This window comes from Rutidosis leptorrhynchoides, chromosome 2 (assembly GCF_046630445.1).
Source record: "Rutidosis leptorrhynchoides isolate AG116_Rl617_1_P2 chromosome 2, CSIRO_AGI_Rlap_v1, whole genome shotgun sequence".
Lineage (NCBI taxonomy): Eukaryota > Viridiplantae > Streptophyta > Magnoliopsida > Asterales > Asteraceae > Rutidosis > Rutidosis leptorrhynchoides.
Genome location: NC_092334.1, coordinates 323,785,844 through 323,850,000, shown reverse-complemented (window position 1 = coordinate 323,850,000; position 64,157 = coordinate 323,785,844). Strand labels below are relative to the sequence as shown.

Sequence of the window (64,157 nt, the reverse complement as noted above, 5' to 3'; positions counted from 1 at the left end):
CAACCATAGAATGTAGTTTTGATCACTTGTGTCTATTTTGCAAAATATTAATAAAAACAGCGCATGTATTCTCAGTCCTAAATATATATAAAAAAGGGAGTAATGAAACTCACGATCCAATATTTTGTAGTAAAAATATTCATACGACGAAACTGAACAATGCAGGGTTGGCCTCGGATTCACGAACCTATATCATTTGTATATTTATTAATACACATAATCGTAATCGAACAAATTTATATTATTAGTGATATATTTGTTATATTAATAACTATATATATTTCATTCTTTAATTAAATGTATTCATTTTGTATATAAAAATATTAATATAGTTAGGTTATGTATATTAAATATATTTTAGGTATATAACATTTGTGTGTTGAAACTAGTAATTATAATAATACTTAAATAATATTTGTCATGGTAAATATGATATTATTGATAATACTTAATATTACTAATAAATATAATAATGTTAATAATTCTATTAGTGATAATAATGATGTTAATAATAATACTTGTAAAAATATTAATTTTACTGTTAATGATAGTTATGATATTGATTTTAGTAATTACATAATAATAATACTCGTGAATATAAATAATAATACTTATGTTAATATTAACTATTCTGTTATTTGTAAAAAGATACTAATACTAATATTTACAAAACAAAATATATATATATATATATATATATATATATATATATATATATATATAATAATTTGTATTATTTTCACAATGATAATAATAATAAACCGTTTCATCATAATGATAATAATATTAAAGTTTTAAAATTAATAATAATATCATAACTAATAATCATAATAACAATAATAATAATAGATATAATACTTATAATTATGATAATAATAATAATAATAACAATGATGATACTTATAATAATAATAATTATAATACTACCAATTATTATAATATTAGTAATTATAATAATAATAATAATACTAAAATGATAATATTAATAATAATGATTATAATACTAATAATAACAATAATAATCATAATAATAACAATTATAATAATAATAACAATTATAATCATAATAACTAGTGATAATAATAATAGAAATAAGATGTATAATAAGATGTATACCCCTTTAGAAGCTTTCTAAAAAAAATACCATCCGAACCATTCTGCTGTTACTTGTTTTTCTGAATATTAATACGACCCATAATTATTTATCCCGTATCAATTCTGTTTTCAATTCCTTCTTCTACATCAATTCAAGATCGACTTAAGATCAAACCCAACTATCCATTAATTTGGTGTTTAACTTAGGACACTTTATTGAAACAGAAACGTTCCATTGAGTTTACATCTGTATTAACAGAAACATACATATATATATATATATATATATATATATATATATATATATATATATATATATATATATATATATATATATATATATATATAATAGCTGTAACAGCAAAAATACACGAAGAACAAACCTTGAATTTGATTTTGAAAAATAGGTCGTTTTAGATAAATCTTATATCACAAAATATGTTTCAAATCACACCTAGAAACTCTCTCAAACATCAATTTCAACAGAAATGATCTTTAAAACTTTAATTTGGTCGAAGAATAACGGTTGACTTTTTAGTTTCGAAAGTTTGACTTCAAAATTCGAATTTGATAATAAGAATTGGGGTTTGAAACTTTATAGGTAGTTTGAAAAGACAATTCCTAACAACTCTGCAATATTACATTTTGAAATTTTATTCGAATTCTAGGTTTTGGATAATGGGTTCAAGGACAGAGTTGTTCGAGCTTTATTTTTCTGTTTTTGGTTTAAAATTCCACAAATAACAGCTAAGAGATTTAAAGTTGATAATGGTAGTGGTACGTTGAATAATTTATATCCATAATGTGAGCTGATTAGATCGATATATAAAGAGGATGTATGTTGACAGGAGAATTTCGAGCAGGGGAAGAAGACACACAAAAGAAATTAAAAAAAGATAGTGAGATTTAACTGAATTAGATCATGGTTATTTTGTAGTGTGACAAAAGTCTTCAAGTAATCACAATCAGAAGACAAATTTTAAAAGCAGATGAAGAAAGATAACAATTTTGTATCATATTTGATTATATATATATTATATATTATATATTATATTTTATATTAATAATTAATAAATATAATTATTAATTAATAATGCTGCATAAAATAAAAAAAATTATTAATAATAATAATATTAGTTAAATAATAATAATGATGATAAGAATGATGATTTTGATAATGATGATAATACTAATAACAATTTAAATGATAATACTAAATAACAAATTATCCTTTTAAATTATTTCTTAATTATGGTTTCAATCATAATATTTGTATTTATAGTTTTTATTTTTATAATCATTTCCTTATTAAAATATTCATAATACTGATTTTATTATTATAATTAAAAGTTATAATAACTATATTTTAATTTGTAATTACATATATTAATATTACATTTTATTAATTATGTAATATTTAATAATTTTCTAATATATATTATATATACGTAATATCATACATTTTAACAATATACATATAATAATAGTTATATATATTCAACTATTATGTATAATTATGTTTTAAATATCAAGTTTTATGTATAAATTACATATATTGAAACAAATAAACTCAAAGTATAACATTTAGTACTTTATTCAATTTACTTCTCCATTTTTAAATAACAGTTTTAAATACATGTTTAAGTTTTCTTTCATAATAACTAAATCACATAATATTTCATTATTATAATTATTTTATAATTATTTATATGTATTGATATTTATATAAACATTTCTATTTACGATTAAAGGTTCGTGAATCATCGGGAATAGTCAAAGGTTAATGAATATATGACAACAGTTCAAACTTTTTGAGACTTGACATAATAGAGTTTGCTTATCGTGTCGGAAATCATATAAAGATTAAGTTTAAATTTGGTCGGAAATTTCCGGGTCGTCACAGTACCTACCCGTTAAAGAAATTTCGTCCCGAAATTTGAGTGATAACAATAAAAATGTTTTCATGACGAATATGAGTTGATAAATAGAGTTTTATCATCATTGAGTAATATGGATGAAATAATTCGATTATTCGAAGAGTACGAGTGAAGCTATCACAAAAAATGAAATGAAGAAATAAAGATTTGCCTTAGATTTTGACGTAGTCAGGGTTGAATTTCGGAATTCAAGGGATTTCAAAGAAAATCTTCGTTATCTATATAAGATTTTATTCGTCAGTGATTAAGGAAATCAAGATCTCTTTAATTAAATGCGGTCATCTACCTCGATTGCTCTGTCGGATGCTTCCATTATAAATTTACCTCTTCCATTTCATTATTCTCACCATTTCTATATTTTCTTCCTTAATCCATGCTTCTAAAGAATGTAAAAATGCTTAATCCAGTACTGATCCTTGTCCTTCTTCTGACAATCGCTTCTGTCTTCCTCCTTTTTCATCTACCACCAGAGGAATCTGTTAACTTCTACTATTACCTTGGGGTTATAGTGTTTTTCATTCTCCCGTGTATTTATGTTGCTATCCGCATTGATATACACGGTTTGTAATTTATGTGTTTGTGATCGACTTTGTATTTTCCTTTATATTTCGGAGCTCCATGCTCTTGTTTTCTCTTCCCGACTTTAAGTCAAGCGAATAATGGTCCAGAATTCGTAGGTATGAAGTTTTAATTGATCATAATGTTCTAAGCAGGAAGGAACGTAATAGCACGATTTGATTTGGTAAATTACCAGAAATCACGGAAAAGAAAGAAATAACAAGAAAATATTTTCTTGCTATGTTTAGAGGTTAAGTAGAATGAAAGAGTTACGTAACATGGCATATGATGACGTTATGATCTGTGAATCATCAAGTTTCATTAGAACTTCCAGCATAACTTACTGTAATATAATCACGTTGGCCAAGTGTCATTATATTATACTAACTCATGCTCAAATTCTTAACACTTCTCCAGAATTCATTCGTAATTTATACTTAGATTTTACAGAAGTTTCCAATATAATGTAATACAGATAGTACGAAGAGGTATATAATTTCGGACGAGAATTTGTATGAAAATATCCTCTGAAATATCAAAGATATTTATGATGATATTTTGGAATTTCTAAGTTCGAAGGTTGATGAAGAAAAATTTTCCTCAAGATTTTAATATGAGTGAGGAGCAAGATATTCACTGAAGATTTCATTGGATCCAGAATTACCTGGTTTCTTTCAATACCGAATTTGGTCCTTGTATTTGTCCGTAGTCTCCTTCATGGTTTGCTCAAACCATTTTTCAGTACCAAATTTTCTATCGAGCGTTCTCAACCTTCCATTCTTTATTATCAAACTTTTGGCCGTTTAGACCATCTTCAATTTTGCTGTTTCCTCTTCATTTAATGCTACCATATCGGAATCATCGGTTATAATCCGAGGTGGTTTCAAGAGAATTGTGTTTTTAGATGATTAAACGCTGATGGTAATCGTCAAGATACAAAGGATGTTTAAGATGAAATCAAGTGGCAAACTTGAAAAATTGTTTAGTTTCATATGTTATAATTAATATTTTAATTCATTTTAATTGTCCAATGTTAGTAGTCCACAGTTGATAGTCCACAATTAGCAGTTCAATAATTCATATATAGTTCAATATATTATATTCGAATTAATTAATACGTGTCGTGACCCGTTATAAACACGTCTCAGACTCGATCACAACTCAAAGTATATATATTATTTGAGAATCAACCTCAACCCTGTATAGCTAACTCGAGCATTACTGCATATAGAGTGTCTATGGTTATTCCAAATAATATATATATAGATGACGTCAATATGATACGTCAAAACATTGTATACGTGTCCCGATATTTAAAGTGCGTAAAATAAATAACAGAAATTAAATGACGATAAATAAAATTGCGAGAATTTAAATTGCGATAAATAAATTGCGATAAATAAAATGTAATACGGAATTAACAGTTAGCTAGGAACTGTTAGCTAGGAATAGTTAGCGTGGATTCTTAACAAAATTTCTCATAATTAATTTGTTTGTTTCTAACAAATTTTATTTTGTCCAATGTTTTCTTCGTTATGCCACTTATTAGATTCTGATAAGTCAAAACCCAAATATGAAATTGAATGAAAATGGTTATTCTGCGGTGAACGGATACGTATATCTGTGGATGTAAGTAGGATAGTAAATGGCTTGTTGAATCAGATTCGAAGAATGTACAGTGTAACTTATTAATGTGAAATCTAAATATTCCTCGGGTATTACCTACCCGTTAAAATATTTTCATCATTAACAGTTTGTACAAAAGAATTTTTAATTACAATCTTTATGAAAACATATATACATTTATATTTTCTTCAGATGTAATCATGGATTTAATGAGTTAATATGATATTAATCTCATTTGCTTTACCGTTAAAACTAGAAAACATAATCTCTAAAACATTAGAGATTACCTAATCATCATGTCGAACGAAGATAAATGATGTAGAACGATTCGTAGAATGATGATTATACTCGAGGTACATAATGAGATGTTGAGGCGTATGATGTTGCTGAAGCTGGTACATTTTTGAAAGGACCCGTTCATATACATTATAAACGATTCACAATAGTTGATTACATCGCGAGGTATTTGACCTCTATATGATAGATTTTACAAACATTGCATTCGTTTTTAAAAGACAAACTTTCTTTACAACAAAAATTGACGGTATGCACACCATTTCATAATACATCCAACTATAATTGACTTAATAATAATCTTGATGAACTCAATGACTTGAATGCAACGTCTTTCAAAATATGCCATGAATGACTCCAAGTAATATCCTTAAAATGAGTTAATGCACAGCGGAAGATTTCTTTAATACCTGAGAATAAACATGCTTTAAAGTGTCAACCAAAAGGTTGGTGAGTTCATAGGTTTATCATAACAATCATTTCAATATATTAATAGACCACAAGATTTCCGTTTATAAATATATGTACACTCGCAAGTGTATAAAATTATTCTATAAGTTGTAGGCACCCGGTAACAAGCCTTAACGTTCATATTTTACCCTCTGAAGTACACCAGATCAGGTGTGTTTAAAATAACCTCGAAGTACTAAAGCATCCCATAGTCAGGATGGGGTTTGTCAGGCCCAATAGATCTATCTTTAGGATTCGCGCCTACCGTACATAGACAAGTAGTTTAATGTTATCAAGCTAAGGGTATATTTCTGGTTTAAACCCACATAGAATTAGTTTTAGTACTTGTGCCTATTTCGTAAAACATTTATAAAAACAGCGCATGTATTCTCAGTCCCAAAAATATATATAAAAGGGAGCAAATGAAACTCACCATACTGTATTTCGTAGTAAAAATACATATAACGTCATTTAACAAGTGCAAGGTTGGCCTCGGATTCACGAACCTATATTAATTATATATATTTATATGTTGGTCAATATTTGTCTAACAATTTTTGGTCAAGTCATAGTGTACCACAATCCTAATGCTCGAGACTAATATGCAAAAGTCAACAAAAGTCAACTTGACCCAAAATGACTTCTAAAATTTATACGTGTTTATTATATAACTTAACTATAGTCGTTTTATATATTTAAATATATTTATTAGATTTTATAATAATAAAAGTCATTTATTAATAAAAATTTATATTAACGTTTATATATGTTAAAAGATACTTTTATATATCTTAAGTAGTAAAATTTATAAAGTTCATTTAATATCTTAAAACTATAGTGGTAAGTATTATTAATGTAATTATATTACGCGTGGTGAAAAATATCTTTGTATCCCCTATTTATTTGATAAAATAATATTGATCATAATAATAATAAGTAAAAGTTGTATTATTTTGTAATAATAATAATTATTATTCTATAAAAAAAAAAATAACAATATTTATATTTACTAAAAATGTTATTATGATAAAATGATAATACTAACATAATAGTAATAATGATATTTTATAATAACAATGATATTTCTATTAAAATAATAACGACGATAGTAATAATAATCATTTTAACAATAATACTAAAATTCAGTTGACTATAACTTCAAATCCGTTCATCGACACCATTCGATATCTAAATGAAAAGTTCTTAATTTTTCGCTAGCTTTCCAATGACATGCATATCATATACCCTATCTCAGTAGCATATGTATCTAATTCAGGATTCAACAAACCTATCTAAGGACAATATCGAATGTACAAGCATGCATAATCCTATATACTCGAGCACTAGTCAGGGATACACTATTGATATATAAAAGTTAAGTTATGAGTGCTCACGTATCAATATTGAGATTCAATATTGCAGGAAAGTACGTAGACGCAACGGAGATGATAAACACTAGATTGACCTCACGAGCATACCCATGAACCATACCCATCACTTCCATAGCTATAACCCATAATTTCCTTAGCTTCGACTCATTCAAAAAACTATTTTGAAATCACTCGGACATCACTCCGTCGTAATATTTTATGTATACTAATAATATCTTGAAATAATACAGAGCAAATATATATATATATATATATATATATATATATATATATATATATATATATATATATATATATATATATATATATATATATGTAAATCGATTGAGAGAGTTTAGAGAAATATATTTTCAAGTTTCTATAAAATAATGAAACCTATTGAATTCTATTTATAATAGATTTTTGAATTATTAAAGTGAATTATTAAAGTATGAATTATTAAAGTGAATTATTAAAGTATGAATTATTAAAGTGAATTATTAAAGTATGAATTATTAAAGTGAATTATTAAAGTATGAATTATTAAAGTGAATTATTAAAGTTAAAGTAAAGTAAAAGTAAAGTAAATGTAAAGTTAAAGTATAGTAAAAGTATAAAAACTATGTATGTATAATACGCGTATAAATATATATAATATTAATTTAAATCGTTATATATATTTAATGAAATAAAATATAAATATCGTTATATTTATTATACTGGTTAAGTAATGAGTTGTCAAAAGTGATTCTAGATATTTATAAAAGTTTAATAATAAAGTTTTTTTTTAAACTGAAAACATTTTTGTACGTTTGAAAATAGATTAATAGAATATTATGGAAACCAATTCTCCACTAGCTTTTGTCTAACTTTCGTAAATGACACTTTTTATTTTTATTTATAAATAGCTTTACAAATTATTCCGAATATCGTTAAGAGGAATAGATTTCTCAAATCATAGTGGACTTCTCAACAGAGACTTGTAATCATAATTCAATGTTTCTGATAATTCAATCATTTAATATATTTTTTTTTAATTTCGTCGATAATCATATTGAAACAAATACGTTCATATAAAGCATTATACTTTTAAATACTTTGTTGACATTTTCAATTTATAACATATACACATATACATACATATTCATATATGTTCATTTAATGGTTCGTGAATCATTGGAATTTGGTCGAGGTTTAAATGAATGTATAAACATAGTTTAAAATCCTTGAGATTTAACTTAACAAACATTGCTTATCGTGTCAGAATAATATAAAGATAAAGTTTAAATTTAGTCGGAAATTTCCGGGTCATCACAGTACCTACCCGTTAAAGAAATTTCGTCCCCGAAATTTGATAGAGGTCGTTATGGCTAACAATGAAAATGTTATTATGACGATTATGAAGTTTTATCATGTCTAAGAAGTATGGATAAAATAATTCGATTACTCAAAGCGTATGAGGGAAGTTATCGTAAATGAAGGAAATAAGATTATAGTGATTCGTCATATCTTTTGATGTCATCACAATTGATCTCCGAATTTAAAGCAAATCTTTGTAATCTATGTTGGATTTGATGCTTCGGTGATTAAGGAGATTATGATTCTCTTCGAATTAATACGATAATCCATCTTGATTTCTCTGTCGGGTATTTCACTATAAATCCACCTCCTTCGTTTCCTTACAACTCACACCTTCTATTCTTTCTCCCTCAACTCATACTTTAAAGTATTTGTCAATATGCTTCATCCAGTACTGATTCTCGATATACTCCTCACTTTCATATCTGTCGTTCTTCTTTTTCATCTGCCTCCGGAAGAATCTATTTACTTCTACTATACTCTCGGTTTTATAGTGTTTTTAGTTCTTCCGTGTCTTTATATTGCTATATGCATCGATATATACGGTTTATAATTTTTGGGTGGTTGTTGGGTTTTATATCTTCCCTTATATTTCAAAGCCCCTGCTTTTGTCTTCTATAATCATTGACATCCACAGTTAATGCTCCCTTCTATTTGCTGCGATTTATACTCCAATTTCTATTTTAGAGTTTTGTCCTTTCGTTTCTTCTTCTTGCGATTAAGCAACGTTTGTAATGGTCCAGTATTCGCATATATGAATTTCAGAATGAACATAGTTAATGTTCTAAGAAGGAAATGGTAATGGCACGATCTTTATTTGTTAATTTACCAGAATACCCTGAAAAGACCGAATCATCAAGAAAATATATTCTTGATATTTTTAGAGATTAAATAGAATACAAGAGTCGTGTAACATGGAACATGATGACGGCATGGTCTGTGAATCGTCATGTCCCATTAGAAACTCAGCATGACTTACTGTAATATAATCACGTTGATCAAGTGTCATTATATTATACTAACTCATGCTTCAGTTCCCAACACTACTTCAAAACATTCATAATTTAAACTCGAAAGTTTATAGAATATAGAAACTAATAGTTTCTTATATGATGTAACACTGATAGCGCAAAGAGATAAATGACTTCAGATAAGATTAGTTGTGAAAATATCTTCAGAAATATCGCGGATATTTATAATGAAAGATATGATAATATCTTAGAATTTCTAATATTGATGGATGATGATGAAGATTTGTCTGTAAAGGTTTAGAATAAAGAGTAAGGTATTCGTTAATGACTTTAGCAGACACTGAATCATTTGGATTCTTTGAAGGCAGATTTAGTCTTTGTGATTTGTCCACAGCCTCCTTCATAGTCTGTTCAATCCGTTTTCCAGTTCCAAACCTTCTATTTTTCTCAGCTTTTCCACCTTACTATTCTTTGTCATCAAACTTTTTACTGTTAAGATCGTTTACAGTTTTTGATGCTTCATCAGTATTTCGAGAACTAGTTCGCAGTTTAAGGTGTTTTTCAGAAACTTCACATTCAAAGTATATAAGTCCAGAAGATAGACACATATAATTGTTGGCGTAGACATGCTGCGAGATTTCAAAATACTGATTGCTAATTTCTGATGATTCATATGGCAATTCTCGTTACAAGATGCAGATGAGTAAATGATGGGATTTTGATAAATATAAAGATTTTTCGAAAAGTCAAAGATCAATGAAGTTGTTAATAAGTTTACTGCTAATGTGGCGAGATATGAAAGGTTCCCCGGTAATAATGATGAAGGGGTAATCATTATAATAAGGCTTATTCGAATGAACAATTGAAGTTGGTTTGCTGGAGCTGTGACAAAATCGTCTATTTTTAGAAGGGATTGAAAAGTTATTTTAGCTAGTAAATGCCAAAAGGTCTGACATGGATACATGTTAAATTATGACTTTGGTTTCAAGAGTTTTTCAGGTACGTAACTGTGGATAACATGTGGTTGGATCATCATCTCAATTGTTCATTATTTGAAGTGTCTTCAGGTATTTCGAAGGGCTTGAACACAGATTATAATCGTTAATATACATACGATGTTCTAACACAGTTTTGAAGTTAAAGTATAGCTTTGAAAGATGTAAGAATCTAAGAGTGATGATATCGTTTATAACTTGAATTGAATTCGGCGATTTCAAAATCAGAATATGTAATTAGATTTTTGAATGAGTATGGTTGTTTTGATTTCTATAAAAGAATGTATATTGTTGTGAAAGTAGGGAGTATAATGGATGATTTGCTGAATCAGATTCGAAGAATGTAACATATTAATTGTGAATTTATATATCTCTCGGGTATTAACTACCCGTTAAAAAAAATGTCACAATTAATATTTTTACAAAAGAATTTTATTACAGTCTTTATGGAAATATATGTGTATATTTCTTCAGATGTAATATAGATTTAATGAGTTAATATTAAATTAAACTCACTTGATTTATGGTTAAGGTTAGGATAGATAATTTCTAAACTTTAGAAATTACATAATCGTCGTAGAATGTTTTCCCAATGAAGTTATGAATCAATACTTCATCGTTGTGGTATTCCTTAGTATCTACAGGGCGTATGACGTCGATGCTCATGGGACAGATTGTGAAGTTGAGGTTTGCGATGCGGTTGTTGTTGGTGGTGGTAATGGTACTGTTGGTGTTGCTGATGGTGGTACTGTTTATGCTGCTGGTGCTGCTGCTGGTGTTTGTAACCTTTGCACCATATTCTCCAAAGCCACTACCCGAGCGCGAAGCTCGTTGACTTCTTCTATTACACCGGGGTGATTGTCGGTTCGGACGAGCGGATAAATAAAATCTAGAATTTGGTGTAGTATGTAATCGTGATGAGATTCTCTAGAAATAAGAGAGAAAATGGTGTTTCGGATAGGTTCGCCAGTAAGTGCTTCAAGTTCTTTGCCAAGAGGGCAATGTGGTGGATGGAAGGGATCACCTTCTTCTTGTCTCCAATGATTAAGGAGGCTACGAACCCATCCCCAATTCATCCAGAATAGATGATGACTAATTGGTTGATCCATTCCGGTCACACTGCTTTCGGAACTTGAGTGGGATTCCATTTCGGAATCCGAGGGACTTGAACTAATGAAGAATTTCATTTCGTACGATTGAATAAAGAATTTTTGGATATGAAATGATTTTTCGGCTATCGGGTGGTATTCTAATTATATAGAGCAAAAGGTTTCGTAGATTACGGAGGAATTTACGGAATATATCAGGCAAAGTTTACAGTAACAGATACGCTAAGATATGAATTAGCAGATACGCTAAGATATGAATTTTGTCTATACACTATTCATGAAATCAATGCAATAAGATGTGTCTAGACTAAGAATGATAAGCAGGTAATTTCCGACAAGAATGATGAGCAAAACTTTTGAAATGCAGACACGGTCGAAGTCCAGACTCACTAATGCATCCTAACGACTATCAGTTAGACACACTAATGCAGACCTGGTTCGGTAAGACCACCGCTCTGATACCAACTGAAAGGACCCGTTCATATACATTATAAACGATTTACAATAGTTGATTACATCACGAGGTATTTGACCTCTATATGATACATTTTACAAACATTGCATTCGTTTTTAAAAGACAAACTTTCTTTACAACAAAAATTGACGGTATGCACACCATTTCATAATACATCCAACTATAATTGACTTAATAATAATCTTGATGAACTCAATGACTTGAATGCAACGTCTTTCAAAATATGCCATGAATGACTCCAAGTAATATCCTTAAAATGAGTTAATGCACAGCGGAAGATTTCTTTAATACCTGAGAATAAACATGCTTTAAAGTGTCAACCAAAAGGTTGGTGAGTTCATAGGTTTATCATAACAATCATTTCAATATATTAATAGACCACAAGATTTCCGTTTATAAATATATGTACACTCGCAAGTGTATAAAATTATTCTATAAGTTGTAGGCACCCGGTAACAAGCCTTAACGTTCATGTTTTACCCTCTGAAGTACACCAGATCAGGTGTGTTTAAAATAACCTCGAAGTACTAAAGCATCCCATAGTCAGGATGGGGTTTGTCAGGCCCAATAGATCTATCTTTAGGATTCGCGCCTACCGTACATAGACAAGTAGTTTAATGTTACCAAGCTAAGGGTATATTTCTGGTTTAAACCCACATAGAATTAGTTTTAGTACTTGTGCCTATTTCGTAAAACATTTATAAAAACAGCGCATGTATTCTCAGTCCCAAAAATATATATAAAAGGGAGCAAATGAAACTCACCATACTGTATTTCGTAGTAAAAATACATATAACGTCATTTAACAAGTGCAAGGTTGGCCTCGGATTCACGAACCTATATTAATTATATATATTTATATGTTGGTCAATATTTGTCTAACAATTTTTGGTCAAGTCATAGTGTACCACAATCCTAATGCTCGAGACTAATATGCAAAAGTCAACAAAAGTCAACTTGACCCAAAATGACTTCTAAAATTTATACGTGTTTATTATATAACTTAACTATAGTCGTTTTATATATTTAAATATATTTATTAGATTTTATAATAATAAAAGTCATTTATTAATAAAAATTTATATTAACGTTTATATATGATAAAATATACTTTTATATATCTTAAGTAGTAAAATTTATAAAGTTCATTTAATATCTTAAAACTATAGTGGTAAGTATTATTAATGTAATTATATTACGCGTGGTGAAAAATATCTTTGTATCCCCTATTTATTTGATAAAATAATATTGATCATAATAATAATAAGTAAAAGTTGTATTATTTTGTAATAATAATAATTATTATTCTATAAAAAAATAACAATATTTATATTTACTAAAAATGTTATTATGATAAAATGATAATACTAACATAATAGTAATAATGATATTTTATAATAACAATGATATTTCTATTAAAATAATAACGACGATAGTAATAATAATCATTTTAACAATAATACTAAAATTCAGTTGACTATAACTTCAAATCCGTTCATCGACACCATTCGATATCTAAATGAAAAGTTCTTAATTTTTCGCTAGCTTTCCAATGACATGCATATCATATACCCTATCTCAGTAGCATATGTATCTAATTCAGGATTCAACAAACCTATCTAAGGACAATATCGAATGTACAAGCATGCATAATCCTATATACTCGAGCACTAGTCAGGGATACACTATTGATATATAAAAGTTAAGTTATGAGTGCTTACGTATCAATATTGAGATTCAATATTGCAGGAAAGTACGTAGACGCAACGGAGATGATAAACACTAGATTGACCTCATGAGCATACCCATGAACCATACCCATCACTTCCATAGCTATAACCCATAATTTCCTTAGCTTCGACTCATTCAAAAAACTATTTTGAAATCACTCGGACATCACTCCGTCGTAATATTTTATGTATACTAATAATATCTTGAAATAATACAGAGCAAATATATATATATATATATATATATATATATATATATATATATATATATATATATATATGTAAATCGATTGAGAGAGTTTAGAGAAATATATTTTCAAGTTTCTATGAAATAATGAAACCTATTGAATTCTATTTATAATAGATTTTTGAATTATTAAAGTGAATTATTAAAGTATGAATTATTAAAGTGAATTATTAAAGTATGAATTATTAAAGTATGAATTATTAAAGTGAATTATTAAAGTATGAATTATTAAAGTTAAAGTAAAGTAAAAGTAAAGTAAAGGTAAAGTTAAAGTATAGTAAAAGTATAAAAACTATGTATGTATAATACGCGTATAAATATATATAATATTAATTTAAATCGTTATATATATTTAATGAAATAAAATATAAATATCGTTATATTTATTATACTGGTTAAGTAATGAGTTGTCAAAAGTGATTCTAGATATTTATAAAAGTTTAATAATAAAGTTTTTTTTAAACTGAAAACGTTTTTGTACGTTTGAAAATAGATTAATAGAATATTATGGAAACCAATTCTCCACTAGCTTTTGTCTAACTTTCGTAAATGACACTTTTTATTTTTATTTATAAATAGCTTTACAAATTATTCCGAATATCGTTAAGAGGAATAGATTTCTCAAATCATAGTGGACTTCTCAACAGAGACTTGTAATCATAATTCAATGTTTCTGATAATTCAATCATTTAATATATTTTTTTTAATTTCGTCGATAATCATATTGAAACAAATACGTTCATATAAAGCATTATACTTTTAAATACTTTGTTGACATTTTCAATTTATAACATATACACATATACATACATATTCATATATGTTCATTTAATGGTTCGTGAATCATTGGAATTTGGTCGAGGTTTAAATGAATGTATAAACATAGTTTAAAATCCTTGAGATTTAACTTAACAAACATTGCTTATCGTGTCAGAATAATATAAAGATAAAGTTTAAATTTAGTCGGAAATTTCCGGGTCATCACAATTTTGCACCATATTTTCCAAGGCTACAACTCGGGCGCGATGCTAGTTGACTTATTACTTCGGGATGATTGTCGGTCGGAACGAGTGAATGAATAAGGTTTAGAATCTGAGTTGTGATATATTCGTTACGACATACTCTAGAAATGAGAGAGAAAATGGTGTTTCGGACTAGTTCGCCAGTAAGTGCTTCAGGTTCTTTGCCAAGAGGGAAATTTGGTTGATGGAAAGGATCACCTTCTTCTCGTCTCAATTGATTCAGTCAACTATGAACTCGGCCCCAATTCGTCCAGGATTGATGATGGCTGATTGGTTGATCCATTCTGGTTACACTGCCTTCAGAGCTCGAGTGAAAATCCATATCGAAATAGCGGTCGGAATAACTATCGGAATAGCTTATCGGAATTCGAGGAATTTGAACTAGTTATGAGTTCCATTTCGTACGATTGAGTAAAGGGTTTTTCGGTATGAAATGAGTTTCGGCTATCGGGTGGTATTCTAATTACATAGAATACTTATGTATAGCATAAAGATTTCACGGATTACAGAGAAAATTTCAAAAGCTATCAGGAAAAGGTAACAGTAACAGATACGGTAAGATACGATTTTATCTATACACTGTCTATGCAATAGAGGCAGTAAGATGTGTCTAGACTTTAAGGATGATAAGCAAGTTTTTTTTTCGACACGAAATGATAAGCAAAACTTTTAACATGCAGACACGATCGAAGTCCAGACCCACTAATGCACACTAATGCAAGACCTGGTCCACTAAGACCACAGCTTTGATACCACATGAAACGACCCATCCTAATCCATAAGGACGAATACAATAACATATGATTACATCGCGAGGTATTTGACCTCTATATGATACATTTACAAACATTGCATTCGTTTTTAAAAGACAAACTTTCTTTACATCGTAAGTTGACGGCATGCATACCATTTCATAATACATCCAACTCTAATTGACTTAGTAATAATCTTGATGAACTCAACGACTCGAATGTAACGTCTTTTTGAAATATGTCATGAATGACTCCAAGTAATATCTTAAAAATGAGCAAATGCACAGCAGAAGATTTCTTTCGTACATGAGAATAAACATGCTTAAAAGTGTCAACCAAAATGTTGGTAAGTTCATTAGTTTATCATAATCATTCATTTTCATTATTTTAATAGACCACAAGATTTCCAGATATTTAATTATACACGTAACCCGAGTATAAAATAATACGCGTAACCCGCGAATTAAAAATCATTCATATGGTGAACGCTTGATAACCGACTTAACTTTAATGCATAGAATATCCCCAAACAAAACCTCTCATCTGTATAATAATAATAATCTCGAAGTACTAAAGCATCCGTACCCTGGATGGGACTTGTCGAGGTCCATAGATCTATCTTTAGGATTCGCGTCAATTAGGGGCCATACCCGTTTCCTAATTATTAGGTTACCAAGCTAAAAAGGGGTGATATTCGATTTCGATAATCCAACCATAGAATGTAATTTCGATCACTTATGTCTATTTCGTAAAACATTAATAAAAACAGCGCATGTATTCTCAGTCCCAAATATATATAAAAAAGGGAGTAATGAAACTCACGATCCAATATTTTGTAGTAAAAATATTCATACGACGAAACTGAACAATGCAGGGTTGGCCTCGGATTCATGAACCTATATCATTTGTATATTTATTAATACACATAATCGTAATCGAACAAATTTATATTATTAGTGATATACTTGTTATATTAATAACTATATATATTTCATTCTTTAATTAAATGTATTCATTTTGTATATAAAAGTATTAATATAGTTAGGTTATGTATATTAAATATATTTTTAGGTATATAACATTTGTTTGTTGAAACTAGTAATTATAATAATACTTAAATAATATTTGTCATGGTAAAAATGATATTATTGATAATACTTAATATTACTAATAAAGATAATAATGTTAATAATTCTATTATTGATAATAATAATGATGTTAATAATAATACTTGTAAAAATATTAATTTTACTGTTAATGATAGTTATGTTATTGATTTTAGTAATTACATGATAATAATACTCGTGAATATAAATAATAATACTTATGTTAATATTAACAATTCTGTTATTTGTAAAAAGATACTAATACTAATATTTACAAAACAAAAAAATATATATAATAATTTGTATTATTTTCACAATGATAATAATAATAAACCTTTTCATCATAATGATAATAATATTAAAGTTTTAAAATTAATAATAATATCATAACTAATAATCATAATAATAATAATAATAATAATAATAATAATAATGATAGATATAATACTTATAATTATGATAATAATAATAATAATAACAATGATGATACTTATAATAATAATTATAATACTACTAATTATTATAATATTAGTAATTATAATAATAATAATACTAAAATGATAAATTTTATAATAATAATATTAATAATAATGGTTATAATACTAATAATAACAATAATAATCATAATAATAACAATTATAATCATAATAACAATTATAATCATAATAACTAGTGATAATAATAATAGAAATAAAATGTATACCCCTTTAGAAGCTTTCTCAAAAAAAAAAATACCCTGGACCGAGCTCGAACCCGCGACCTCCAGCTACCCATAACCACATCCTAACCATTCTGCTGTTACTTGTTTTTCTGAATATTAATACGACCCATAATTATTTATCCCGTATCAATTCTGTTTTCAATTCCTTCTTCTACATCAATTCAAGATCGACTTAAGATCAAACCCAACTATCCATTAATTTGGTGTTTAACTTAGGACACTTTATTGAAACAGAATCGTTCCATTGAGTTTACATCTGTATTAACAGAAAAAAAATTATATATATAATAGCTGTAAAAGCAAAAATACACGAAGAACAAACCTTGAATTTGATTTTGAAAAATAGGTTGTTTTAGATCAATCTTATATCACAAAATATGTTTCAAATCACACCTAGAAACTCTCTCAAACATCAATTTCAACAGAAACGATCTTTAAAACTTTAATTTGGTCAAAGAACAACGGTTGACTTTTTAGTTTCGAAAGTTTGACTTCAAAATTCAAATTTGATAATAAGAATTGGGGTTTGAAACTTTACAGGTAGTTTGAAAAGACAATTCCTAACAACTCTTCAATATTACATTTTGAAATTTTATTCGAATTCTAGGTTTTGGATAATGGGTTCAAGGACAGAGTTGTTCGAGCTTTATTTTTCTGTTTTTGGTTTAAAATTCCACAGGTAACAGCTAAGAGATTTAAAGTTGATAATGGTAGTGGTACGTTGTATAATTTTTATCCATAATGTGAGCTGATTAGATCGATATATAAAGAGGATGTATGTTGACAGGAGAATTTCGAGCAGGGGAAGAAGACACACAACAGAAATTAAAAACAGATAGTGAGATTTAACTGAATTAGATCATGGTTGTTTTGTAGTGTGACAAAAGTCTTCAAGTAATCACAATCAGAAGATAAATTTTAAAAGCAGATGAAGAAAGATAACAATTTCGTACGATATTTGATTTTGTATATTATATTTTATATTAATAATTAATAAATATAATTATTAATTAATAATGCTGCATAAAATAAAAAAAATTGCAATTAATAATAATATTAGTTAAATAATAATAATGATGATAAGAATGATGATTTTAATAATGATGATAATACTAATAACAATTTAAATGATAATACTAAATAGCAAATTATCCTTTTAAATTATTTCTTAATTATGGTTTCAATCATAATATTTGTATTTATAGTTTTTATTTTTATAATCATTTCTTTATTAAAATATTCATAATACTGATTTTATTATTATAATTAAAAGTTATAATAACTATATTTTAACTTGTAATTACATATATTAATATTACATTTTATTAATTATGTAATATTTAATAATTTTATAATATATATTATATATACGTAATATCATACATTTTAACAATATACATATAATAATAGTTATATATATTCAACTATTATGTATAATTATGTTTTAAATATCAAGTTTTATGTATAAATTACATATATTGAAACAAATAAACTCAAAGTATAACATTTAATACTTTATTCAATTTACTTCTCCATTTTTAAATAACAGTTTTAAATACATGTTTAAGTTTTCTTTCATAATAACCAAATCACATAATATTTCATTATTATAATTACTTTATAATTATTTATATGTATTGATATTTATATAAACATTTCTATTTACGATTAAAGGTTCATGAATCATCAGGAATAGTCAAAGGTTAATGAATGTATGACAACAGTTCAAACTTTTTGAGACTTGACATAATAGAGTTTGCTTATCGTGTCAGAAATCATATAAAGATTAAGTTTAAATTTTGTGGGAAATTTCCGGGTCGTCACAATTTTGTACTCGGGTTACGTGTACAATTAAATATCTGGAAATCTTGTGGTCTATTAAAATGAGGAAAATGAATGATTATGATAAACTAATGAAATCACCAACCTTTTGGTTGATACTTGAAAGCATGTTTATTCTCAGGTATTAAAGAAATCTTTCGCTGTGCATTTGCTCATTTTAAAGATATTACTTGGAGTCATTCATGGCATATTTCAAAAGACGTTGCATTCATGTCGTTGAGTTCAATAAAGGTTATTATTAAGTAAATGACAGATTAGGTCATTTATAGTTTGGATATTATGAAATGGTATGCATGCCTGTCAACTTTCGATGTAATGAAAGTTGTCTTTTAAAAAAGAATGCAATGTTTGTAAAATATATCATATAGAGGTCAAATACCTTGCAATATATCCATATGTTATTGTATTCGTCCTTATGGATTAGGACGGGTCATCTCATATGATGCCACCGCTTCTAACATGATTGTTGTGTATCCATGATCGCCTCTGGTATAATGACCTTTTTATCTAAATGGACAATTTTTCCATTCCCAATGCATGCAATCTAGACTACCCAACATGCCCAGAAAACCTTGTATTTCAGCATGCACGGTTACAAGACGTTGTACGTATTGTGGAGTCGGTTTTCTCAAATATTCAATAGCGTATAAATGAAATACACTTTTACAAAACTTATTCAAATGATCGTATGACGTTTTTTGACCCATATGTAAGTACTCATCAAAAGCATCAGGTGCAGTACCGTACACTAATTGTCATATTACGGATGTCCATTTTTGAAAAACATTGAAACCAAGCAACCAGGTAGCATCCCGCCTTTGAAGAAAATATAAAAAATAATCCGGAATAGGTTCTTGAAAATAATTAATTATACCTTGACATATGCATATGAACAATGGTCGGCTCATTTTATAACGTTTGCAAAAATAATCCCTGAAAAAAGTGAGATTATCGAAAAAATAATCATTTCATAGATGCATATCGGTTCCCTCTCGATCTCTTAATAAAAATTTTCTAGACACTCTTGGTATCGGTTGGACGATTTCTTCTTCTTCCTGATCTATCATATCAAGCAGATCGAGTGTGATAGTACCAAAATCCGAACTCGCAGCATCTAATGCAAATTTTGTGAGACTATCAAATATTGGAGGCATTGTTGATTGTTGAGTAAATATTGAGGGTTAAAAAGTGTGACATATATTGATATGGGATGAGAGTAAGTGTGATGTATATTGATATGGGATAGTAGTATATATATAGTGGAGGTATATATATATATATATATATATATATATATATATATATATATATATATATATATATATAAAACGGCTATATAGTCGTTTAATACGTATAAAAATCAAAATACATCATCTTTTGTTGTCCTGTGAAATGCTTGTGAAAGAAATGGTGCATGGCGATGGGGTCGAAGGCGGTGGAGGGCGGCAGGATTGCCATCGGCGCCCTCGGATGATATGGTAGAAGACACTCCACAGCACTTGCCGCTAGTTCTTAACAGAACTTCTCTTCTCCATATCAGCTCCACTTTAACATTCTTTTAACTAACCCCTTCATATCTTACGCTCCAACCTCAAACTTGAACCCAAAAAAATATTATATAAGTGCAATAAATAAATAAAAATAACATTTAACTATTAGGTAAACATTTTCTTAAAAATAGAAACCAAATTCATCCTAAAGTTTTATCTGAATCATGACAAAATCAATATAGATCGAGAAGAATAGTAGCTTCATACATCATCGCTAAATTCAGGCTAAAATTGAAGGATTCTTCAATATTATTTCAATCATGTTCGTGGACCACTTCCAAAATCTTGATCTAAAAACAACTAGATCTTGAAAAGTCGTTGATCTTTGACTTTTATGAAAAGCCAAACTGACTTGAATCTATGATCAAACAATGTTTTTAAATCGAATTCAATACTCACGTAACTCAAACAAGTATACAGGAACTCAAATCTATGATTAATTTGATCCAATCATTGTTGAGTTGATCCAAAGACCTCAATGGCTAGAGTTTCGATACTGTAGCTCAAAACCTGAGATATGTGATGTATTTGATTCTGAAAATGTGATCTTAATGATGACGAGAGTTAAAATGATGATCAGAAATATATATCAAAAGTCGATTTACTTATATGATCATGAATTGATGAATTTTGGTTTTGAGCTAAAAAAAATTGAAACACATGCTGATGGGGCTCACACTTTCCGTTAAACCATCGTTGCAGGCTTTGCTGGCGACCTGCTAACGATATGCCCTATCTCATTGTTAACTCTTAAAGCTCGTTAATGAACTAGATGACCACGAGATAGGGTGTGGTCTTAAAATCACACCGTTATTATTATTATTATTATTATTATTATTATTATTATTATTATTATTATTATTATTATTATTATTATTATTATGCGCATACTATTTGAGGTGAAACTTTTCGCCATTTCTTCAAGAGAAAAATGACACCCCAACTTAATTTTCAGAACCACCCCTCAATCAGGGTTCAAAATGTAACTTTCACATGGTAAAAAAGGTAAATTTATTATTATATTTTAAAAACATAAAGAAACTTCACCTAAATTTTTAACAGACCATATCTTCCTTCTTGACACGAGTAAAAATTTTTCGCCATCACCATTAAACTCGAAATAATTTTACGAACAAAATGAAACTAGCTACGTTCGAAACGGACACTTTTTTAAAAAACGCTAAACATACCGACATCTAAAACATGACTTAACACATGAGCCGTTTTTCTCTCTGTAAATATATAACGCTACGTTAAATATGAATACGCAAGTCGAAAAGTCCCTTTGCATCGCGCGGGCCGATCTGAATCTCGTTATTATTATTACAGGGAAAGCACCAGTTGTCATTTTGATTATAACAAGATTGAAGGTACGCGCTACGCGGCTAGACATGTATGATAGAAATTTGATAAATCTAACGATTTGGAAAGTTTAAAGTGCTTCAAAATTTACCCTCGCACGTTATAGGTATTCGTTAGAAGCAGTTAATATATGTAAAAATACTGACTATAAAGGCGACAAACAGAATGCAACTAATTACACAGACATGCTGAAATTACCTGACTCATCATATTCACTTAAAAGACTGCATTTCCTAATGGAAATTTGCAGAAATACACCAATACATAAAAACCATAATTTACAGATCAAATTGTTTAACCAAGGATCAGGAAGTTAACAGGCAACGATAATCTACACCCTAAAGTATCTAAGGATTACAAATAGAAGTACACAAACCAAGTTTCCAGCAAGCATACACATGATTAACGTTCGGGATAAAAAAATTTCCAAAACAGCACCAAGTAACCTGGTTTACAAACTTCCAGTCACCAAACCAAAAAAAATTGCTGATTGTGCCCGCTACCCCACTTGCGATCAGGCCAGAAGCCTCCTACACTTTCTCTTTGCTCCAGCGTTACCTTTCTTGAAGTCTTCGGGGAATAAACTTCGCTTAGCTGTCTTCTTTGGACTCCCTTCTTCTGGTTCTCCTTTCTTTGTTTGCTCCTGCTTCTGTAACTGGACAGTTGGTGGGTTTGCCAAATAACACGCCCGGTGGCTGCACCAATATTCACTGCAAATTAGCAACAAGTGGTATTTTTAAAATCCATACGATGCTAGGTTAAAAGACAATGCTTACTCATCTATCGAGTCATTAAATTCTGGTATTGGTGGATTGAAATAACAATGTGTTGCCTGGGTACAAGCAAGCTGTAGTTCCCCTTTTACCAAACAAAGTGAAAAAACAGGCAACAAATGGTTTTAAAGTTTTTTAATGGGCGCATAACAATTACATGTAGTAATTACAAAGACTGTGTTTTTAATTGTTAGATACCATGATAAAGCTTAGATCGACACGAGCCGACTGCCAAAACAACTTGTTTTTCCATAGCGTCATATGCGTCCGAGTCAAAAGCAGTAGCGAGCTCGTTCCAAAGAGTTAGCTGAATTGTGTCACCACTGTGCGCATATGCATGCCAAACCTTTAGTTAGAAATACATGCTAAAAAAGAGGGGGGGGGGAATTCGCTCTTTGTTAGAAGTAATTCTTGATGGTTACTCGTGTTGCGAAAAGCAAGTCATTCTATTCCCGTTAACACATTCTATTGAATAAATGTTGTTATGCTTGAAATTTTGCAAAGTAAATAAAGAAAATCCCAAACAATGCATTTATTTGTTTTTATTTGGTAAATGATGACATACTCAAGATTTGTGAGGTCGATTGTTCTTCTTATAAGTTGTTTGTGGTTAACGTCTCCGATGACCACTGGGTCTTCAAGGCGATCAATGCAGCCAATGTAGTCTGTTCACACTTATTTCATATGAATGTATGTTTAAGAACTTAATTTTAAATCATAAGTTATTATGCAATTATGCAAAATATACCAGCGAGAACAGTGGTGCTTGGGACACGTGTACGTAGTTGATTATAAGCTACAACCTAGAAGTAATGATCAGGATAGTCTGCAAATGGAAGCTCTTCAAAATTTGTGTTGAGATCAAACGACAATGTCGTTGGGCCTGGTAATATTTTCTCCCACCGAGTTGTAGCATGAGTCAAGAAGTTTGTTATCACATACACCTTGTTCAAGTGCATAAGTTTGTCAAAATATTCCTTATCGCTGTATTGCATATTCACAAGCATAGGGTAGTTCTGCACCACGTAAAAAGCATCAAACAGACGATATAAATAAAAGAGGAAAACAGGTTAATAAAGATGTAAGGCGCGAATACCATTTCTTCGATAAGCATGCAACAGTAACCAGTTGGAATCTGGTTGTGATAGCTGTAAGTCACCCATTTACGATAGATTCTCGCTGCAATTATTCTGTCTCTATCACCCGATATTAGTTGCCCAAGTCCCGTTATTTGTACCATACTATCAAAAAGAAAAAAATAATTAGTACTAAATATAAATATATATATTAACTATATACATAATTCATCTGTGGCTGTGGTCTTCTTTAGCAGGTGGAACGGGCAGGTGGTGCTGCCTCAAAGTCGGTAATTGCGGATAAAAAATCTGTGTAGACAATATTTTTGGTTACGTTAGGCCCGTGGTCTTCATGTTTTTTAATTTGCAGTTTCAAACCGCCCGGTAATGTAGCTCTCGACAGCGCAACATAGAGCTGCCCGTGACCGAATAGAGGTTTTGGTAGATAAATTCCAATTTGGTTGAGTGATTGACCCTGGCTTTTGTTTATAGTCATCGCGTATGAGATTTTTAACGGGAATTGTTGTCTCTTCAGAATGAACGACAACATTGGTTCCTTGTGGATAAGTCTCATTCTTGGGAAAAAGACCTTCTCACCGACGCGGGTGCCCGTAATAATTTCGGCTTCCACTGACTTGGCTAACATCTATGTAATTATCATTCGTGTGCCATTACAAAGCCCACCTGATATATTAATGTTGTGAAGCAGAATGGCTGGTACACCCTTTTTAAATGTAACTCATGCGGTGGCAACCCAGGGTAGTTCAGCGTATTTAGATATTCTGTAGGGTAGAGCAACTCCGCCTCACCATCGTCATTTCCATGTGGAGTTGCAGTGTCGTAGCTGCAGTAAGTTGTAACTAGACCATCAACCATATCGACGATTAAGTTGTTTATCGTATCGGCAGCGTTGTTCTTGAGACAGACAATTGCTTTTTGCTGCAGGTCAACTGCTCATGGATTTTGCAGCGATTCACGAGGGTATATAAAAGAAATCAGATTTGCCAATCCATTTTCATCATCAGAAATACAGAACTGATCAGGGATTTGTACCCAACGACTATTTAACGGGTCTTCTGTGTCAGGCACATCAATTTTACCATTTCCTACTCTCAACAACCACTTCAAAAATTCTGCGTTCTTCACCCTCATTGATGGTGTCAGCCCTGGCCTAAGTAGTCGCATGTTTTCTGCAAGTATGAAAACCTTGAATCACTTCCAGAAATGTGAAGTCGTAATACAAGCACTAAGGATAGCTGATTTCCCTCCTTTTGTCTGAATAGGTAACGTTTGTTTAAAGTCACCCCCAAGTATCACAGACTTACCACCAAAATATTCTTCAGTGTTTCCTAAAATATCTCGAAGACTCCAATCAAGAGCTTCGAAACAGTGCTTATCATTCATTGGCGCCTTATCCCATACAATAAGGTATGTGTTCTACAGTAATGTCGCCATCTGGGTATTTTTCTTGACGTTGCACATCGATTCATCTGTTATGACCAGCGGTAGTTTGAATCGAGAATGTGCGGTTCTTCCCGAAAGTAGAAGTAGAGATACAATGCCAGATGATGCAACAGCAAGAACTATATTACCTCTAGATCTCAGTGCTGTGATTATGGCTTTCCATAAGAATGTCTTCCCGGTGCCGCTGTGCCCGTATACAAATACATGTTCAGTTTGTTCATTCAACGAAGCGCTTGTTATAAGATCGTAAATTTTCTTTTGCTTCGAATTCATTTGACATTCGAGTTCTAAGCGTTCGGCATTTAAAACTGCACGATCATAGTTTCTCTCCTCCATGATAAGACGGTTGGCCAAATCTGCGAGCAGGTCAGCTGGCAGCGACGGTAGTGCGAAATCGGAAATCGATTTCGAACACTGGTTCAAAAGGATCTCTACCTCATACAGGACAAAGTTATGTAGGTCATCGGCGTTTATATGCAAGTGGGACATATTTAAATTGGCAGCTGCACGAAGGGGTATATCATCACCCATTAGTTTCCAGTGATTTTCCCAAAGAGCAAGTGGGTTTGTAACAGTGCAATAAGACAAAATGTGCGTAAAAAGAGAGCGTAACTGAGACGATGTGGCAGATACGGATGCTTCTTCTAGTACCGCTGACCACTCTCTATCATCACCGAGTAACCCAGCTGCTTCACACGCAGACCGATATGTATTATGAAGGATCTGGTTGACTGTTCTAATATCTGCAAAGCTCGTGCACCCCTTTCGATGGCACAAAAGCATCCTTAGAAAAAACACTTCTCCATAGGCAGGATGTATATACGATATCCTGCCAATTGATGGTTTCTTTAGGTTTGCCCTGCGCTGCCAACTTTTTTTTTACTCGTACCAAACAAATTTGGTTGGGGAAATCCAAATATGTAAGGTGGCTTACGTTAACTAAAGATGCATTATAATTAAGCCACTCAGTGAGAGTAGTTTTTTTGGCTTCATTGTTTTCAACAATAGCACGCAGGGGTTGCTTGCCCGAAAACTTTACCAACTGCATATTTTCAAGATGAACAGCCTGAATCTGGACAGCAGGTTCCCGATGATGAATCGGGAAGTTAAAAATCCGCCAACAGGCTTCGTGAGGACAAATGAACCGAGCATCTATAAAGTTTTTAATTTCATCAACCGGTTGCATCTGCTGCTGTGACTGGCGACTGTCACTGCCTATGGGTTTTGCTATACGAACAGCCACACGGTCAGTACCTTTTGAAATATACTTGAACAAGTATTTAATGCACGTTTATGTGAGCCTGAAAAGTCATACATAGTAGACTATTGTAAGGAACAACGTAGCTGTTTTCGAGGTGGACACCGGTACGCGTTGTATATATACCGGTATTACGCCTGCGGTAGTGAGCACGACCGTTGTCATCAAAGTACGTCTTGTCAATGTATTTCTTCTGGAACTTTTTTAAACATGAAAAATTTTGATTTCATGATGCCCGCTTATTGGCAAGGCCACATGGGCCATGCATCATAGTTGCAGATATGACTGCATAACCGGGAAAATCAATTATGGGGTCATGCAGTTATGCACTTATGTAGTCATCTAAATTGTCCCTGATAGCTGTAGAAACCGAGGAGTGAACCCAAACCAAAGTGTGGCAATGTGGCAGCCCTCTTTTCTAAAATTCAATCGTAAACAAAAATGCAAGACGCAAAGAGAATAGTGTCAGTGAATTGGCAACAACAAAACATGTAATATTCATGAAATAAAGAGGAAATTGCAATTCTGGGTGTGAAATAGTACCTCCGCGAACATGGCCAAGAGGACACTCGTCCTTTAAAAAGTTTATAAACTCATTGACCTTCATGTGGAACACACGAGCGACTATATCAGCTCGGTCTGAAGGCGATAGGTGAGGAAAAGGCTTCAAGTACCGAGCAATTTCAGGCCACTTTGCATTACACGTGAAAGTTACAAAAAATGCCAGGTTTCTAAAAATGCGTGAAATTGCCAGAGCTTCGAGATAATGACTGTACATATAATGTGGGCCACCAGTGAACGAAGCGGGAAGAATCGTCATGCTACCGACATCGGAACCAATTTTATCACCTCTATCGATAGCGTCATACAACCCTGAAAGGTACTCAGCCCGTATATCGTTCTACTTGTTTCTGATGTAGCCCATTCGATCGAGCTCGATGCTGCAATATGCGGTCACCACATACTGCTGAAATAGACGACCCAGTCTCAAAATCAGATCGTAACTCTGAAGCCTATCATGAATCTGGTAGCTGTAAAACATGTTCATCGACATTTTTCTAACACGGGCCCCCTGCGAACCCGAGGCTGCACGCAGCTTCAGATCTGGGTGAAAATCGGGTTCACCAAAAAAGAACATCAGCGGGAATTGAAGTGACATATATAACGGATGCAGCTTATTAACTCACCTGAGAAGCTGAGATCGAGGCTCGATTATCACGTCGTAATTAGAAATAGATTGTAGGCCAGAGTCTAAAACAATAGAGCCTATTGCTTCCGAAGTAGGCAGTGCATGTTGGCTTGACCCGCTCAAACTATACAAGCAAACCTTGAAAGTAGGTACCTCGCTTCCAGCACACTTATCCCTCGCGGTGCGAAACAACTTGACTAGTGCATTATTTGAATCAAGTAACTTCACCAGCTGAGTAACAACTACTTCAGAAAGCCGTCCTGAATCACGGCCCCCAAAATGCCCCATTCAATTTTCAACTTCGTGATCCCTATCATAAATGTAAAGCTGCAGAAACCTGGGGGAGGGGGGAGGGGGGCTCCCCTGTTCAGGACATAAACTACCGAGCCAATGATAAATCTGGCCAGAGATTTTGAAAACGTAAGGAGAACAGCCATCGTTAACAGTTTCATCGATACGAGCGCCAAAGGACGTCATGCTGAACATCTGGTTTTAGGCACGAACATTATCAACGAAAGCAGGAATTTCTAATAAACGCTTAAATTCTGCAGGAGGATCCTCATAGCGTGGTAAATAGACACGGCCATTTTCACAGCAGCGATGATAATAAAGCTATTTGTCTCTGAAATATGACTTAAAATGTTCAGCGCGCCAGAACAAACCCTCGCACTGCATGCAAACGGACGTGCAGTCCCCTGAATCACGATATAAAGGAGATACGCCTGCACGAATACAAGGCAATTGTCAAAGGGCATATAGAATAATATATAAACACACATGAAAACAGGCAAATAACTCGCACACTTAACAACGATAACCACCATTAAAATTAACTGTTTTCTAGAACTAACTAAGTGCAGGTAATCCACTCAGAGTACATGGAATTTTCAGGCTAGTAAATATCCAAAGATTCCAATTCTGGTGCCTCTTGCACTCAACAACCACAACAAAAAAACAAATACACATTGCAACCTCAAATTGGTAGTTTACAGAAGAAAAAAAATAGAGTTGACAAAATTAATAACTCGCAAAGTCATCAACGATAACCGCCATTAAAATAAAACTGTTTTCTAGAACTGGCCAAGTGCAGGTAATTCAATCACATCACATGGAATTTTCACGCTAGTAAATATCTAAATATTCGAATTCAAGTGCCTCTTGCACTCAACAACCACAACAAAAAAACAAATACACATTGCAGCCTCAAATCGGTAGTTTACAAAAGAAAAAAAAACCAAAATTGACACAATTAAATGAAACACAAAAACAACAAACAAATAACACAAAACATGAGGCATAGGGAATTTTCAGGCTAGTAAATGTCTAAAGATTCCAATTCTAGTGGCTCTTGCACTCAACAACCATACACATATAAAAGACAACATGCATATATGAAAGACAACATACATATATGAAAGTTACAGCAGAATAACATAGAAATAAAAGACAACATAAGCCAAAGATAGTGCAACTTACACTAAAACAGCATACATATAGTTAGAAACTCGATTTACCTGACACATCAAAAGGTGCAGAGATAGTATATATGGGTGTCAACTGAGCATGATGGGAAAAGCTAACATGTGACGACCCGAGAATTTCCGACCAAATTTAAACTTAATCTTTATATGATTTCGACACATTAAGCAAAGTCTGTAATGTTGAGTCTCAAAATTTTTGAACTGTTTATATGGATCTTTGAACTATTTTCCTATATCCAATTACCCTTCGACTAGTTTCGACGATTCACGAACAATTATTTGTAAATGGATATGTGTGTGTGTGTGTGTGTGTGTGTGTATGTGTGTGTGTGTGTATATATATATATATATATATATATAATTCGAAATATAATTTAAAGTATTATATGTTGTTGTTATTAAAAATTAATAAAATAAAAATAGGATATTATAATAATTATTATTTAAAATATATCTCTATATATAAATAAAGTATATTAAAAATAAATATTAAATGATTGTAATACTCGTTTGATGTTTCGATTGATATTAAGAAAGTTAAATTCAAAATTATGTAATTTTAAAATAAACGGTGATCCGAAAATAAGTTATATAAATTATGGGCTTAGTAAAAATATATTTAGGAACTATTTATTGAATTTTAAAACTTATTATATTTTACTTGGGGTTGGGGCTAATAATTAATTTAACTTTTATTTAATAGTTTTAAACAATTAATGACCGTTTTTATAAAATAATGATTAGAATAAATAAAGTTGTTTAATATAAAAGTTAGGGATTTTTTTCTATGTACTTTTATCCATTATCAGCGGAGCACAAATTTCAATCCGTGAATGAAATAGTAGACGACGGCTAACTTAATAACACGTTTTATTTTCATTTGATTATTATAATAATTATTATATTATTACTTTATTTTACTTTTAATATTTTATATTATATATGTAAGTATAAGGATACATCTTCCATTCACAAACAGATCACTTGTTTCAATCCGTGATTAACATTTACTATTTGATCAGTGCGCCTGATTGAATTATTTATGAAAGATTCACTGTTTTTGATTTGTAGTTACATCATAAATTATAAAAATAAATATAAATATACATGCATATGATTGATCACCACACATTCTGCATGATCTATGTATCCACTTTAATCATTCTAGTATCCATTTTTCTTATCCAACCACTCTTCTAGGATTCTATATTGCTGCATTTTTTATTTTAAATTATTATTATATTATTATTATTATTATTCTTATTGTAATTTAAGTTACAGAAATATTTTATGTATCTTATATCTATTCTTATATCTATATATATACAAGAGATATGCTTGTCAAATCACCTTCACTACCACACCACCGGCCACCCTTCATCACCCACTTCAACCTCCACAACCTCCATCACTAACCACCATCCCCAACCTACTTCAACCGTAAACAAGAAACCACCTCTGCGTTTTATATTTTTCTTTCTGTTTCTTTCATAATTGTCGAACCTACAACCACCATCATCAAATTTCTGTTTTTTTATTTCTTTTCAAACCGTCGGTCACCAAGCTCGCCACCACCCTAGATCACCAAACCATTTAAAACACCATCACCTCTTCTTGATCGAACCGTTTGTTGCAGCTACTCACTTTTTCTGTTTCTAATACAGCAATGATTCGACTGCAGCTACAGCTGCTATTTAGTTTCTATTTCAAATTTGAACCAAAACAATCACCACTCGCCATTATTTTCTGCTACTGCTATATCCTATCAAGTTATTGTACGAAGATGATGAAGAGATGCTCGTTAAATAAATGAAGATGATTATGATTGGTGATGTTATGATTCTATGTAGACGATGAAACTAATAAAGAAGTTTTCTGTTTCTGTTCCTATCTCCTGTCTTTAGAACAATCGTACAACAAACCTGCAACAGCTACAATTCATCGTCTTGTTCAATTTCTATTCACTGTTACAGATGCACCATTGTTCTATTATTGCTACAACTTATATTTCTGTTTTTCTATCAAGAATCACACCAAACACCACAACATGCTGCTACGTTACGTTCTCTATTTAAATCACCAACCAAACTGTGATGACGATGGAAGGAGGAAAGTGATGCTCGATAATATTGATTATGATGATGGTATGATGATGATAATGATGTTACGAACATCAGATGATGATGAGATATGATTAGATGATGATGACGATTATGATTTGGTATGATGATAATGATGGATATGGCTGCCCATTTCATAAACCCTATTTCGTTTCATTTTTCTTTTATAAACCGAACCCTTTTTAATCCGTTGCATGGATCATATTCTATCGGGCTTAGTTTGAGTGTTGGGCCGTATTATATTTTGTTGGACCGTGATCCAAGTTCTGCTGGGCTACTGCTACGATAGATATGAAGGAGTGATTAGAACATGAAGATGGGTACGGTATTTCCATAATTAAAATCATGTTCATTATAGAAAAAGAGAAACAGATGGGTTGTTAGAGTGTGTTGTGTTTAACCGAGAGGTCACGGGTTCGAGCCCGGTCCATGGAAATTCTTTTTAAACAAAGCTTTTAAGGGTATACATAATTTCTTTTATTTATTATATTTATTATTAAGATTATTATTATTATTATTATTATTGTTATTAGAAATTATTATTGTTATTATTATTATTATTATTATTATTATTATTATTATTATTATTATTATTATTATTATTATTAAAATTGTTATCATTATAATTATTGTTATTGTTAGAATTAGTATTATAATTATTATTATAAGTACCACAATTGTTGTTAACATTATAATTATAAGTATGATATCTATTATTATTATTATTATTATTATTATTATTATTATTATTAATATTATTATTATTATATAAGTTTAATTATGATATTATTATCAAATTCAAAACTATAATATTATTATCATTGATAGGTTTATAATACGAATTATTATTATTTTCATAAATATTAGTATTAGCATCTTTTTATAAATAATAGAAATGATAATATTAACATATGTATTATTTTTTTATTATCACGAGTATTATATTGTAAATTACTAAAATCGGTATTATAACTATCATTAATAATAAAATTAATATTTTCACAAGTATAATTATTAAAATCACTATTATTATCATTAATAGAGTTATTATTAATATTATTACCTTTATTAGTAATATTAAGTATTAACATTGTTATTATTTTTGTCATTTTTAAAATTATGATAGTATTATTATTATCACTATTTTTAACAACAAACAAATAAAATATATATATATATATATATATATATATATATATATATATATATATATATATATATATATATATATATATATATATATATATATATATATATATATATATATATATATATATTTATATATTTATATATGTATGTATATATATAAGGATATATTTAATGCATATAACATAACAAAAATTAATATCTTCATATACAAAAGAAATATATGAAACATATATATATACTATTAATATAAAGAATATAAAAAATAAAATTATATATATATTAGTTCGATTGCAATTATGTATATTAATAAATATACAAATGATATAGGTTCGTGAATCCGAGGCCAACCCTACAATTGTTCAATGTCGTCATATGTATTTTTACTACAAAATACAGTATTGTGAGTTTCATTACTCCCTTTTTAAATGCTTTTGCAATATATATATTTTTGGGATTGAGAATACATGCGCTTTTATAAATGTTTTACGAAATAGACACAAGTAATCGAAACTACATTATATGGTTGAATGATCGAAGCCGAATATGCTCCTTTTTGCTTGGTAGCCTAAGAATTAGGGAACATCACTAATTTTGAGAATTGGTGCACGCCTAATTGGCGCAAATCCTAAAGATAGATCTATTGGGCCTAACGAACCCCATCCAAAGTACCGAATGCTTTAGTACTTCGAATTCGTTTTTATCATGTCCGATGGATGTCCCGGAATGATAGGGGATATTCTTTATATGCATTTTGTTAATGTCAGTTACCAAGTGTTCAATCCATATGAATGATTTTTGTCTCTATGCATGGAACGTATATTTATGAGAACTGAAAATGAAATTCTTGTGGTCTATTAAAATAATAAAAATGATTATTTATGTTAAACTAATGAACTCACCAACCTTTTGTTGACACTTTAAAGCATGTTTATTCTCAGGTATGAAAGAAATCTTTCGCTGTGCATTTGCTTATTTTAAGGATATTACTTGGAGTCATTCATGACATATTTCAAAAGACGTTGCATTCGAGTCGTTGAGTTCATCAAGATTATTATTAAATCAATTATAGTTGAATATATTATGAATTGGTATGCATGCCTGTCAACTTTCGATGTAATGAAAGTTTGTCTTTTAAAACGAATGCAATATTTGTAAAATGTATCATATAGAGGTCAAGTACCTCGCGATGTAATCATATGTTATTGTATTCGTCCTTATGGATTAGGACGGGTCGCTTCATAACAGAAAGTGCACAAACAGATATATGTTAAAACTTGTAAAAAAACTATTTCAGTGACAAAAAATTAGAATAAAAAGCAATATCATACCATGAGAAGAAGCCGAAGCACTGGCATGTGCCTTACGTAGAGAAGCCCTTTTCTTAGATTGTTTATCGGAAACAACCTGTAGGTCTGAAGGTCCAACACTTTCTAACACAGCACCACCAACTACATTCGAATTGGTTGAGCGTTTTTTCCTTTTTCGAGAACCCCTCATAACGGAAATTACCAAACAATGAAAAGCCAAAAAATTAACAGGGCTGGGAATGGTGAACAGCCTGAACAACGTAAGAACGATGCGAAAACCACAGCCAACAATAGCATGCAAACAACATAAATTAATTAAATAGATTAACAACAGAACAACGAACCTGTAATTTCTGTAGCCGATAGATTTTCTGCAAGCAAGGAAAGGAATTGGTCTGGAGCAAGTATGAAGAGTTAATTAATTAATGGGAAATCAAATCAAAAAGCTATAAAGCAAGAGGGTAAGGGAGGAAGGAGTAGGGTGAGGCTAAAGGTGTGGGAGAAGGGAGCAGGTCAAGGTGGGAGGTGAAGGACGAACAGAGGAAGAGGAGAGGATGACCAGTAGTTGGTCGCGTACTGTTTCTGCCTTTTGTGACTCAACCGGCTTCCACTCAACCGTAATTTAAAATAAAATAAAATAAAATAAAAAGTAAATTAAATAAAAAACGTGAAACACAAAAAGAAAAAAAAAACCAACAGCGTGAACAGTAATTTTATGTGAGGGGAGCTGCCACGTGGACCAATCAGATTGCGAGATTTACTTTCCCTAATAGAAGATGGGTAATTTCTGCTTTCTTCCGCTCAACCGTAATTCAAGCCTCGCAAAAAAAAAAAAAAAAAAAAAAAAAAAAAAAAAAAAAAAAAAAACTCTAGCCCCAATGGTATTATGGTAATTTTAGCAATGATGGGACGCTTATTTTGGATGTGTAGTGGGTTTTGCAATTGTCATGTTAAAAGCGAGGTTGAACTTTGATATGCTTTTTTTGTTTTAAAATTATTTTAAGTTTTTAAATATTACTCCAACCGTCCTATATTGATATTCTATTTTATTTCATTTTGAGTTGTTCCAAAGTTCACTTTTATAAATAGATAAAAATAATAAAATAAATTTTTTTCATGCTGTTAACTTTTACATATAAGATAAAAAGATAGATAAACACTAAGAGATAAAAAAGTAAAGTAAGAAAAAAATATACAATCTAATGATGAATTATTTTTTAAACTAATAAGAACCAAGAAAATCATAAAGACAAACGCTCGTTGTGAAATAACTCTAAGAATCGAAAACATCAAACTGGAAGCTTTTTTGAATAAATGATGATCCCTTTTACAAAGAATGCACCCTATTAATAATGACGTACAAAAATCCTGGCAGATTATAAATTCCTAAATTATAGCAACTAAACTTGAAAAACAAGAAATAAACAATAAAACAAAATAAAGATATATATTGTCGCATCATTAGATGGTTCCAGATTTTCCACCTTTCGACCCATTTGTTCCTCCTGAATCTACAAAAAATACTCGGCCCAGCAGCAGTTGTATCCAGTCCTATGACAGTCTCCCTCACTTGATAAAAACTCACCGCCGAGTTATCTGGGTAAAGAGGAATGTCACTAGCATGGTAAGGAGACAATTCGTCGACATTAAACGTAGCGGAAATGTTCATTGAAGCAGGCAGATCCACAACATAGGCATTATCATTGATTTTGTGTATGATCTGGTATGGCCAATACTTTCGTGGCTTTAACTTATTATATTAACCAACCCAAAAACGTTCACGTCGTATAAATACCATAACCATGTCACCTACTTCAAAAAGTTTGATCCAACGGTGTTTGTCAGCTGCAACTTTATATTGGAGATTGACGTGCTCATGTTTGGCTCGAACATCATCCAGAACAGCCTGGGATTCCATAGCGAATTAAAAGCTGTTGCATGATTTTTTGCAGCTGTAGGCAATTGGATCAAATCCACTACCAGACGTAGAGGTGCTCGGTAAACCACAGAAAAAGGATAGCGCCTAATAGAAGTATGAATCGGGTTATTTTTGTAGATTTAGGAGGAACAAATGGTTTGAAGGGTGGACAATCTGGAACCATCTAATGATGCAGAAATATATATGTTTATTTCCTTTTATTGTTTATTTCTTGTTTTCCAAGTTTAACACCAATGTCATCACATTATGTCTAACACCACTGTACCTGCAATGATAAACAAAAACACAAAACACAAAAAAGCAAAATATTTTTGGATTTATAATTTGTCGAATTTTCAGGATTTTTAATTTTAAAACACACGCATTATATAAAATATACAAGGATACATGTGCAAGTTAATTAATGAGTCTTGCACTAGACTCCAACTCCTCCTAACTAATTCCTAGGTGGTAGGTTCTCTCATCCTTCAAGTCATGGGAACCACCACTAGAATTACTATCACCAAATGAATTCAACAACCAATCATCCGCAGCTTTTCTTTCCTCAATCAACTCTTTTGACTTTTCTTTCTCTTTCTTAGACATATTTGACACTAACCTCATCTTAAATGCTCAATCTTCTCACTCATCGCCTCATTGATCTATCAATAACAATATCCTCATTGATCTATCAATAACACTTTCCTCAATAACCGCCTCATTGATCTATCAATAACAATATCCTCAGGTTTACCTAAAAGCTTAACCTCTACTTTTCCCCCACACTTATTCTTCCTACTAGTCTTAGTTTAATCCTTAAAGGTTTCATCACTAATAATCAAATTCAAGGAACTTACGGGTGTGGGTGGCGGCTTAAAAGTAAACTTAGTCTGAAAACTTAAGGTTTTACCTCTATCCCTCAAGACTAATTTTCCCGCTCTCCAGTCAGTCATTATACTTGCAGTTGCTAAAAATGGTCTACCTAGAACAATCGGTACAACCTTATTCGCAATCATATCAACAACTACAAAATCCGTGAGAAACTCCAATTTACCAACTTTGAAAACCAAATTTTCAATAATCCCTAACGGGGTACTAACTGACTGATCTATCAATCTAACTCTCGAAGTAGTTACTTTAAGGTCACCTAAATTTAACTGCGAATAAATAGAATAAGACTCCTACAAGGCACTATCAACGGCCCAGGATTACCTAACTTCGGTGGCAACTCATTGTTCCTCACTATTGCAGCACATTCTGCTTCGAGAAACGCAGAGGATGCCTCTTCATGCCACTACAAGAAAAATGCTCCTATAGGACCCCCAATTTGGTCATATAAAGCCACTTTATAGGACCTTTGGGCTTGATAGGACCTACCAATGGGGGTTGTATCTAACGCGGTCGTATAAAGTATTGAAATTAAAAAGTGTCCTAAAAGGTCATAAGATTATGAAACCAATGGTCAAGTCCTATAATATAATTAACAACCACAAAGAAATGTCCTTAAAATACATATTAGAGGTCACTTTTTGAAAATGAGACATACACAAGATGTCCCAAAAAGTAAAAATATATGATATAAGTACCAACAAAAGTGTCCTAATAAAAAGTTATAATTCGTAAGGACCAAGATAATGGTCCTATTGTAAAAAAATAATACATTAGTACCAATAAACAAAGTCCTAATCTAACGATGCACTAGTTTGGTACCAAAGGAAAAAGTCCTAATATGCACATATTTTACTTTAGTACCACATAAAGGGTCCTAATACAATGATTTTTAAGGATAGAACTACTAAAAGAAGTCCTAATATAAATATTTGAAACGTTAAAACCACAAAATAAGTCATAATATATAAAGATATGATACTTTAGTACCACATAAAGGGTCCTAATATAATTATTATTAAGGTTAGTACCATTAAAAAATGTGCTAATAAAAATATTTCACACCTTAAAACCAAAAAATGGGTCCTAATATAAGGAGTTTTAAAATTAGTACCACTAAAAAAGTCCTAATATAAATATCTCAAAAACGTTAAAACGACAAAATTGGTCCTAATATATAAAGATGTGTTGCTTTAGTACCATATAAAAGGGTCCTAATACAATGATTTTCAAGGTTAGTACCACTAAAAAAAGTCCTAAAATAAAAAATATTATTAACTTTAAAACCAAGAAATAGGTCTTAATATATCAAAATAAGATGTTACTTTAGTACCATAAAAAAAGTCCTAATATAATGATATTATATCAAGCTTATTATTATGACATAATAATAGGGCGTCCTATTAAGTTATAGTAGTTTTCGATCGATTTGGATTGATATTCGGATATTTGATTCCGGTTCGGATTCTGTTCCGATTCGGGTATTCGGATCCGGTGTAGAAAATTCGGACCCGTTTCGGGTAAGCGTTTTCAAATCGGACATTCAGTTCCAATTAGCTTAGTCGGGTCCGTATCGGGTATTTGAATCCGGTTTCATTTTTGGATTTCAGTCGGATTTATCGATTTCGGGTTTTTTTAACATGATTTTGGACACAATTAATAAATTGTATTAAAAATCAAATATGAAATAAAACATAATTATAATTTCCAAAAATATTCTCATAAACATGAAAATCAACGAACATAAAATATTTTTAAATAATCCAAACATAAAAAGAAATAGAGTAGCATTTGACAATGAAATTAAAAATAATGAAAAGCAACGCCAAACATCTTGGATCAGCAACTATATTTGTCAATTCATTAGTACCACCTACAAATAAACGAAACATATATTTATAAGCATAAAGTTGCATATTATAACAATTAATTAATATATTATCATAAAATCATAAATTTGTGGTAGGCATACCGATATGTATATTTATTTATTTGACACACTAGAGAAAGAAAAATTTTTAAATATGTATATTTATTTGACACACTAGAGAAAGAAAAAATTTGTACCCCCCATTTATAATTATCAAGGTTGATATATCCACACCTATTTTCAACTTTAACTAACTAAAACTTGCAAATTTATCTGACTTTACCTGTCTATGACCTTTTGTTCGGCGATATTCTTTCTTCTCTTTTTCTTGAATATGATAGCTTTTGCATCCAAGGCCTTACAAAACAACAGTTAAAAAATGAGACTCGACTTTACCAAAATACATGTACAATCTATCTATTCATGTAAGAACTGAAATGAAAAAAGCTTTTTAATACTTCCATTCAAAAAGAAAGACATTCAGATGTTCCATCCAAAAAAGGAGTACATAAGAGCTAAAGTTAACTCTTTTTTCCGTCCAGTCTGTACCCCCCCATCCGCTTGCTATCGGTACGGTTTATAATGCTTTTTAAATAAACTTCGCCTCCAACCTAAATTGAGTTTTTTTTCAACCGATATTTTATGAATCCTAAAAGGATAGAAAAACCATTAACCTACTAAATAGAAATATACCTTTAGATGTTGAGCACCATTGGGTACAACGGATGGTGTTATCAAAGATTGAACAGACGAACCATCATTTGAATTATTCCGCTCTGTCAACGGGGCCGTTAGCTTTGAATTTTCAACAAGTTCACAATTTTCAGACTTCAGTTAAACATTCTCTATACGACAAGCTGCCCGACCAGTTGTCAAGCTACCAATCTTAACTGGAAATATAAAAAAAAAATTGATTAGTCTGATGACCAAACTGCTGTCACCGGTTATCAAGCTACCAATCTTAACTGGATATCCAATGTAAATAATGTGTAGATCCATCAAGCAGACATTATAACAAAATTTTAATTTACTTTAAGGAACTAATTTCCAAGTCACATTTCTGTACAATCATCTATTAGATAATAGAGTATATCGTTAGTCTTCTAATATCATAGATGAATTCATATCAAATGGCTGATGATGTTTTTAATTAGTTGATGTTGATACATAAAAGGAGTAGCCTAGTGAAATAAGTACTTAATCTATCAACTGCAAAAAACAATAACAAATTTAAGATGAAAGGTATATAAAATGAAACTCGAATAACCTGTTCACGATGCTTTCCACCAGCAGCAGTCATAGTCACCAGTTACACATTCATATGTATCTCTCTAATTATCTAGTAAATAGAAAAACAAACACATAATATAAACCTTGACTTCATAATTTCTTCCTTTTAGACAACTTTGACCAAACGAATATTACCGGGATCAGAAATCTTATATAAAAATATGTTTTCCTAACCAAAACCAATAAAAAATCTAGTCTTGATGACATATCTCAAGACTTTTCAATCAAAATTGACCAAAAGAAACTAACCCGTTTGAGGAAATCATTTACAAAAGAAAACTGACTCATTTTACCTTGGTGTAAGTTGGCGTTTGAACTTGATGAAAATCTGATCATGGTTTTAGTTAGTACCCAAAGCACCGCAACCTATCCAAATTTTAAGTTTCTATAAAATAAAAATAAAGGAAAATTCTAGGAATTGCAATTCCACGATCAACCATATTAGATCTAGTAGGAATTCGATTCATGTTTGGACGCCAAATAAATAAATTAACCTTTTTTGGGATCCATCTAATCAACTTGCAGATGTTAAGACCAGATGATGAATCGGCCAAATGACGATCAAGAAGGCTGGAGATATGCTTAATCGTGAAGTTTCCATTAGGTTTTAATGCAAATTTCTACATATCCTGCGGATTCAACGAGAAAGGGTAAAACCCTAAATCCCCATTCATCGACGACGAATTGAAGCCATACGCAAGTAGAAAATCAATTCATGTATACAATCAAACCTTAACAAATCAGTACGCCCGAATTTAGGATTAGAAACGATGGTTTTGTTTTGGAAGAGGAGAGAAGCGAAAAAAAAAATACCCTAGACTTGGTGGCGTGGTGGGTTGAAGTGGGGAAAGAAAGATGCGTGGAAAGAGGAAATTGGTAAAAATTTTAGGGGATTTAAAATTTTGGCATAAGGCGGGATAAAATTTTAGGAATTTTTTTTTTTGTTTTTGACTTTTGAATTTTTTCTATTTGAATAAGTTTTGAGTATCTCAAAACATTCACTTTATTCAAATTTGATATGAACCCATCTATACTATGTCCGTAATCAAACTACAAAACTAAATATATAATTCACTCTCAAAAGCTAGTTTGATGGAGGATGGAAAGTCCATCCTTATAAACTATCTTTTACTGTGCACCTTATCCGATGTAGTATCATAACAATATTTTATACTCGCATTTTTTTTTATATGTGATTGTATCCGTCTATTACTGTATAACTACAAAGTATATTATATGAAAAAAACATATACGTAGTATTATTTATTATTTATCTCTATAATAACACTAAAATATATATATATATATATATATATATATATATATATATATATATATATATATATATATATATTGTCAACTAAAGAGGAATTTTTGGATCCCAAATAGTCACTTGATGTCAATTTAAAGTTAATATCTTAGTATTGAGGATTTAAGGTCTACCTGACACATTTTGTGTTGTTGCAAAAACATCTTCATTTTATCATGATATTTGATATTCATTTGATAATAAGTAGTGTACACCACCCGATTTTTAAAATTACTAATTCATTGATAAATTGAGCGGTGGATGTTGGTGGGTGGTGGTAGTGTGTGGTGGAGTGGTCTGGTAGGTAGCGGTGGTGGTGGGTGGGTAGGCGGTGGTGGTGATGGGTTACGATGGTGGTAGGTAATGTTGGTGGTGGATGGTGATGGTTGTATGTGGGGGTGATAGTGATGGGTGACATTAGTGGTGGGTGTTTGTGGGTGTTGGTGGGTGGTGATGGTCGTGGGTGGTGGTGGTGGTGGGTGATGGTAGTGGTGGGTGGCGGTAATGATGGGTGGTAGTGAGTAGTGATGGGTGTTGAGGTGGTGGTTGGTGGTTAATTTGGTGTTTTGAGTTTCGAAGAAACTCATAAACTTTATGAATGGTTATGATTTCAGTGATTTCTCTTCGTGTAAAATTCGTGGTTTGGTGGTGTTCTGGTGCGTATTTTGTTGCCGACCATTGTTGTAGGTCTTGTTTTGTATTTAGTTTAGTTTTACGGTGTAAATGAGTCGAGCTACTCGGACTATCGAACCACCACCATAACATTAGACCATCACCGAACTACCGTGCAAGAGAAGTAAATCTAAATGCAAATGAAAATGATATCGATATCGAGAACCCGTGTACAAGGTTGGAGATCTCGGATCTCGGAGAAATCTCGTTTGAACATTTTTTGGGAGATCTCGACATCTCGAAAAAATCTCGAGAAAATCTTGGACGTCGACTTACATTGTTTTTTTAGTTTTTATAATATAAATATATACAAATAAATAAATATATGTATACTTATATACATTTTAACGAGATTCTACATGAGAGTTCAAGAAATGAGCGAGAAAATTTGAAAAATTATGAGATTTTATGAGAAAATTCGATAAACGAACGAGATAATTTGAGAAATTGTGGCTTTGACCAAGTTTGACACTGTTGACCGAAAAATCTCGGGAGATGGACATCTCGTCTTCGCGGTCTTCCAAAGACGAGATTTCGGAGAGATCTCGGGAAGAAATAAGGAGATTTGCAACACTGTCCGTGTGTATATACTATAATAAGAGAAGAATTAACGGAATTTTGTGTTTTGAAATAAACTGATAAATGTGATGTCTATTGAGGTATCATCATATTAATTGCTTGTTATTTAAATTAATTATTAGTTAGTTATTATACAGTGAGTTGTATTCCCTTGAAATCAAAAATTTGCTTGAAATTCAATGGACCAATCAGAGCGCGACATGTGGCGTGACAATCACATGTGATTGGGAAAAAAAATTTAAAAATAAATTTTTTTTAAATTTAAAAAAAAAAAAAAATTCGAAATTTTTTTTTTATGAAATTTTTTTTAAATTTTTTTTTTTTAAAATTTAGCATGTCAATCACATGTGATTGTAAAACCCAATCACATATGATTATGGAACTCAATCACATGTGATTCTGCATATCAAATCCAATCACATGTGATTAAAAAAAATTACAATTTTTTAAAAAAAAATTCAACCGGAAACATACTTTAATTCGGTGATTTGATCAAGTTTGTTAGCGTTTTGTGATCATATCTTCAAAATTTTAGACTTTAATTCGGTGATTTGATCAAGTTTTGATCCAAAACTTGGTGTTTGAAGGTTTTAGCACAAATTTAGTGAAATTCGTTATTATTCGTCATTTTACTGAATTTTATTTTTCAATCACATGTGATTGGATTTGACATGCAATAATCACATGTGATTGAGTTTTACAATCACATGTGATTGGCATTCCCAATCACATGTGATTTACTGCATGTCAAATTTAATCACATGTGATTGTAAAAAAAATTGAAAAAAAAATTTCGAATTTTTTTTTTTTGAAATTTGTTTTTTTCGAAAAAAAAATTTGAATTTTTTTTTCCAATCACATGTGATTATCGCGCCACGTGTCGCAATCTGATTGGTCCCTTGAGTCTCAACTTAAAAATTAGTCTCATTTGAATATTCCTCATTATACAGTTTAAAAATGTTTTGTTCCTTTTATTAAGCATATCTTTTATTAAGCATATCTTAAAAATCTCTGTACGGCGGCGTTCTTCAATTCCGACATCACAACGGCGGGATCAAACGCCTCTCCTCCTCTCTCACCCTACGATCATCATGCCTTCGAAAGAAGACCTCACTGATCTTGCCAAAATAGCAACCACGATCTTCATCTCCAATTTTCCTCCTGCTTTTGGTATTAACGACCTCCGCAACCTTTGTAAGGACTATGGCAATGTTCTGGATGTCTACATCGCTAATAAACTCTCTAAACAAGGGTGTAGATTCGCTTTTGTTCGCTTCTTACATGTGGATTCCATTCGAACCCTAGAACTCAAACTTTCAGCACTTTGGATCGGTAACTATCATCTCTATGCGGCCAAGGCTAGATACGATCGTGAGGACCTTCATAAACGAAGGGATAATCCATCTGGTAAGACTAATACTTATCGTTTGCAGCAAATTAGGGTTAACGATTCAAAGGATTTTCCTCCTTTATCGGGTCATTCTCATATCCCGAATTTACATGGCCAAAACAAATGGTTTCCTGCTGTTACTTCGATGAAAGCCATCGATATAGCAGATGACGAGTTAGTTCAGGATGCACCTATTCTCTTATTTATCAAAGTGACTAACCCTACTCTGATCCCTCACCTTAAACGAATTTGGAACATTGAAGGGTTCACCGATATTGATATTCATCATATTGGTGGCTCCTGGATTGATGTCACTTTCCCTACGTTACAAGCAAAAAATGCCTTTTCGTCCAATGAGACAATTCTCTCTTATATTGATGAATGGAAACCATTTGATGAATCATTTGTCGTTCGAGAAAGAACTGTCTGCTTAGATATTATGGGCCTTCCAGCTTGTGCTTGGACCGAATCCATCCACAATAAAGTGGCTCGTCTCTTCGGCTATAAATCCTTCACTTTGAATCATGATGGGTGTGATAAATTTTATTTAACAACTAAAAGCATGAATTTCATTCATGAAGCTGTTACAGTAACAATCAAGAAGAAGGTGTACAAAGTGCTTGTTCGTGAATCTTCCACTTGGAACCCCACTATCTTGGATTTAGAACATGAAGACTCTGATGATTCGATTGAATCTGATTTTGATATCAATGATGATGGTATCTCTGATATAGGTTCGCTTGAAAATGATATCCCCCCACCTGCACCTAAGGTTGTAGAAATTCCTTCTCCTGGGATTGTGAATGCGCCAAGTGAACCATCGAAAACTCATGTTTCAGAAAGCTTTAAACACATGGAGCACAACAACTGTCAAGAGAATAATGAAGAGGCAGTTAGTAAGTTGGTTAAAAATGCTGAGCACAACAACAGCCAAGAGTTTAATGAAGATGAAGCAAGTAAGTTGGTTAAAGAAGCAAGCCCTTCTATTTCTTTGTCCAAACCTCCAGGCCTAAATGGTGTTCGCTTCCACTCACCTATACATAGTGCAGGTTCTTCCTCCTCTCACAATAAATCGATCAGTAATGTTATTAAAATGGGGACTGTTTTGGGATATGATGTCACATCTAACCCAAGTGCTCTTAAGAAAATTGTTGTCAGTATGCGAGGTTTCAATACGATATCATGAATCTTATGTCCATTAATATTGGAGGCGGAATTTCCTATCGAGTTAAACAAAATTGGATTCGTAGGCTTTGCACGGAACATGGCATCACTGTTCTTGGTATTCAGGAAACCAAACTCTTATCTCCTGACCATTCAATCATGAAATCTCTATGGGGTAACTTCCATTTTAAATATGCTTCTTCATGCGCTTCTGGTCGTTCGGGTGGTATCCTTACTCTTTGGGACCCTAGAATCTTTTCTTGTAATCGTATTATTTCCTTTGCTAATATTCTTATCGTAGAAGGTAAACTTTTGGATGTTGTGGATCCTTGTTTCTTTGTTAATATCTATGCGCCTCAATCCAGGCCGAGTAAACAAAGAATTTGGGATTATATCATATCTTTCATGGAATCACATGCAGGTCACTTTATCATATTCGGTGATTTTAATTGTGTTCGATCCTCGCATGAAAGGTTTGGTACTCGTTTCAATGCCTTGGAAGCTTTAGATTTTAATAATTTTATTGATGAAGCTTGTCTTTTCGACTTACCTCTCGGTGGTCGCAAGTTCACAAGATTTAACAAATCCTTTACTCATCGAGCCAAACTTGATAGATTCCTTATTTCAAACGGGTTTTTGAATCTATTTCCACATCTGTCAGGCTCGATTCTCTCTAAACTTTGGTCGGATCATTGTCCGATTCTGTTGAAAAACGATTCTTTTGATTATGGTCCTATTCCATTTAAGTTGTTTCATTCCTGGTTCGATAGGGATGGCTTTGAGAATGTGGTGAAAACAGCTTGGAATGAGCTGGGTGACCATACACATCATAACCCGCAAATCAACTTCAAGAACAAACTTAAACACGTGAAGGAAGCCTTGAAATTTTGGAATAACGATTTTCGTACTAAGGCAGATTCCGAAAAGAAACATCTAACTGAATTCCTTTTTAATTGTGATGCGCAACTTGATCTTGGCATCGTGTCTGATGTGCTTGTTCATGATCGAATGACTACATTACATAAGCTTAAAAAGCTTGAATCTGAAGACTTGGATAATATGGCTCAAAAGAACAGAAAACTCTTTTATAGTATGGGTGACGAAAATACTGCCTACTTTCATTCTGCTCTTAACAGGAAAAGAAAAAAAATGCAAGTTTCAGGTATCATGTCTTTAGGCAACTGGATTTCTCATCCTCCGTTGGTGCAAAAAGTTTTTTTGGATTACTTTGTTGATAAGTTCAAAAAACAAACTTGTATTCCCATATCCAACCCGAGCATCCACTTGAAAAAAATCTCAGAGGATAATGCTCGTGCTCTTATTGTGGAGTTCTCTAATTCGGAGGTTAAAGAAGCCGTTTGGTCTTGTGGTGGTGAGAAATCTCCCGGTCCAGATGGTTTTTCGTTTAAATTCATCATACACTTCTGGGATTTAGTTAGCTGTGACGTTCTTGACATGGTTAAAAATTTTCATTATTCGTGTGCTATTCCTAAAGGATGCAACGCTTCTTTTTTCTCTCTTATTCCTAAGAAGGAAAATCCAATTTTTGCCCAAGACTTTCGTCCTATAAGTCTTATAGGGGTTCAATACAAAATCATATCTAAAATCTTGGCTAACAGGTTAGTGTCGGTCATTGATGATATCATCAGTCCTGAACAAACAGCATTTCTAAAGGGGAGACAGATTCTTGATGGCCCTCTTATTATCAGTGAAGTTATTGATTGGTGCAAGAAAAAGAAGAAAAAAGCTTTGTTATTCAAAGTGGACTTCGAAAAAGCTTTTGATTCTATTCACTGGGACTACATCTTCTCCATGTTACATTTCATGGGATTTCACCCTAAATGGGTTAGCTGGATCAGAGCTTGTCTTGTTTCTTCCAGGGCGTCTCTTCTCATCAATGGTAGCCCGTCATCTGAATTTTCTATTGAAAGGGGTCTTCGTCAAGGAGACCCTTTATCTCCGTTCCTTTTCATTATTGGCATGGAGGGTCTTCAAGCTGCCATTAGAGACGCTTCTGACGCCATGCTCTATTCAGGCATTCACATAGGCTCCGGCCTTAACCAGGTTACTGTTCGTAACTGTCTATATGCAGATGATGTTTTATTTGTGGGAGAATGGTCTGACTTGAATGCTTGTAACCTCCTGGATATTCTTAGTTGCTTTTTTGCAGTTTCAGGTTTAAAGATCAACCTTGCCAAATCCTCCCTCTTGGGCATTGGTGTTAATTCGGCTGAAATCAATAGAATAGCCACTTTATTGGGGTGCTCTACATCATCTCTCCCTTTTCAGTTTTTGGGTTTCCCTATTGGTCAAAACATGAATCGTACAGTCGGTTGGAATCCTATTATTGATAAAGTTAAAAAAAGACTTGCCTCTTGGAAAGTTAATCTTCTTTCGTTCGGTGGCAGACTGACTCTTGTTAAGTCGGTTTTGGGTTCGCTTGGGACTTACTTCATGTCTTTGTTCAAAGCTCCTACAAACGTGATCAATAAGCTTGAGTCTCTTCGCGCTTCCTTCTTTTGGGGTGGTAATGATCAAGCTCGTAAGATTCACTGGGTCAAGTGGGATATAATTCTAAACCCGGTTGACAAAGGTGGCCTCTCGGTTTCAAGTTTAAAATCTTTGAATCTTGCTCTTATATATAAATGGCGATGGCGGCTTATTACAAACAAAAACTCGTGTTGGGCTAAGGTTATTTTTGCCATTCACGGTCCTTCTTGGGGTGGTGATCTTCCCTGCTCTTCATCTTCGACTGGGGTGTGGACCAATATTCACAAATGCATCTCTTCTCTTCATGAAAACCACATCATCCCTGCTGATCGGCTTTCTTTGAACTTAGGTAATGGTCATCTTGCAAACTTCTGGCATGACCCTTGGCTTCAAAATTATCATCTTGCTGAACGTTTCCCTCGCTTGTATGCAATCGCTTTGGATCACACAGCTACTGTTGCACAAAAAATTTTAAACGGTGCTTGGTGTTGGTCTTGGCGCAGGCCCATCAGGGGCGGTTCAGAAGAATGCCAACTGGTCGACCTGCTCAATGCCCTCGGGGATGTGTCTTTATCTGATTCAGGTGACAGTTGGAATTGGGTTAACTCTTCATCTAACTCTAACTCTTACTCGGTTTCTCAGGCTCGTATCTTGATTGCTTCTTCAAATTATGTTCCATATTCGGTAGGCTCTCGTTGGTGCTCTAATATTCCGATTAAGGTCAATATTTTTATTTGGAGACTTAATCTTAACAGGTTGCCTACCTTATCCAACTTGGAATCCCGGAATATCTTAGTTGACAGAGATTGTTGTGCTCTTTGTGATGTTTCTGAAGAAGATCGGGATCACCTCTTCATTCGTTGTGATACAAGCTATCAAATTTGGTGTAGAATTGGTGTTTGGCTAGGAATCTCTTTCCCTATATTGGATTCGGTTGAGGACCTTTGGAATTGGATCGACTCCTACCCCGCAAACGACACAAAAAAATTAATTCTCCAATCTATTGCTTCTTCGACTCTTTGGAACATTTGGCGGCTCAGGAACGGAATCATCTTCAAAGACCATAACACTAGGAAATCTTACGTTTTTGATTATATTGTTCTTTCGTCTTTTAATTGGATTTTTTCGAGATACCGCAAGTCCTCTCTTAATTGGACTTCGTGGTTACTCTCGCCTTTAAACTCTTTGTAATGTTTTTTCTAGCTTCTCGCTAGTGTTTTTTTTATATATTCCCGTTCCAAAAAAAAATATCTTTTAAACACGTGTTGTACGTTAATCTTACATAAAGAATCGTTTTAGTGATTTACAATTTACGCTGCCGAAAATTGTTTTAGTACTTCATAATCGCATAAGTTTGTCCTAGGTCGTTTAATAAAATAAAATGTGGATCCATATTATTACTTGATTACTTATTTATAATGTAATATGTTAATCATTTTTACAATATACGAAGTATAACTTTGTTTAATCAATCAATTTTTCAATTTTATGAAATAAAGACTAATCATCATTATAGAATATTTAAATATTTGAGTAATAACGCTAGAATCTATCTATCTATCTATACTAGATATTAAAATAAAAGATCTATTAATCAATATGTCCACTTCCAGATTGACTTGAAGGGGTTTACTCCCAGATCCATTCAGGAATCAAACCGATCCGATGCCCCTTGGGATGGTTTAAGGATATGATTCTTGCAATGTGATTCGGGTTTCCTCCCAAAAGTGTGTGTGTGCGTGACAAATGAGAGTATTCGATGTCGACTGTTGTTTTTTTAAAAGACCTATTGAGATATCCTTGAACATAATTTCTAATCTTAGCCATTGAATTACCCTAATTAGATACACTAAGACCATCTCCAACCAGGCGTCAGTTTGCACCGTCAGTTCCACATGGCACAAACTGACGAAAACTGATGGCCGTTAATGCGGCGTCAGTTTTCGTCACTAACGGGTGTTAGTTGGAGTTGCAACGAAAAAAGGCCAATTTTGCGTGTCTCATGCTGATTGGTCCACGTGGCACTAGCCGTTGTCCATGGATTGATATATGGGGTTTCGTGATAAAGTATGCTTCGATGGAAAATGTTATGTTGGTGGCGTCTTGGGACTGTCTTGAAAGTGGCTAAGTATTTGGTTGGCCTTATTATGTTGGGTCATTCTTTGCTTTTGTTGAGACTTCGGGTGTAAAGCACATGTACAAACTTATTTTGGACGAGTCAGATTTTTTGGGTGGTTTAAACACACAAATTTCGATGAATTAACTCTCCGACATCTCGGCTAGTAATAGGATGATCGAGAATGATTTTAATTAGTTACGATTACTATAGTACTTTCTTCGTTTTATTGTAATTGTTCGTTCAAAAAAGACATACTTTAAAACATACTATTACTATATTTTTGTTAATTTTATAGTTTAAATTTTATTTAATATTTATGTATCTTTTTATTTTAAATATATAATTAAAGGTGTAAAATAACTTTAACTTTTTATTTTAATTATATATGAATATGAATATGCCGTCCGTCCCATATTAATAGTCCACAGATACAAAATACACAATTTAAAGAAATGTCATAAAAATAATGCATTTTCTGTTTATTTTTCAGTTTCATATTAATAGTCCACAAACAAAAAATACACAGTTTAAGATAAAAGTATTGTACTCTTTGTTTATTTTCTAATTTTACCCTTACTTTTTATTTTTTTTAATTCTATCCAGATACATTAATAGTATAATAGAACCTTACCTTAGCCTTATTATCTATATATGAAAGTAGACTATTAATCAGGGAACAATCAAAATGAAATACTAGATTATCAATATGGGACGGAGTAAGTATATGAATATATGAGTATATATGTGAAATGTGAGTGTATCAATTATAAAAGTAAGCAATTACACTCTCCGTCCCATATTAATAGTTCAGAGACAAAAAACGCAAAGTTTAAGAAAATGTCATAAAAGTACTGTACTTTCTGTTTATTTTTCAGTTTTACCCTAATCTATTCTTTATCCTTTAATTTTATTCACATATATTATGAGCATAATAGAACTTATGTTTCTTATTTTTTTTCTATTTATGGAAGTGAACTATTAATTTGAGATATACAAAATAGAATATTGCACTATTGATATGAGAATGAGGGGTAGTTTTCAATAATAAATTACGTCCCATATTTTGATTAGGGAAGAATTATTAATTATTTAGAAAGAGTGATGATTTAGTCATTTGGGTATCGATAGACTTTGATGGGGAAAAAAACTTGATTAAACCGTGAAGAAGTTGTGATCAAAAAGCTCAAATTATCTCCCAAAAATTACTGCGTTTTAACCCCATATTATTCATCCCCAAATTACTCATTCAAAATTATATATTTGAGAAGTTGGGGATTCCCTTTGTTCGATTTATAAGTAATTGCGGGTTTCTAGTTATCTGGTATTTGAACAACGTCGCTCCAGCCATTGAAATCAACATCCATCTTCATATACTTATGCTTAATTGTTGATTACACCTCCAACTAATAGTATATCCTGCAACGATTTGTAATTTCATTTGTTTTTATTTTGTTTTTAGGCTTTTGTTGTTCTAGTTGTTTTAACCTATTCTAATCATCTAGTTTTTTTTCTTAATTCCAGTTGACTATTATTCAAGTTAAATGATTAGATTCAGATTTTAATTTGTCGTATATGAATTTTTTTTTTTTGGAAGTTAAAAAATATGAACTTTCGTTTTCCGAATTTGCGTTGGCTATGAACTTATATACCACTGATGAAGTCAAAACTCAAAATTTTATTATTGGTTTGACTGGTTGGCCGTCTGGTGTTGAACCACGGAATTTTTGGACCACTTTTGGAGCAGGAGACTGTCAAACATACTTGTCATCCACATCGATCACTCAACCATGTTATAAGACACTGCATCTAGCAATTGCCGAAATGATAAATCAGCATGCTACCTGCACTTACAACGTTACACGATCTGACATGCTGTATATGTATTATATTGTTCATAATACACCGTGTAACTTGGTTAAGTGTTTAGTTCGGTATCTATATAAGAGTGTGGGGAAAAAACATAATGCTGATGTTTGTGGAGGGGCCTATATAACCCAGTTAGCTCTAGGTTTAGGGGATAATATTGAGAGTGATCTACTTGCTTTGACAGAGGTTGCAACTACAACCTATTTTGATGAAGCACATTTGGCAAACCTAGACCTAGTTGATAACAAAAACTATTCCGGTGGCAATGTCAGTGCTGCAAGGGAAGAAAGTACTACTGTCAACAGTGAAGCTTTCCAATATCCCAGATTCAGTGATTTGGAAAATGATTTACGTTATACGAATAAGGCGGCACGTTTTTTATTTAAACAACTTGGATATTCGTATGCGCCTTGTCCTTCCTCTAGTCATCAATCTGGTAATGCTGCTGGTCCATCTGCCCCTAGATTCACAAAATCAACTGTTGCACGTCTACCTGCCCGTCTTCCGTTAAATGATGAAACTTCAGGTACTTACAGTGGGTAGTAGGTCGTAATCAACTGCTTTTCATTTAGGTTTGTGTTCTTTTGTTGCAGATCGAACTCTTGTTTATTTTTGGTTATGTACTTTGATTGTTATGTTAATTTCAGTACTGTGTGATAAGTATTTCAATACTTTGGAACTAGTATCTTTTGGATATTTTGTTTACTATCCTGGATTGTGGATCTTATTGGCCAGTCCACTTGTTCAATTTGTTACACTTTAGATTGAAAGTATTAGGTATGACTCACTTGTTGACAATTGGTTGTGTTGACCCAACAAGCAACATTAGCTACTTGTCAAACGCAACATGACGTGTGCACCTGAGACATAGTAGCAATGTCCGAATATTGTTCTATAGGAGCAACAATTGGCAAGCATAGAAACGGTAATTTTTATGTTAGTTGATAAAACTAGTTTACATCATTACATGTACCTATGTATCGACAAATACCAAAGCTCGTTTAGACAATACGACGAATTCATAATATACTAATGATGGCTTTTCTTTTATTAAATATACACCTTTTATTCCCTGTTCATGTATGGTCTTAAACATTATTAGAACTGCATACAAAATATAAAAAATAAGTCGAAGAACTAAGCATATATATAATTACTTAAAAATGAATACAAAATATTATGATTCATGTGTCATCTCTTTAAGTACGACACCGATAAGGAAATTTACAAATACAAAATCATATTATTCTAGCAATGTTCATAAGATCACCAAATTCAATTTTTATAAGTCCTTTTTATAATAATTAAGACACAAAAAACTTAGATTAATATGACCTAAATATAAAGTGTCTTATTATGTTTCAAACTAATACGACTATGACAAATGAATGTCATATGATAGTATATTTTATATAACTTTTATATAAGGTGTCCTATATAATTAAAACATAATGCAAAATCAAACAGTTAAATGTCTTATAAAGTTCCCTTTTATGATTCATAATTAAAGTGTCGTATGAAATCATATGATACTTAGGACTCCAACAACTCATCTGTCACATTAAAGAATCAAAATGTCATAAAAATTGACAATGATACGACATAAATATCACATGTCCTATTTGCTTATGATCTAATACGACTATGACAAATAAATGTCCTATGATAGTTTATTTCTTATGACTTTTTTATAAAGTGTCCTATTCAATAAACACATAACGCAATACTAAACCGTAAAATGTCTTATAAAGTTCCATTTTATAATTCACAGTTAAAATGTCCTATGTAATGATATGACAATTAGGACCCCAACAACTCATCCGTCTCATTAAACAATCATAGTGTCCTGAAAATTTTACAATGATACGACATAAATATCACATGTCCTATTAGCTTATGATATAATACGACTATGACAAATAAATGTCCTATGATAGTTTATTTTATATGACTTTTTTATAAAGTGTCATATTAAATAAACACATAATCCGACACTAAACCGTTAAATGTCTTATAAAGTTTCATGTTATGATTCACAATTAAAGTGTCCTATTAGACCATATGATAATTAGGACCCCAACAACTCATCCGTCACATTAAAGAATCAAAGTGTCCTAAAAATTTAAAATGATACGACATAAATATCAAATGTCCTATTAGCTGATGATATAATATAACTATGACAATTAAATGTCCTATGATATTTTATTTTATAAGACTATTTTAAAAAGTGTCCTATTAAATAAACACATAATGCGACACTAAACCGTTAAATGTCTTATAAAGTTCTATTTTATGATTCACAATTAAAGTGTCATATGAAATAATATGATATTTAGGACCCAAACAACTCATCGGTCACATTAAAGAATCAAAGTGTCCTAAAATTTTTTAATGATACGACATATATTTCACATGTCCTATTAGCTTACGATATAATACGACTATGAAAAATAAATGTCCTATGATAGTTTATTTCATATGAGTTTTTTATAAAGTGTCCTATTAAATTAACACATAATGCGACACTAAATCGTTATATGTCTTATAAAGTTCCATTTGATGATTCACAATTAAAGTGTCATATGAAATCATATGATAATTAGAACCCCAAAAACTCCTCCATAATATTAAATAATCAAAGTATCCTAAAAATTTACAATGATACAACATAAATATCAAATGTCCTGTTAGCTTATGTTATAATACTACTATGACAAATAAATGTCCTATGAAATCTTATTTCATATGACTTTTATATAAGGTGTTCTATTAAATTAACATTTAATACTACACTATGTCGTGAAAAGTCTTATAAAGTACTGTCTTTTGGTTCACACTTAAAGTGTCATATGAAATCATATGACAATTAGGACACAAAATAATCAATCAGTCATATTAAGTCTTATTATGTTCTACCATCACACAACTCACAAAAATAAACGTCCTATAAAGGTACATGTCATAAGACCATCATATAATGTGTCCTAATAACATAAATTTATAGGACATAAGTACCAAAAGTCCAAACATGTTACAGTTTAAGAAGACTCTCGGAAATAATTGGCCTCTAAAGATATATTTAATATGACGTTCATATTAAGTGTCCTATTACATAAACACATAATGAGACTCTAACAAATAAACGTCATATAAGATCGTCTATTAGGATCTACTTTTTAAGTGTCCTATGAAAATATATGATTATGGGACCTACTCTAAAAGCGTATCTCATAATAGGACCCTACTCTAAAAGAGTACCTCATAATAGGACCATACTCTAAAGTGTATGTCATAATAGGACCTTAAATATCGTCTGGTCCTATGTAAGTAGCATTTAGGACCATATTTTACTATGTCCCAGAAAAAAGGTCCTATAGGAGCATTTTTCTTGTAGTGTGCTCTCCTTTCCTAGCCATGAAATCCTTAAAAAATTTCCCATAATGGGGCATACCTGCAAGAACATCAACCAAAGGAACATTTACACACATATTATCAGTATTCAAAGACTTATAAACATTTTCCTTTGGTTTTTTGGATAACATTGCTTTCGTATACGGAATTCTTCACTTCCAGCGCAAACTTCACTTCTTTTTCAACTTTAAACCCGAAAGACTCGGTAGTCTCCATCTTCTTCAACTCTAACTTGCTAACATCTGAAGTCTCACCCGTCATCAACGCCATTTAATAGTTACTATACTTGGGCATTAAATCACCAATACGAATCCCATCATCTTCACAAGTTGACACACTCTTCACACTTTCTACACACACTCCTTCAACACTCTTATATGGAGTGTAATCCGCCATGTTAGAATAATCCGAAAGAACAACATCACCATACTCGGTATGAATAGTACGAACTTTAATTTCATCTTCAAAGTCATCCTCATCTTCTTCACATCCCAAAGAATAAATCGGTTCAAACCCAACAAAGTCATAATCTTCAGAAGTAGATATAGCATTAACCTGTGAATAATGAGGACCTTGAGATTCCTTCTTCTTTTGAGAACCCTGTGAAGTACCAACATTCTGACTTCCGCTAGCATGATTCGGGTTGACTTGGGTATTAGATGGAAGAGTACCCGGTGGTCTCTCTGCTAACAACTGTGAAATCCTACCCATCTCCTTCTCAAGAATCTGAATATATGACTGTTGATTTTGCATTTGTACTTTCATTATCTCTTCTCTTTCTTTACTCTTAACCATGTAACTCCTAATCAAATTCTCTAACCCAAGCATGTTCACATGCTGCTGGTTGTTCTGTCGATATTGATTTTGGTTAAACGGTTATTGGTAGTTTTTGTTGTAGAACTCCGGTGGTCCATTCCTTTCATAACCCGAACTACCCTGAAACTGATTACCTGCATAGTTAACCTGATCAATCATCGGCCTATCATTAATATCACAATCTTTTAACAAATGAGGCTCACTGGATCTTTCATGTCCCACTTTCATAGCAACTACCGTCTTGTTCAACTTCTCAAACTCTCTCCTAAAAGTCTTCAACTGATTCAACAATGAAGAAAGAGTCATACCACTACCATCATCTTGTTCATACACACTGGAACTAATTTCTTGATTGGAACACCCCTAGACGATGATGACCATTCAGAAGTGTTTTAGGACATATCTTCCAAAAGCTGATACGCCAGATTTGACGTCTTGTAAAGAAACACTCCTCTAGCTGAAGAGTCTAAGATACCCCTTATATGCTCATCAATGTCCTGATAAAATATCTGAACAATCGGACAAACCTCTAACCCGTGTTAAGGACAGTCTTGTAACATCTTCTTCAACCTGTTTCATGCATCGTGTAAAGATTCATCAAACTTCTGAGAAAACAAATTGATCTCAGCTTTCAACCTTTCAACCTTAACACAAAAATTAACAATTACTGAACTTGTTACAAAGATCCGTGTAGGTGGTAATAGAATTGGATGGTTGAGATTTCAACCAATCCCTTACATCCCCAGTTAGAGAATAAGGAAAAATTTTCAATTTGAATCCATCCATGCTAACATCCTTTTGCTTAAACCACCCACAAAGCTCATCAAACTATTCAACGTGCTCTAATGCATTACCGGTACTTCCATCAAACATATTCTCCCTGACCATATGAATAAATTCAGGCTTAACCTCAAAATTATCAGCCGTAATATCTGGTCTTCGTATCGGAGGCGGAAGCGCAGGTGGTGCAGCTTGCCTGGCACTCCACATCGGTTAATCATTAGGATCTTCCATCAGTGGCTCCTCTATAATAAACTCGAAATTCGGAATGTAGAAGGGTAATGCGGCAAAACCCTCTAAAATTGATTGTTCCTCCTTGAACTTTCTGCACGTGTGATAAACTCTAGATAGTTCCAGAGTTAACTGTACCTAACCTGCAAAAACACCACAACAAACACCAATGCGTAAAGCAAAAAAAAACCAAAAAAATAGAAAAACAACTTTTGTAAGAATAAAATTGTCACAAAAGGATCGCAGAACTAAAATTTTTAAATCCCAAACCAGAACCACCCCCCGACAATGGTGCCAAAAAGTTGATGAGGTAAAACCACACCTAAATTAAATGAACTAAACTAAACGGGTTTTATCACACGAATCGGGCAACTATCCTGATCAATGTAGCAAAGTATTTAGCAAGTACGGGTTTGTCCACAAAGAGCAGTTGATTAAGATTTTAAAACTAATAACTATTCTGAGTAACAAGTAAGGGAGTTCGATTCTAAAACTAAAGAAACTAATAAACGCAAATTAAACGAATACGAATTCAGTGAGACAGGGTATTCACTTAGATTCAATTCCCTATGATATGGATTGCTTTTATTAAGATCAACTAATTAGTAAGATTAGCTGGTATTCCTCACTTAGTTACTAATTATCATGAAAGTGTAAGTTAAAAATGATGGTTTCCCTCACGCTTCTTAAGAACACAATAAATCAAATTAACTACTCAATATGGTGATTCAGTTAAAGGATAATTTGGTATCTCTTTTTAGTTTCACAATTACCTACTCAAGTGATGGTTTAGCAAATAAGTCTAATTACACTAGTTTCCTGCATGCAATTCAACCAATCTAGACTATTTTCAGTAACTAGACAAGTTTATCAGTTGGGTTAAAGCCACAAATTGGCTATATACTTTCTCAAATGTCCCGATATCGCCCATATACCCATTTGCGTCTCACTATCGTCTACAAACTTTCAAAGAATGTACCGATGTCGCTCACTATACTTTTTTTATCTGTAACGAAAACAATTGATGACGTGGCGTCTTGGCAGTCATGAAAAGTCGGTGATACATCGAAACAGAAACTGAAAGTATATAGGCGACATCGGAACACAACTGAAAGTATATGGGCGGCATCGGTACATATAAAAAGAAAAAAAAGCTAAATAATTAACTTTACCTGTTCAGCAGGTAACCTGTAATGAAATGTTAACATTGGTACATTTTTGAAAGTTTGTAGATGACAGTGGGATGCAAATGGGTATATGGGCGACATTGGGACATTTGAGAAAGTATATAGCCAATTTGTGGCTTTAACTTTTATCAATTTAATAACTTTCGTTACTTCAATTAACATACTTATAACTACGTGGATCAATCAATGGAAGTAATTAAGAATTATGGATCAAGAGCAATCAGTTTAAATAGACATAAAGATTAACAATCCATCACCTAGGTTCAATCATCTAAGTGAATACTAAAGTTATTGCTAGACATGGAAATAATAAAAGCAAACAAGCATAAATATGAACAATAACCAACCATTGTAAAGATTAAAATTAAATAAAGGAGTTCACCAATGATTAACAATGGAATCTTAGTGTATAGATGCTCCAAAATACCATAGAAAGCCGAAAAAAACACAACCCTAGCTCCAAGTTTCGTAAAAGAAAAATGAATAAAGTTTGGGGTATAAAATCCTATTTATAGGAAAAAATGCGGACTGGCTGACCGACGTAAATCTCGCGACCGCGACCCAATACTGTGATGACCCGGAAATTTCCGATCAAATTTAAACTTTAATCTTTATATGTCTCCGACATGATAAAAAAAAAATCTGTAAGGTTGAGTATCGAAAAGTTTGAAATCTATATTTATGTAATCAATTTCCCTTTGACCATGCCTGACGATTCACGAACAAATGTGTGTAAATAAATATGTGAAAATATATAGATATATATATATATATATATAAATAAAAGTGTATATATATTAATGTGAGTTAATAAAATATAATTCAATCAATGGAATTAAAAACATAAAATATATATAGAAAAAATTAAGTGTTATTAAAATAAATATGTATAAAATTTCTATACATAACTAATAATATGTAAATGCAAGTAAAAACATAATTATTAAAAGTATTACTTTCATTATGATTAAATATAATTGTTAAGATAAAAAGATTATTGTTACCATTATTAGTGTCATTATAAATTTAATCATTTAAAAGTATTATTAACTTGATTAACAAAAATTATCATTTTATTATTATTTTTATTATGATATGAACATCATTAATATTATTATTTTCTACATTATTATTATTATTATTATTATTATTATTATTATTATTATTATTATTATTATTATTATTATTATTGTTAGTTTTTTTATTAATATTAATAATAAAGTTAAATATTAAAGTTGTATTATAAATAATATTATGCTTCCTTGATATGTAAAATACGGAGATAATTAAATAACCAGATATATAGATATATTATACAGACATAAACAGATTTTATATATATACAAATACATAAAACAGATATATGAACTATTTAAATAAATACGGATATATGTATATGAATACAATTATATAATTATATATATATGTATACAAATATATTATCAAATATAAAAAGAAATCAGATATATATGAGTATATATAAATAAATTGCAGCTATATATTTATATATATAAAAATACCTATACAGTTATATATTTACTAATATATATAAATATAACTGAATATATATGTATTAACACAAGAAAAATTCGTGAGTTTGTTTCCAGTCGCTTTCTAAACTATATCCTAATTTATCTGATGTCTCCCAACTGGTACAGATTGATTCCACAAGATCTATAACAAACAAAATCAGTTAAAGTTCGATATTACTTTTCTTTATTTAATTCTGACAGCATATTTTGTGTTCAACGAATCTGACTACAAAACAAAGTTAAATGAGTCGATTACGTGGTAATAATATCTGTAATCTCTATTTGATACACCACGAATGCAATTCGAGGGAAAAACAACAAAAATCGAATTTGGTTTTGATGAAACTGCACGATAACTCTGTTTTACTTCTATTTTCCAATTTTAAAGATTTTGAAATAAACTTCAAAATGTATTAATGCAATTCTTCTCTAAATCTTCCATTTAAAATTTCTGAAAAGATTCAAATCACAATTTTTAATATCAAGCAAGAATTTTGGAGTCAAAGATTTCGATTCAAAAGTCAAACTTCGCGTTCATCATTTAATTGGAGTTTGTTTCAATGTTTTAATGGTAATTGATAGTCCAGATAGTTTCTAAGAAACCTTTAGAATCTTTTTCATGTTGATATCTTGACCTAAAACGTCTTTAATAGTCAAATGTGATTCGGAGTTCATCAACGAGTCTATAGGTTCTATTACAGCAGTTTTTTTTAATTATCTGATTAATATGATTCAAACTTTGATTAGGGATTGTTTCTGTTTGTCGTTATGTTTCTGAAAACAACAACTAATTAGTATGTAAAGGGGATTCGATCTCTGGTTAAGATTGGAATTGGAGGAGAAGATAGAACAGTTTAATAAACGGGTTAAATAAAAATGAGTAGAGAGAATTATCAGAAAATGGGCATCAGCCCATACGGTTTAAGGAGTTGATGGGTTTAGGAGAGGTCGCGGGTTCGAGCCTCGTGGTGAGCAATTCTTTTACACAAAGCTTAAAAGGGTATAAATCTTTTATTCTTTTTCTTTATTTCTATTATTATGTTTATTAGCATTATTATTATTAACTTAAGTATCATTATATAAATACTAGAGTTGTTATTATTAGTATTAACAAGTGTATTATTATAAATATTATCATTATTATTATTTATTATTATTATCTTTATGATTATTATTATCTTTATTATTGTTATTACTAATGTTATTCCTAGTATTATTATTATTAAATGAATTACTAATAATACTAGTATTATCATTATTATCATTATGAATAATAGTGTTAACATTAGAATTATTATTATAAGTATTATCATTATTATTATGATTAGGATTATTAGTATCATTATTAGGAAAACAATACAACCAACCATCATTATCGTTAATATTAGTGTTATTATTATTTGTTATAAGTATTAGATAATATTATCAATATTGTTTTTTTAAAAAAATAAAAAATAAAATAACTTATCATTATTATTACTACTAAAGGTTATCATTATCATTCTTATTATTAGTATCCTCATTTTTTATAAAGTTATCCTTATTATTATTAATAAATCATTATTATCAAAACTATCATTTTAGTAAATAAATATTTTGAATATTAAATATACTTATTACATGTACTATAATTATAATTAAAATTTCAAATAACTATATATACCAAACCTATTAAGATTATTCATATAAATACTTACAAATGACAACTATCGATTTTTTTTATTTTTAAAGTAACATTAAACAATTATGTACATAGATAAGGACATATTAATATAACTATATAAATATTAATCATTTTAAATATATACACAAATTAACTATAAATAATATATAACTTAAAACATAATAAAATATTTGTTCAGTTACGATTATATGTTTTAATACAAATATACAAATGATATAGGTTCGTGAATCCAAGGCCAACCCTGCATTGTTCAGTTGTTCAATATAGTCATATGTATTTTTACCACAAAATACAGCACAGTGAGTTTCATTTGCTCCCTTTTACTCATTTCATTTTTGGGCTGAGAATACATGCACTGTTTTAATAACTGTTTTACAACATTTATATGCGTGAGTTTCATTTGCTCCCTTTTTACTCATTACATTTTTGGGCTGAGAATACATGCAAATGTTTTATTAACTGTTTTACAATATTTATATGCGTGAGTTTCATTTGCTCCCTTTTACTCATTACATTTTGGGCTGAGAATACATGCACTGTTTTAATAACTGTTTTACAATATTTATATGCGTGAGTTTCATTTACCTTTTTACCCTTTATATTTTTGGGCTGAGAATACATGCACAACTTTTATAACTGTTTTACGAAATAGACACAAGTAATCGAAATTACGTTCTATGGTTGAATGATCGAAACTGAATATGCCCCTTTTTATTAAGTCTGGTAATCTAAGAATTAGGGAACAGACACCCTAATTGACGCGAACTCTAAAGATAGATCTATCGGGCTCAACAAGCCCCATCCAAAGTACCGGATGCTTTATTACTTCGAAATTTATATCATGTCCGAAGGAGGATCCCGGAATGATGGGGATATTCTTATATGCATATTGTGAATGTCGGTTACCAGGTGTTCAATCCATATGAATGATATTTTGTCTCTATGTATGGGACGTATGTTTATGAGAAATGGAAATATGAAATCTTGTGGTCTATTAAAATTATGAAATGATTATTTATGCTAAACTAATGAACTCACCAACCTTTTGGTTGACACTTGAAAGCATGTTTATTCTCAGGTACGAAAGAAATCTTCCGCTGTGCATTTGATCATTTTAAAGATAATACTTGGAGTCATTCATGACATATTTCAAAAGACGTTGCATTCGAGTCATTGAGTTTATCAAGATCATTATTAAGTCAATTATAGTTGGATATATTATGAAATGGTATGCATGTCTGTCAACTTTAGATGTAATGAAAGATTGTCTTTTCAAAAACGAATGCAATGTTTGTAAAATGTATCATATAGAGGTCCAGTACCTCGCGATGTAATCAACTGATGTGAATCGTTTATAATCAATATGGACTTCGTCCGGATGGATTAGGACGGGTTCTTCATAGTTGGTATCAGAGCGGTGGTCTTAGTGAACTAGGTCTAGCATTAGTGTGTCTAACTGATAGTCATTAGGATACATTAGTGAATCTGGACTTCAACCGTGTCTGCATGTCAAAAGTTTTGCTTATCATTTTTGTCAGAAATCATCTGCTTATCATCCATAGGAAATTACCTACTCATTATTCTTAGTCTAGACACGTTTTAATGCATTGACTGCATGAATAGTGTATAGACAAAATTCATATCTTAGCGTATCTGACAATTCATATCTTAGCGTATCTGTTACTATAGACCTTGCCTGATATCCCTCGTAAATTTCTCCGTAATTTAAGGGATCCTGGTACTATATATATCTATGCAAATTATGCATTGAGAATACCATCCAACTATCAATTGCTGTCACTAAACTCTTCATACCAAAAATCTTTCCTGATATCGTTTAAGATGGCCTCTACGAATAGACCAAGTTCCTCTGACTCCGAAGACAGCGTGACAGGAGCACACCAACCAATTAACTACCGTGATTACTGGAGAAAATGGGGGTGGGTTTGCGACTTACTCACCCTATGGAGAAGGGAAGAAGGTACCCCATATCATGAATCGAATCTACCACCTAACCTTGGAGTACTTGACCCGCTCACCGGCGAACCCGTTCGCAACACCGTTTATACCCTTTTTGCCATAATTTTTCGTCATGAGTCTACCATTAACGGAACTAGAGAAGATATCCGATCTCTACCTCACACTGATAACCAACCAGGGTTAGTAGAAGAAGTTAAAGAACTCCGAGCTTGAGTGTTAACTTTAGAGAGCACGGTACACAATTTGCAAGCACCAGCAGTATCACCAACACCAGTAACATCATCAACCTTAGCACCAACAGCACTAGTACCATCAACAACAACATCCGCATCACCAGCTTCGACGTCTCATTCTGTACCTCGAGTATAATCATCGTTCTACATGACGTTCTACATCATTTATCTTCGTTTGACATAGCGATTATGTAATCTCTAATATTTTAGAGATTATATATTCTTGTTCTAACGGTAAATCAAATGAGTTTAATATTATATTGACTCATTAAATCCATGATTACATCTGAAGAAAATATATAGGTATATATATTTTTTCATAAAGATTGTGATTAAAAATTCTTTTGTACAAATTGT

At 31.5% G+C, this 64,157-nt stretch overlaps 3 protein-coding genes and 1 long non-coding RNA gene across 6 annotated transcripts; all 4 read right to left on the bottom strand.

Moving 5' to 3' along the window:
- Nucleotides 1-24,670: 24,670 nt before the first annotated feature.
- On the bottom strand, nucleotides 24,671-25,066 carry LOC139888804 (uncharacterized). The gene has a single exon (XM_071871792.1). The coding sequence runs from the start codon at nucleotides 25,064-25,066 to the stop codon at nucleotides 24,671-24,673; it is 396 nt and encodes a 131-aa protein (XP_071727893.1).
- An 11-nt stretch (nucleotides 25,067-25,077) lies between these two features.
- On the bottom strand, nucleotides 25,078-25,605 carry LOC139888803 (uncharacterized). The gene is made up of 2 exons (XM_071871791.1): nucleotides 25,452-25,605; nucleotides 25,078-25,370 (listed from the first exon to the last, which is right to left on the bottom strand). Exons 1-2 carry the CDS (start codon nucleotides 25,603-25,605, stop codon nucleotides 25,078-25,080), a joined length of 447 nt encoding a protein of 148 aa, XP_071727892.1.
- A 27-nt stretch (nucleotides 25,606-25,632) lies between these two features.
- Nucleotides 25,633-27,962, bottom strand: LOC139888802 (uncharacterized). Its single transcript, XM_071871789.1, has 4 exons — nucleotides 27,686-27,962; nucleotides 26,819-27,138; nucleotides 25,921-26,748; nucleotides 25,633-25,830 (listed from the first exon to the last, which is right to left on the bottom strand). The coding sequence occupies exons 1-4, from the start codon at nucleotides 27,960-27,962 to the stop codon at nucleotides 25,633-25,635; spliced, it is 1,623 nt and encodes a 540-aa protein (XP_071727890.1).
- A 10,948-nt stretch (nucleotides 27,963-38,910) lies between these two features.
- On the bottom strand, nucleotides 38,911-41,201 carry LOC139891865 (uncharacterized). Of its 3 annotated transcripts, XR_011773880.1 has the most exons (6): nucleotides 40,849-41,201; nucleotides 40,648-40,720; nucleotides 40,332-40,403; nucleotides 39,758-39,954; nucleotides 39,348-39,675; nucleotides 38,911-39,067 (listed from the first exon to the last, which is right to left on the bottom strand). It is a non-coding gene; the product is annotated as an uncharacterized lncRNA (long non-coding RNA). The 3 variants fall into 3 exon arrangements; XR_011773879.1 differs by having other exon boundaries at nucleotides 39,348-39,954; XR_011773881.1 differs by lacking the exon at nucleotides 40,648-40,720 and having other exon boundaries at nucleotides 39,348-39,954.
- Nucleotides 41,202-64,157: the final 22,956 nt, after the last annotated feature.

Bases quoted from the DNA above. Each gene is read 5' to 3' on its own strand.
- LOC139888804 (XM_071871792.1), bottom strand. From the start codon at position 25,066: ATGTTAGCCAAGTCAGTGGAAGCCGAAATTATTACGGGCACCCGCGTC.
- LOC139888803 (XM_071871791.1), bottom strand. From the start codon at position 25,605: ATGCGACTACTTAGGCCAGGGCTGACACCATCAATGAGGGTGAAGAAC. The intron at 25,371-25,451 runs GTATTTCTGATG...ATCCATGAGCAG, and splicing joins ACAAATCCCTGATCAGTTCT to TTGACCTGCAGCAAAAAGCA.
- LOC139888802 (XM_071871789.1), bottom strand. From the start codon at position 27,962: ATGACGATTCTTCCCGCTTCGTTCACTGGTGGCCCACATTATATGTAC. The intron at 26,749-26,818 runs GTAAGCCACCTT...AAAAGTTGGCAG, and splicing joins ATAATGCATCTTTAGTTAAC to CGCAGGGCAAACCTAAAGAA. The intron at 25,831-25,920 runs GTCATAACAGAT...GTATGGGATAAG, and splicing joins CTCGATTCAAACTACCGCTG to GCGCCAATGAATGATAAGCA.